Source organism: Diadema antillarum, unplaced genomic scaffold (genome assembly GCF_040938485.1).
Source record: "Diadema antillarum isolate AM-2024a unplaced genomic scaffold, OU_Dant_1.0 seq00000432_RagTag, whole genome shotgun sequence".
Classification (NCBI taxonomy): Eukaryota; Metazoa; Echinodermata; class Echinoidea; order Diadematoida; family Diadematidae; genus Diadema; species Diadema antillarum.
This window is the reverse complement of record NW_027271412.1, coordinates 206,411-278,499: the sequence shown is the minus strand read 5'-3', so window position 1 is coordinate 278,499 and position 72,089 is coordinate 206,411. Positions and strand designations below refer to the sequence as shown.

Here is a 72,089-nt window from a genome sequence, read left to right as displayed (position 1 = left end):
CAATATGTCCTTTTGTCTTCATTAGCAAGTTAACATATGACTGATGCTAAGATGCCATTTATACATTGTATGTGTATGTTATGATACTATAACATGATGATACTATATAGTGTCACCATGACACTGCGTTACATATCAGAATTTACTATCATTTTGACATTTGAAATATACGTGCATACTGTTTGGAACTGAAAATGTAAACAAGAATGAATTAATGAATGCATGAACGAATGAAAAGGATATGATTTACTTTTTAATGTAAAAAAAATAAAAGAAATTTAAAGAAGACTTATATACAAGTCCATGATATACTTGTGAGTTTATGACGTCATCACTACCTCAAATTTGCATAGATAGGCCTAGTAGTCGCTGTTCCTAACGTCACTGTTTCGTGATAACACGTTAACCTTTTAAATTTTAAGAACTTTGTCATTGTACGTCCGACATTGATAAAACATCTTAAACTAAGTTTTTAACTATCACGCTCTTATCGAAGCCAACTTGAATTCGCTTTAATTATCGTTAGGATTTTGAATCGCAAGCAAAATTCATTCTACAATCTCTCGTTTTTACCGAGTTTTTCTTTTTCTATTTTTCCTATCTAATATTTTGTGCACTTTTGCACTCTACCTTGTTCCACATGTTTCATTGTCTCCACTCGTCAACGATGTTTGTAAGTATCGTTCAATTCAATTCAATTCAATCTAATTCTCATTTTTTTAGCAAAACATATATCCTAGTAAATTACAAATGATCATGAGTACACAGTGGTTGATTGTATGATGCAAATAAGAGGTAATTAACTAACTGAAAGCATATAGTTTCAACCATATCAAATCATATAAATATTGCGTCAACGTATACACTTACATGTATATGATATGTTTGAAATATTATTTCAAACATAATTATATATAGTATCATACTTATTGGTGTATACGTAACGGTAGTTATGTTGTATACGGTCTTATATGAATATACACGGTATTAGTATACCAGTTTATGATTACCCGTCCCACGATGTTTATGATATACGTATTTCACAGTTAGCTGACGATGCTACCGTAATTGTTGACTCAGTAGAGTCAGGTAATATGGCAATGCAAGAGGTATTAATTTTTGGTGAATATGCGTTGTTACGGTTAAATTTTCAAAAAACAAAAATATTACCATTGAATATTGATATTAAAGAAGTAAATTGTTTAGACAAGTTAGAATGGACAGAAGAGCCGGTTACATATCTTGGTGTTGTTTTGTGTCAGACAGAAAATGAATTTAATCGTTTGAATTGGTTAGTAAAAATTGAAAAAAATTAAGCGAATAATAACAATGTGGAGAATGAGAAATTTAACGTATTATGGGAAAGTAGTTATGATTAAATTTTTATTTGTATCTCAGTTGATTTATCTTTCAACTTGTTATAGAATTCCTCAGAAATATGTAAAAGAGTTGAATAAGATATTATTTGTATTTTTGTGGCATTCTAAAAGAGATAAAGTTAAAAGAGCGGCTGTAATGAATGGTGTTTCACAAGGTGGTTTAGAATGACTGATTTAGATGCAAAAATGAAGTCACTTAGGCTTTCTTGGTTGCCGAAATTATTAGATACTAGTAATAAATCCTGGAAACATATATGTAAATTTTACTTAAATAGAATCGGAGGGGTTTATTTATGCTTACATTATAATTGTTCCGCTACAGATCTGATGTTATTGTGTAAAAGATATAAATTACCGGTATTTTATTCTGATCTTCTTTCTACATGGGCAAAAACACATTATACAAATATATTGCAGGTGACTAATATATAAAATGAAATTATTTGGAATAATACGAACATCAAGTATATGAAATTTTCATTTAACAGATACTGGGTTGAAAAACATATCATTTATGTTAAACAGTTGATAGAAAATGAATCATGGAAAAATCATGAATGAATATATGAGACAATGAATTTGAATTCTTTATTAATATTGTTTCAATATGAAAGAATTAAAAGGGCATTGCTACACTTGTGGTTTGATTATTTGTGTAAAAGGCAATGTACCCAAGATGTTTTGTTTAATAAAGAATTGTTTCAAATAAATACTGGGGATATAATTGAATTGATAGTTTTAAAGACAAAACAGTTTTATTCGTTACTGCTGGATGAAAAGAAATCCGAGCTAAGTGTAATATACTTTTGGACAAAAATATTACATATACCTCCAGAATTTGATTGGAAAGTGTTGTTTGATTTCAAGTTTGGAAAATTATTTAGTAATAAAATAAAGCAATATAGTTTTAAGTTATTACATAGAATTTTACCATTTAAAGAAAATTTAGTGAAATGGAGAATTATGTCTGATATGATTTGTAAGAAAATGCAACGAAGTTGAATCGATTTGGCATGTTTTGTTACATTGCCCAGATACGAAGTTATATGGGGAAAAAATATCAAAGTTTATATGCGCTTATTATCATATTGATATCACTATAAATGAACGAATGATATAAACAGGAATAGATGTAAGAGATAAATCTTTGATGTTGTTGAATTTAATATTAGTTTTTGCCCAATATACGATTTTTCGTTTGTATATACTTAGCAATTATACCGCAAAAGCAACGAATGTATACGCATTATTGACAGACTTTAGAACAAAGCTCATTATGAATTTAAAATTTTTAGTTTAAAAAAAAAACCTAATTGATTTCACGAAAAGGCAACTATATGAATTAGAGCAGATGTTGAATCACATAAATTATATCTGATTAACTGTAAATGCGGAAATTAATATGTTGAGATAATGTCACACTTATGAAGTATCTTGGATATATTTGAAGTATATTATTTCCAGAGGAATCGAAATTCATGTGATGATTATGATTTTGACAATTCATTGTTTGTACTCTTATCTTCTATGTTCGTATATCTTGCTCTCTGTATGTTTTCTGTGAACCTTTTTAGATATTTGAAATGAAATAAAGTCCCTCGAAGGAGGATAAAGAAAAAAAAATGTTGTAGACTGCATGATGTTAGCGCGATAATCTCTAGGAAAGTGATTTTCACTTTCGCAGCTTGTACCTCCAAGCTTATCCGGGGTCACGGAATTCACTGGCAGCCATATACAGGAAACCACTATCCGGCCAAAGAAAAGATCAGTGATACATGCATTCGCTCTCACCACAATACTGCATTAAGACATATAACTTTCACTTTCACTATTAATATGAGGATTCTCTTTGATTTCAGACATTTCTAACCACTATCACGAGACACTTCAACATATCATAATTATCTGCCATTGTTTCATTTGCTCAGGGTTTCTATATCAGTGTATAAATATACCTTGTCATTTAACCAACAGAAGTGTCAGGAGAGAAGTCTATGTGGGAATTCACCAAAAGCATGATTTATATGCCGATTTAGTGAAAGGAGGTTTGAAATTCAATTTGACACTGTATAGTCAGCCTACAAGGTATTTTTGCCATATTTGATATGTACTGTTTTATGTATTCATTTTGTTATGCTGTGCCCTTATTCCCTTTATTATGTGATTCTGTAATTCCCTTGGGGTTTTTTTCTTGCTGAAAATGACATTTATTTCCGAGCAATAAATACTAATTTTAAAAAAATACCTAAGCTTGAGGAAAACCGCAAGTACATTCATGATTTATCCAGAGTTTAATGTTGATTAAATTATTCGAAAATCAAGCTCATATGTTTTGTTTTGGGGTTTTTTAGTTGTTTTTGTTTGTTTTGTTTTGGTTTTTTTTACGAGTTCATCTCCAATCTAGCACTCCCCAGATTGTTTATTTGTTTATCTTTTTGTTTGTTTTTTTTTTCTGTCATTGTTGCATACGCGGAACAACACGAATTGTGGCAAGAAAACATGCCGAAAAATGAAACACAGCGTCCCACATGTACCATGCACCTGCCTAATTCCTAAGGGGCATATATGATTGCTGTATATACTGAATAACTTCAGATGCATTAATAGATGTCTCTTTTACTGTAATAATGTTCTGTGTGATGTATATCCGTATGTTAAAAGTAAATGAAGAAAAGATCTAATGTTTGAAATGCCTGTGATTTGCTCTGAATTTTTCTTAACAAATTGCAAGTACTCCTCACAAAGTTGTCGTTCCCTTTTGATGCTATCAGAGAATAACCTTTTCTTAAATGAAAAAAAAAAAGACATTTATTCGGGGGATGAAACAATCACGGTTATGATATGAGAATATCAGTGACGCTAACCTTAAAATACCAAAACTTTATTTTCAAAACAAGGAATATACATCACAAAGACAAAGACATACTTACTAGGAAACACAAAGAAATACCTTAGAAATTAGTCATTATTACAATCTTTAAAAAAAAACCGGAATTGATTTCAGTCGTGTATGACTTTATCTAGCGATAAACAATACACGGTTGTTTCTCTAATGTATTACAATTCATAGATGTTTCTTTTCTTATACAGCCTATACTCTCTAAAAAAAATCGAGTGAAAATATTCACTCTTAAAAGAGTGAATACAAAAAAGAGTGGATTTAGAGTGAAATTGGAGTGAATTTTGAGTGAAAATGTTCATTTTCACTCGTTTTAGAGCGACGTCAGGGATCACTCCAAAATCTTCGAGTGATCCCTGAGGTCACTCCAAAATGAGTGAAAATGAACATTTTCACTCAAAATTCACTCCAATTTCACTCTAAATTCACTCTTTTTTGTATTCACTCTTTTAAGAATGAATATTTTCACTCGATATTTTTTTTTAGAGAGTACTAATGAATAATTTCTGAGTTTCCTCCCATTTCCTTATTACAGGCATGAAGTCACCCCGGCATGCACGTTTTGTGGTTGTCAAGGGCAACTTTAGTGAATAGAACATGCATAGAATTTGACGTTACATTTAGAATTAACGTTTAACCTTTCTAGCAATAATTTGCCAATACCTCCTTTAAAGTGACCTGTCACTATTTGCTTTAGATACGTCTTGATAGATTAACAGCATATAAGTGAATAGAGGTAGAGTTTAGTCTTAATACTATCCCCATTTCAACTACTGATGGGTTAAGGGGAGCTAATGAGATCGGACAGGAATTATAACATCTTAAACTGACTTACCTCTTTCTCTCCTTTCTCTCTTGTTTTGCGAAAATTGACCTTTATCTCTTTTGCCTTCAGCCACGATCTCTGAGAGTAAACTGGAATTCAGCTAGGCAACTGTGCGTAGAAACAACGGCCCAACTAATAGAAGGGGAAAATGAGAAGTTTGTAATGGAGCTTTAAAGCCGAGCAGAAAAACCACTTCCGAAATCCGCCTTCTCAGTACATTGCTTGTGACGAAGTTCCTTCTTGTTCGAACAAAGTGGAGAGTGAGCTCTGGGTACCGTGTTTCTTTGCCTGTATATATACAGAGCAAAAGGGTCGCTCCAGAAAACGAGCGGCGCAAACTGCAGCAATCACAGCATGCTTCTCAGTAGATGAACCTGCATGACTTGTGAAGTAGCTCCTTGCATATGACTCCATGGATGAACATGGTGTCAGCTGTCTCAGTCTCCTATATACACGGGTCAGACGATGCAGCGGGGAATTCCCGAGGATAACTCATCGCCTTGCACTGAGTGTGCTTTTCAATACTCACAGTCGATTCGTACTCGCCGTTGATTAGCGGAAACATTGACAGTGCTGATTGCGTCTTATTGGTCACTACTCAGTCGCTCGTGATTAGCCTTTAATCGCTGCGTTCCAGTAAACTCTTCTCACTGGTTCGAATGCCTTGAGCTTGCGTGCAATGCGCACTATGGCAAGCCGATTTTCAGAGTTGAAAGTTTTTTAACCATGATAAGGACTAGTTGCGGTTGTGCCAGACAGCTCCACAATGCACTCCAATAATAAACTCTATGGATTGAATTGTGCATGATATACAGATACACATTCTTACTGATGCTTGAGAAAGATAGGCCTCGGAAGGGGGAGGGGGTGGGCAGGCTGGGGCCTGTTTCACAAAGATTGAGCGTAAGTTGCAATCAATCGCAAATTCCGTTTCATAAACAACTTTGCGATTGATCGCAAGAAACGCTCAATCTACTGAATGTTACGCTTGATTTTTTTGTTGAAATCAAGCGTAGGTGTCTTTATGAAACAGAACTTATATGCTCAATATTGAACGTACGCTCGATTCATCAAGTTACGCTCAATAAATCGAGCGTAAGATCAATCGCAACTCTTTATGAAACAGGCCCCAGGTGCAGTAAGACCCCCCCCCCCCCCCCACGCGATGACGCCCCTGGCGTGCCTTTTCCTTTATGTTTGCTTCTGCTATACGTAATGCATGTGTTCAGCATCAAGATTATGGATATCTAATTGTATAGATTTCAGAACTGATTTGAACTCGCGTGATATGAATGGTAAAAAAAAACAACAACAATAAATGTAGAAAATGGAAACATAGATTGTAAATAGACAACCTCGTGTCTTTTTTTTTCCATATGAAATCAATTTACGTATCAACGGTATTCGACGAGGCATACGCTGTCGCGTGTTCCAAAAATCCTCTTCATTCGTATAGGCCTAATAGCAGTCATGATTATGCCCGTATTGCATATAATTGACAGTAATACGTGAATGAATCCAGTCTTGATAGGCTATATGTTTGAACATGCAATGGCGAAGGAAGGTCATTTTACATCTCCCCCACCCCCTTTTCTTTCCCTCTCTCTCTCTCTCTCTCTCTCTCTCTCTCTCCTTCCCACACTCTTAAAACATCCGAGTCAGAACTGATCCGGAACTGGGTCCGTTGGGGTCATACACCGTTCCGGGTCAAAAATGACTTGGATTTGGTTATGAAGACCCAATTCATGGCTCTGAATGAGTCATAATTATGTGACCCCATTCCTTGTCATTTCTGACCCGGAACGGTGTATGACCCCAACGGACCCAGTTCCGGGTCAGTTCTGACTTGGATATTTTAAGAGTGCACCCCAACCCCTCTCTCTTCTCTCTTCCTGTCATCTCCTTATACGCCTCTTTATTCCTCTTTTTTCTTGTGAAGTCAATGCGATGAAGTTTGTAATGACATCGACAATCATTGCAAGACATGATTTTAGTGTTCATTTGTTCATTTTGAAGAAAGTCAGAGGTAAGTAAGATAACAAAGATATATCAAAATATCAAGTATCGGCAATCATATCTGGAGGTTGTTGAACACAGACGAATGTAACACACAGTGGATATTAAACTTGTGTGGAAAGCCCATATTGTTGTTTTTTGTTGTTGTTTTTTTATTTTGTTCGCGGTCACAACCAAAACAGTGTATTCGATCGACAGGATGCGGACAGAATGAAGTTGCAGTAAAGGTCTAGGAGACTGAAACCAAAAATACAAAAAGTTAAAGGGATAGTACAGTATTGGTGGAGATGAGAATTTGGCTTTTAACTTTTTGTGAGATACCAAGAAAACACTTATGAAATAGTACAGAGCATACCATTTTAAGAGGAATTCAAAGTTTATTTGATGAAAATCGGGTTTGGAATGACTGAAACATCCAAAAACAAAGGAAAAACAAAGCGATGGTAATAAGATGTGGGTCCCACACTTTATTGAATCGCTCTGTTTTGGATATCTCAGCCATTTCAAAACCAATTTTCATCAAATAAACGTTGAATTCCTCATGGAATTAAATGCTCTTTCATATTTTATAAGAGGTTTCTCACCAAAAAATGTTAGAAACCTGAAATTAGGTCTCAACCAAAACTATACGATCCCTTTAATGCATCGCTTGAGAAGAATAAACAGAAAATGGCAAAGGGAAAATGCTATCGCCTGCTAAATTACATTGCGCGAGTTCTTCTGAACCTATCAGTTCATACCGCGGAAGTCTTGCGGAAGTCCTCTTCTTTTATGGGTCTCTCGTGACGAGCCAGCGTAAGAGTATATAGTATATATTTGTTAGTAAAGCTTATATAGTGTATATTGATTTGATGTGCTTTTTTTTTCCTTCGGGGAGTATAAAATATTTATACAATCTCGTGTAAGGCGTAGAGCGTGTAAAATCCGACTTTCTGGAAAGTAAAATCAGGCCAGTATAATGAAGTATACCCAAGGGTGTATGCAATAAAAAGTTGGCATCCGAAATTGAACTGAACAGGTTCAAAATAGATAAATAGATAAAGAAAGAAAGAATATATATATATATATATATATATATATATATATATATATTATATACATCATGTATATATGAAATATATATATATATATGAGTACCTGAGTAAAAGAACGACCCAAGTCCAATTTTTGGCCAAATTCAGTTTGACATGGGAAATTGTAGCTTGTACATGGACTCTTCTTGTGTATAAATGATAAATCCTAATTACCCCTGGAAGTGCCACAAATAAATGAGATAAATCTTATATGAATGTTAGAATGAAGGACTTGGGTCATTCTTACATTCATATTATAGCGCCCTCTCTCGTCCTTCTCTCATCTTTATAGCAGAATATCATGTATATGAATCAAAGAACGACCCAAGTCCATATGATTCAAAGAACAACCCAAGTCCATCACACTAAATGGCCTCTCCACAATTAATGTAAATGTTAATTGTCAAAATAACATATGTTCTAATTTGTATGTACAATGTTGCCTTCCCATTACAGTTAAATAGGATATTATTGGACAAATAAAAAAGATATGAAGTTTTTTTTAAGTTTGCTCGAAATGGTCTTCCATGGACTTGGGTCGTTCTTATATTCATATACTCATATGTATGTGTACATATATATATATATATATATATATATATATATATATAACTTATTCCTTGGTCCAAAATTCCTCGTCTTAAGCCCAGTGAAAAGCTCAGAAGTCGCATAGTGACAAAAGAGGAAGAGAAGGGGAAAAAATTACACGAACAAGAACTCAAATAAAAAAGAATTAAAATCAGCGATCGGGGGTAGGTGGGTGACGGATTGTGAATCGCGTTACATACGGGCTGGAGTCCGTTTACGTCCTGCTTCCCCGGCCGGAACCCGGGGCCGGAATCAAAGGTACAAAGGGTTGTAAGACTGTAGCATGGATATATCCTTTTCACGTGGTAAGTTTGAAACTATTCATTCTTATTCATGTTGCTTAAAACTTTTGACGCTTTGATTTATGAGAGAATAAAGATAACATGAATGTTTCAGTATTTCGTGATACATGATTATTGTTCACGCTATAAAGTGTCGTATATATATACAGTGTACATGTATACAAATATTATGTGTGTAAACTTTCGCACTGGGAAATATTGACTCTGATCAGTAAGATGTTTGCGCTGTCATTGTTCAATGTATTTTGTCAATAGAGCCACGAGGAACGACAGCAGGAAGTTGCTATGCACGACATTTTGAATTTCAACAGACAAACCTGTAGAAATCACGACAGTAATTGATACTACCTTACAATGTAATTTACAACTTCTGATGACACTAGGCAGGATGTAATCATAATTGACACCTTGAAAACATAATAAATTAAGACGGGATTGCCAAGTCATGATCACAAAATTTCACGGAATGTTTGGCTAGCACATGCACGCTACATTGTTCCTGTCATAACATTATGATCGATTGCGACTTGTGGTTTTTCCCCAATCATCCTCTATTTTAATTCACACCATCACGTGCCAATGTTTTCGCTGCATGTATCAGTGAAATCTTAACTTTTGATAACTTTCTTAATGATAAATAAGTATTTATTTCCAACTATATAGGATTTGAATGAACTATCTATGTCCTCCTGCTATCCATAGACTTGAATATGATGTGTCCCGAATTTAAGTGCCGAGGGGTAGGGGCTTCAGTGCAAAATTATGGAGGATATGATAGCATTCGCTGAACCACTGTATACATAATAATAATGGCCTATAATCTCATGTAATCAGTGTCATGTGCAGACCGTAGTAAAGCGCATCAATTGAGTATAAGATGATTAGCATCTGTTATGAAATGGCTTTAATCTTACATAAGATATGACATTAATAATAATAACAGTGATAATGATAATAATGATAATAATATCATTATTATCATTATTATCATCATCATCATTATTATTATTATTATTGTTATTATTATTATCATATGAGACTTATAAGGCGCCAAATCCATCTAATAAAATTAATAAATGCTCAAGGCGCAACCATGTGCAAGATACGAATGACATCCAGGTACATGCGAAAAAGTAAACAACAAAGTGAAACGGTATAGGACATAAAATATGAAAATAATAATGATAATCATTATTAAACCAAGTTAAACTAATATACTTCTTAAGATTATTCTTAAAAATTTCAACAGAATTGGAGTGGGTTCATTTGTACATGATGTAGTTCCTACATACATTTTGTTCGCGTGACATTCTCAGAAGAATACCACATCCATCTGTAAATGTTACCTTCTCATGCAATTGTTATTTCACAAAACAATTCACTGTGTATTCAGGCTCATGGATTGTTTTTTTTTCAGAGAATCTATAGTAATCACAGCTATGCAACTCTTCCGCTTATTCTCAATGCCTTTCGACATACCAGAAATCCAGTTTTTATGATATGCAACAGTATGTTGCTATATGTCTGGCGATCCTTTAGTAACCATTCTGGTCGCCAGGAATAATTCTGTTTTTTTAAATGAATTTATACATAAACACTGAACGGTCGGCAAACTGACCTATGCCAAGAGTCAGACATTTTCATGATTTATGACAAGCAGCAAAAAAAAAAAAAAAAAAAATCGTTATAACAATATCTATCAAAAGATGATCTTATTTCTGTTTGGAGTCGTAGATGGCGGTGTTTAGAGGCTGCTCTTATTAAAAGATTAATACGTGTAATACCTCTTTATATGTACTGTAGGTACTCCGAACTGCTCCCAATGCCACTTTGTTACGTGGTTCTGGCTGCTCCTATTATATGCTGGAGTCACACCAACTACTGTAGTTGGCCAAATGTAAAACGTATATATATATATATATATATATATATATATGTACATATTATTTATATATATATATATGTATATATATATATATATATATATACATAATACATAAGTAACAAAACTGCAACAAAGTTCATGCTGTATTCACCAACGGTTTATTTCTTCACACAAATTTTCGAGCGTCTCGCCGCCCTTTCTCAAGTGTTGATACTCTTGTATCAACACTTGAGAAAGGGCGGCGATACACTCGAAAATTTGTGTGAAGAAATAAACCGTTGGTGAATACATCATGAACTTTGTTGCAGTTTTGTTACTTATCTTTTTATCTTGCCAACACGTGGACTACCTTATCTACATAATATATATATATGTATATATATATATATATATTTTATATATATATACATAATATATATATATGTATATATATATATATACATATTACATATCAATCTATATATATATATATATATATATATATATATATATACCAGCTTAAAGGTTAGGGTTATATGGAGAGATGAGAATAACTATTATACTCCACTTATTTTCCCCCAACTGCTTAAAGAGTCGCAAAAAGGCCTGAATTAATCATTCTATTTTCTTTCATTCATTTCAATTCATTTCTATCAAAAATGCAATCATATTAAAACATTTACATAACCTTAATCATGGGCTAGGCTGTCATCGAGCATGCGCACAACTGCAGAACAATAAACACAGTTATGCAATGTTACTGTCTGTGTCATCATTCGTATTGTTATAATTAATAATATTAGGCTTATTGTTGTCTGAAATATTTCCGTAATTTCATTATTAACATCGTTATCATTTACGTCACCATTATCACCATTGTTATTGTTATATGGATTTTAGTTTACATTATAAAGGAAACAAACGCAATAATTATGTATCATGCTTCCATACATGTATAGAGAAAAGAAGATTTGAAATAAAATAAGATCATACATAACTGTATCAATATATACATCATTATATACAATATTATTTTACGACATATGATTTATAATCGTGAAATTTTTATCACTATTATTGTTGGTATCATCATTATAAACTATGTTATTACTGCTGCCCCTATGACAAATTGCTAAAACTTACACTATTATTACTAATATCATTTCTCCTAAATCATCGTTATTATATCGTCATCATCGCTATGCAATTATTCATGATTATCCTGTATGTGAAAAAACTCGCAAAACAGAGAAAAACAACAACAAAAAAAGAAAGAAATAGAGCAACAATGAAATCAGAATGATTTGTGGTTATCGCATTTTTTCAAGAAGAATGCTTTAAAACATAATGACTATGACATTTTGTTAAATTCTAGAGAGATGTCGGTTTCCAGTTTTACTTTTTGTCGTTTTGTTAATTTATATGCTTGTTTGCTTCTCCTCGACTTCACATCCGCTCGCCAGCATAAACTAGTTTATATCTGTAGACCCAACGTTCATTGTTTGTCCAACATTGAGGTGGTATACAGTAATCCCCAACATGGAGACTCAGATTCATAACATTCATCCGCCCTAAACGGACTTTAACTTTGTATAGGACATGGCGCGTGGTTTTAAGAGGAAACTAGATTGTATCTCGACAAGGCTGGTAGGTGCACACAGTGTATTACGAATTTGTTTTAACCTCTCTCTTTTTTTGTTAGTGTGTGTGTCGCTGAAAAACAGATTACATCACTTCCCTTCCCAAAGCCAGTTTTGTCAGCCATGGTATGACAAATGAACGCAAACTTGGGGTTTCCACTGAAGTGGCGTTATATTAGGGAGGTGAGATATACACTGAATCATTAAACTATACGATCAGACTCGTAAGAGCGTACATCTGGTTGTAGAGATCAGTGCATTTTGGTGGAACTCGCCTTTATCAATTTCCTTTACCAACATAACTGCGATAACAGTAAATGCAGATAATTTCATCGGATGTATTCTCTTTCGAAGGGACAGTTCAACCTTTAGGCCAATCTGGTTCTGCATTTTACCCAACGCCTGAATTTTTCTGCACGACCGACTGTGAAACATGGCGCGAGCTTCCGTGTTTGGGGGAGGCATGTCGTGGTAGAGAGGTGAGTAAAAACGCACCGTAATATTAGATTCAATTCATCCTGCAGTAGTTATGTTTGTTTCTTCTCTTATGCGATTGCTGGTGTATATACTGTAGGTGGTATAGGCCTATGTGTGATACAAAGTGTTTTTGATATTTGAATTATCAGCGTACAGTACTACGTAAAGTGAAAAGTAAATATCTGTGTTGTTAAGGGACTCTATAAGCTTCCTCTCGATTGTTTCTCATTCTTAGATTGAAACACTATGTCAAACTGTTAATGTTCTTTCTACAGAGAACAAAAAGTGGTCAATATACTATTACATCGCTATAGGACCTTTTTCCCGTATTCCCCTCATACTTTGTAAGTGAGGGAGTATAAGATAAACAAAATACAACGGTAGAAAGTGGATTCCCATGACATTAGTCGTCGATGCGGCCTTGGTAATAGAATCTGACATGTAGATGCAAATATTGATCGGATTACATTGCATTCCATTGAGTTTCATGAAAACATATAGTCATGAATGAATGAATGAATGAATGAATGGGTTAGTGAGTGAATGAATGAATGAATGAATGAATGAATGAATGAATTAATTAATTAATAAATGAATGAATGAATGAGTGAATGAATGAATGAATGAATGAATGAATGAATGAATGAATGAATAAATAAATGAATGAATGAATAAATGAATGAATGAATGAATGAGTGAATGAATGAATGAATGATTGAATGAAAATGATAATGAATCTTGGTGAAATCAATGCTGTAGCTCTCATATGCTAAGTATGTCCTATAGACACTTGCGACGGGAATGGGTTCTCCTGATAAAGGGATATGATATTCAAGTCAAGTAGAGTCTGGTCAATTAAAGGATGCATTCGGCTTGTAAACTCGATAAAAACAACTGAAGTACAGTATCACGTAATCACCGTAACAGTGACTGGATGATCATCTGAAATTAATGTGTTTATTGCAAAAACTCTTTCTTGTAACAAAACTTGATGGAATCATCTGATCATGGGGGCGCGTAAACAAAGGGGTTTCTACTTTTTTTTTATCAGAGAGCTCTCTCTGTAAAAGTGATTGTATTATCACCCTGACTATTAATCACGTTACTGTGAAAATCATGAAATATATTCCCCATTGTACTTTTTTTTCGTATTCGAATAAAAGTATTCAATCTGAAAGAGAAAGAAATACATGTACAGTACGAAGAAACGGGGGATAGTCAATTCAGCTGTATTTGCAAAATACGACTGTTCTTCCACGGGGGTTCTTGTTAGTCACGAATCTATTCGGGTCAGAAATATCACAACTTGTATAATATCATTAGCTTACTTGCTGTTGAAGTCATGCAAGATGGTGCATTATAAAAACACACACAAAAAAGCTCGGAGATTGAAACAGAAAATACACACAATAACATTCAATCCGTTAGGTTACGCTTTATTTCTTTCTCTCTTTTTAGGTGTTGTTTTTGTTTGTTTTTGTCATTGCAGTGACGAGCATTTTTTTTTTCCTGAAAACAAACAAACAAAGCCGCAAGTTATTTGTCATGTCGGAAATTACGTTTAGCAGGTTTTGAATCTTTATTGCAAAGTCATCCTGTATCTACGAACTTGTGGATACGATATCATATCCTCTTACTGTATGTGAAAACTATAATGTATTCAGTCTATTCATTCGTTACGAGGGAGCCTCTTTTGTGCGTGCGTATGCTTCCTGTTATGATGGTTGTACTATGTTGGTATTATGATTATTGTACAAATCGCTTATGCTGTTTTGCAGTTAGTTTGTATTATTTGGATATTGAAGCAAACAAATGAAATGAAATGAAATGAAAGCTATCAATCGAGCCTTTTTATAAACTCTCCTTCTTCTCATTAGGCCCACATCTTCGCAGACGACTCTTGCGGGAGATTGGATTACTTTGTTACTCTTGTCTATTATTACTACGTCACGAGACCGACATCCACGAATCATACAGCCCACGAGTCATACAGTTAACAAGTCATACAGCCCATGAGTTATACAGCTCACGAGTCATATAGCCCATTAGTTCGACATTAAGCTAACAAGGCCCACGAGACCGACACAATGTAAGCCCCGTGATGTATCTGTCGAACTCGTGGGCTGTTTTTACCTAGTGTCGAACTCATAGGCTTTCTTTGCATAGTGTCGAACTCATGGGCTGTATGACTCGTAAGCTGTATGCCTCATGGACCTGTTTTCATCAATGTCGAACTCGTGGGCTGTATGACTCGTGGATGTCGGTCCAGTGGGATGACCCCGCTATATCACCCACCCCCATACCTCCGACCGCTTGATAAAAGTGCACATTATGTTCTCTGCTTTCTTTTCATCTAACAAGTGACTTCTTTAATAACCTTAGCATGGGCTTCATTTTTTTTTAGTTACAATTTTCTTACTAGCATTACTACAATTACCACCTCTGTTGCTGATACTGCAACCGCTATAATCCCCACTCAATACTGATTTCATTATATACAGGCCCTACTATAACACTAGCCTCCGTCATATTACAGTATTCTGCAGCAACCACTTGTGCTATTGATACGACTTCTTCCATGTCTACTATTTTTTTTAAAAATGTTTTATACGGACACTACTACTATTTCTACTACTATAGGGCCTACTTAGATAATACTACAGCTACTACTACTCCTACATGTCCTACGACGACGACAACTTCTACTACTGTTCACGAGTGTTGCCACTACATTACTACTACGCCTACACTACGTGACTACTACTGCTTACACTACTACTACTACTACTACTAGCATTGCTATAACTACAACCACTCCTATACCCATAAATATGTGCCCATATATATATATATATATATATATATATATATATATGAAGAGTTTGTTCGCAAAAACCGATAAGTCCATTTTTGAAGATTTTGAAGTATTGTCTCTGTCATATAGTACAGAATAATACCTTGAAAATGATATATTGGTCACTCCATATAAAGGTACACTTTTGAAGTTATGATCAAAAGAAGCAAAAATTTTCTTATTATTCTCTTTATTTTTCTTGACCTTTAATCGCGAATATCTCCATTTAGCAAATATGGACTTATCGGTTTTTGCGAACAAACTCTTCATATATATACCAATATTATTCTCCTACTCGCCTGATATCATGAAACGATTTACACAACCAACACGCCCTGCGTCTGGACGGTCTCTCGTGATTCTTCAACTTCCCTCAAAAATGTGTTTCCTTTTCTTTTCCCCGCCTTCCCCTTCCTAACAATCTTCTCGTTGATATATCATTATCCAGGTGCAATGATAGGAAATGTGCGATTTCAGTCGGGATCAGGCCTTCCATCACACACTGAATCGTTCTACGTCGTTCGGCGAAGATCAACAAAGATGAATGGCGACGCAGTACCTCGGGGTAACGGCCACCGAAGCGGCAGTCCGACGTGTCTCGCCGGGTTCGGCATCGGACTCTTCGTCGTTGGTGGCGTGCTCACGGCCGTTGCCGCCACCAACAGCAACTTTCAAATGTATTTGTACACCATGGGCATCGCGCTCCTCATCAGCGGTTTCGTCATGTTTGCGGTCGGCGTCACGCAGCTATCGGCTGCTGGGAGAAGAATGAGGACCGAAGGTAGACAAGGCCCCTCAGCAATAGAGGCTGGCGTCTCAACGGCGACTGGTCCCGTTGGTCCTGGGGCAACTTTCATCGCAAACCAGTCCCGACTGGACATGCCCCCAAGGTAGGGAAATGAAAATGCGGATGAAAGACAGTTGATATTTTTCGAGTCATTGTAGCATACATATTCACACAATTTTCTGAACATGAAATCAGAAAATATAAACATGTGATTTCTTTACACATTCTTTTCCCAAGATACTACATTAATAATGTTTTCACATGACAACCAAGCACTTTAGAGATTTCCTGATGAATTATGTATCAAGGAGGGATCAATTACAATCTTGATTTTTCAGTTCCCACCTCGTGATACAAGTACAACATACCAGTATCTATCTCTCACTGTGATTGGCTATAAGTTTGCGCGTGCATGAGACACGACTTCTTTCCCCTATCAACAAATCACATCCATTGATCCGCGGTCTCTATCGTATATTGCAATGCCTTGCGTCACGTCGATATGTTTGCGCATACAAACGTGTAATGCAGTTTCTTTTTCTTTCTCCTTCTAATTGCATTCCCATGGCAGTTATCGCTCCTCCCGCCTTTTCATAGCGATCAAAGATGACGACGAGGAGGAGGCGGAGGAAGGGGAAGCGCAGCGATCTCCGCCCCCGTCGTACGGCGACATCTGCGACGGAACGAACGCCGTGGAGTTCTCCGAAGACGAGAACAGACGTGCGTTAGATGAGATCTCATCACGCCAAACTCCTTCTGCAGCAAATGCTTAGAGGACTATCTGGATCTGGGTCTGGATCTGGATCTGGATTGAATACCGCTGAAAAAAAAAACTCTGGAGAGAGCATCACTCTGTCTCCACACTGTGATACAATGTGTTAATCGCAACGGAAGTGACGCTGGAGCACATCTTTAAATGTATCAATATTTTTAATCTGTTTTATCTTTACATGGCAGTGCGTTCCAGTCTTTTGCTATTTTTTGAGAGAAAGAGTTGGCGAGTAAAACTGAGCAGGCCCTAGTTGTCAGGATGACATGTTGTGGTTAGCATGCCTCTTGGTGCTTGGGCTGGGTTAATGTGGTCCTCCAGATAGAGGTCGACATCGCCGCCGTGTTCAATCGTGTGAAATGTTGCCCTTTTGACGATCTCCGTGATCGTGGAGAAAGAACTCTTGGATCAGTACCACGTCCACGTCAAGCACTTACACAATGATTTACATTAATTTCCTTGTGGACTACAGTGCACTCCCGCCGTATAACGAACACGGTTACAACGAAATTCCGGTTGCAACGAAGTAAAAATTCAGGCCGCGACATTACCCGCTCTTTGATTTTTATTGTTTATTTGTTCGGTTATCACGAAATTTCGATATAACGAAAGAAAACTGCCGGTCCCCCAGGATTTCGTTAATACGAAAGTTCACTATACTACATTTTGTATAATTGAACTATAAGTTGCCATTCGGTGTGTATCAGGGCGTTATCTTTCTCTCTTTTTTCGTATCCATTACTCCTGTCAGATTGATATCATCTTGTAGTTGCGATATAGCTTCAAGCATTTTTCCTCTTCTTTCAAGTTTATGTGCTATGTCTAACTGACATCGTTTCTTTTCACCATACTTCGATTCAGTCACAAAATTTCTTCCCTAATCATAATTTTTATATTTGGAAAGTGGACATACTCAATCCCTCGAGGCAAATTCAAGGGTTTGAAAAGCCGAAATGGAATAGATTCGAAACCAAAGCCCAAGGGGAAACAGATGGTTCTCAATCCCAACGATATAATACGATAAGGTGAAGGTGGTGAAGAGAAATAATGACCAACTTGACACATGCTGGCGTCACACTGTACCGAGATTGAGCAAAGATTGACACACGATAAAGTAAATGCTCAATTCGGCTTCGATCTTATAAACATCTGGTCCTTCGTGAGGGCAACTTAAGCCATGGGATGACCGCCGATGGAGCTTGTCAGGCTCCAGTGACCAGCAACCTCGTGAGCGGTGACAAAATCTTCGTGTCTCCATCGGGTTTCACTCGTGTGTCCTTCGGATAAACTTCTTCGGGAAGATTCACATCTTCGTGCAGTCATCGTGTGTGGTTCAGGTGCCATCGTGTGACCTAGATAATCTGTGGGCATCATACTTGCTTCGGTTATTGATTGGCCTTTTTTTTCCAATTTCGGGGCCAACTGCGCACGAAATTGAAAAATTCAATATTTGAATGGCCAGCTTGTGTCAATTTCGGGACAGTATGACGTCACCCTTTGCCAGCGGAAAGTATCATGTCGATAGAAAGATAAAAACGAAATACAATAATAAAATATGTCCGCTCTAAGTAGATAAACTAGCCGTGGACCACTCTGCCTCCACCTTGCTATGAAACGACTGGTTCGTTTTCAGTAACTTGGTAACAAATCACATGTCATCCGCAGTACGCACAAACCTGTAAACTCTTGTAGACTCTATTGTGGTCCGGGGGAAAAAAAGTGCGGCACGTCTGCAAAAGGTTGCACGATTGAAGTAGTACGTACATTGTATTACATTGTAAAAGAAATACAATATAATCTTATATATACGTGTGTGTGTGATGGCAACTTTCCAATTGAGGCCTTTGTATATTCGTGCTGTCATGTCTTACATCACTGGTATGTGTGTGATGTGTGTGTGTGTGTGGGTGTGTGTGGTGTGTGTGGGTGTGTGTTGTATGTGTGCACGAGAGAGAGAAATGGAAGTAGAAGTAGTACTAGTAGTAATAGTAATGGCAGTAGTAGTAGTAGAGGTAGTAGTAGTAGTAGAAGTAGTAGTAGTAGTAGTAGTAGTACTAGTAGTAGAAGAAGTAGTAGTAGTAGTAGTAGTAGTAGTCAGGCGCGCCGGAAGCAGTTTTGGATTGGGGGGGGGGGGGGCAAACATTGGAGGGGGCTCAAGATTAGACCATGCATATATTACACAATATACACACACACACACACACACACACACACGCACACACATCTATTATATAATATATATATATATATATATATATATATATATATATATATCAGCTATATATGTAAAGTGGCGTACGGTGGGTCGAAACATGGGGGGAACCATAAAGTAATTTTGACGGTCTGTATGCTTGTGCGTGTGTGCAGTGAGCAACAATGGGACTACAATACATTACGGAATGTGATACATTCAACCACGCAGTCACTGAGGAACATTGTAAGTTTTCCTTACATGGATTATGGAATGACGGTGAGAAACGATCGACAAATCATATACTGTCAGCAACATAAGGTGAATGGCATAACAAGGAAAAGTAGAAATTACGCGGTGCGTAAAATATGTCCCCGCCGGAAGTAGCATTTAGTATCAAAATGTACTATATAGGTCAAAAGATCAAGGTCAAAGGTCAAAGAAGTCAAAGGTCAACATTCTGTGTAGAAGTTTTGAAGCCCTCACCTAGTGCCATCACATAAAGCAAACGGAATCGAAATCGGGTTAGAAATGGCGAAGGAGTAGCATTTTGTAGCCAATGTACAATATAGGTAAAAAATCAAGGTCAAAGGTCAAAGAAGTCAAAGGTCAAAATTCTGTGTAAAAGTTTTGAAGCCCTCACCTAGTGCCATCACATAAAGCAAACGGAATCGAAATCGGGTTAGAAATGGCGAAGGAGTAGCATTTTGTAGCAAAATGTACAATACAGGTCAAAAAATCAAGGTCAAAGGTCAAAGAAGTCAAAGGTCAAAATTCTGTGTAGAAGTGTTGAAGCCCTCACCTAGTGCCATCACATAAAGCAAACGGAATCGAAATCGGGTTAGAAATGGCGAAGGAGTAGCATTTTGTAGCAAAATGTACTATATAGGTCAAAAAATCAAGGTCAAAGGTGAAAGAAGTCAAAGGTCAAAATTCTGTGTAGAAGTTTTGAAGCCCTCACCTAGTGCCATCACATAAAGCAAACGGAATCGAAATCGGGTTAGAAATGGCGAAGGAGTAGCATTTTGTAGCAAAATGTACAATATAGGTCAAAGGTCACGACTGAAATTCTGTGTAGAAGTTTCAAAGCTCCCATGTAGTGCTATCATATAAAGCAAACAGAATCAAAATTGGCTCATAAATGACAGAGAAGTAGCAAATTGAAGATTTTGATCACACACGGACGCACACACGGACGCACACACGGACGCACGGACGCACGGACGGACACACGGACACACACACGTACGGAGCCCGTTTCATAGTCCCCTGCTCGAACTCGTTCGGCGGGGACAATAAAATGCGAGCGAGCGAAGCGAGCGAGCTTGAAAATTTTGATATTCTACAGTTTCAAAACTGGAGTTTTAATTGTAGCTATATATTTCGCTTTGGAAATAAATAGGGGCGCATCGGACGCAACTGCTGGCAATTATTGCCAGCAACATTAGGAGAATGGCATAAAGATTCAATGTGAGCGAGCGAAGCGAGCAAGCTTGAAAATTTTGACATTCTACAGTCCCAAAACTGGGGTTTGTAGCTATATCTTTCACTTTGGAAATTAATGGGGCGGTGCATCGGGCGCAACTGCTGGCAATTACTGGCAGCAACATTAGGAGAATGGCATGAGGATTCAATGCGAGCGAGCAAAGCGAGCGAGCTTGAAAATTTTGACATGTTACAGTCCAAAAACTCCCGTTTGTAACTATATCTTTCGCTTTGGAAATTAAGGGGGGGGGGCATCGGGCGCAACTGCTGGCAATTACTGGCAGCAACGTTAGGAGAGTGGCATAACGATTCAATGCCAGCGAGCTTGAAAATTTTGACATGTTACAGTCCAAAAACTCCCGTTTGTAGCTATATCTTTCGCTTTGGAAATTAAGGGGGGGGCATCGGGCGCAACTGCTGGCAATTACTGGCAGCAACGTTAGGAGAGTGGCATAACGATTCAATGCGAGGGAGCGAAGCGAGCGAGCTTGAAAATTTTGACATGTGACAGTCCCAAAACTCCCGTTTGTAACTATATACCTTTCGCTTTGGAAATTAAGGGGGGGGGGGCATCGGGCGCAACTGCTGGCAATTACTGGCAGCAACATTAGAAGAGTGGCATAACGATTCAATGCGAGCGAGCGAAGCGAGCGAGCTTGAAAATTTTGACATTTTACAGTCCCAAAAACTCCCGTTTGTAGCTATATTTTTCTTTCGCTTTGGAAATTAAGGGGTGGGGGCATCGGGCGCAACTACTGGCAATTACTGTCAGCAACATTAGGAGAATGGCATAACGATTCAATGCGAGCGAGCGAAGCGAGCGAGCTTGAAAATTTTGACATTCTAGAGTCCAACAACTGCCTTCGTAGCTATGTTTTTCGCTTTAGAAATTAAGGGGGAGGCGCACCGGCTCAACTGCTGGATGCGAGCGAGCGAAGCGAGCGAGCTTGAAAATTTTGACATTTTACAGTCCAAAAGCTGCCGTTTGTAGCCATATCTTTTCTCTTTTGTTCATATATATACATATTTATTTTATTTTCTTTGTTTATTCATTTATTTTCATTTTTTTTTTTTTTGGGGGGGGGGGCTTTTTTTTGGGGGGGGGGGGGGGGGCAAAAATGCGTTTTGCCCCCCCCCCCCCACTTTTTGGATTGGTGGGGGGGGGGGTGGCCGCCCCCCTACCCCCCCCCCCCTCTTCCGGCGCCTAGTAGTAGTAGAAGTAGTAGTAGTAGTAGTAGTACTAGTAGTAGAAGAAGAAGAAGAAGTAGTAGTAGTAGTAGTAGTAGAAGTAGAGGTAATAGTTGTGTAGTTATAAAAGAAGTAATAGTTTTTATTGTATTAGTAGTACTGTATAGTTGTAATAGTAATAGAAGAAATGTAGTACAATGTAGTTGTTGCTGTTTGATACACACACACGAGGCAGATGCCCTCACACTCATGAACACACAGACAGACAGACACACACACACACACAGAGATACATAATCATATATGTATACAAAAACTGGTATACATATATATCCACATAAACCAATAAGCCTATCCACAAACACACATAATGTACATATTCACTTCCTATCTCATTCCTCATAGCAAGAGTTGTTACAGCAGATTGAAGGACAAGTTCACCTTCATATATACATATGGATTGAGAAAATGCAGCAATATTAGTAGAACACATTAGTGAAAATTCAAAAGAAAATCGGACAATTATGAATCTTTAAAGTTTCTGCACAATCACTGCTGGATGAAAAGACTACTACAGTGTATGATGTCACATGCGTAGAACGATACACGACAAATAAAAAGAGAATTCCACAAAATTTCATTTTTTGAAAAAAAGTACACATTCCTTTGACTCGTTACTGATGTATGTTAGGGGCAATATTATTCCCTCTGCCTTCTGAAAGAGGCAAGTCACGTTCTCTTGTGAGATAAGTGAAAATACAGTCAAACTCGGATACCTCGACGTCGGATAAGCCGAATATCACTTACCTCGGGGGCAAAATAAAAGTCCCGATTGTTCCTATGGAGTTTCCGTGTATTAAAATTCGCGTAGCTCGAAAAAGATAACTCGAAGTTCGGTTACCTCGAAGGGAAATCTAATGTCCCGATCTTAATTAACTTATTGTGTTTCCCAGCATGTTGCTCGAATCGAAATTGTAAACATCACTCAGCATCTCCGATTACTAGTAAGCGCGCGTGGACAGCGAAGACATGTCACAAATGTTTTCACACTCGATTGTAAATATTCTGAGACCAGAACAATCGCGCGCCCAAGGAGAAATACTCGATACACAGCTGACAAGGAAAATCCCCAACACCTACCAACACACGTACATGGTATGCACATAGCACCCGTGCCAATGGAGTGCTTTACGATAGAACTACGCGCTGCCCCATCATTTGCTTTTCTTTAACCACTGTGTTTTGATTTTTGATCAAGACTGTCATACCGTGCGCGTAGATTTCTCAACCGTCGGGGCGCACCTGCTTACGTTGACAGTTATATCTTTGCCATTAATCACGCTCCACTGTCAAAACATCAATCTCCCTCGTAGTGCCTTTTTTAAAACTATTTTTTTTTTTGGCCTTCCACGAAGTTTACTTCCCCGAGAACGCAAGCACTGAAACTTTTTTTTTTTCCATCAATGCGATTATGAAAATCTGGAAGTATAGGCCGATCACAATATAGAATAGAATACACAGGGCTCCGCACTAAGTTTTATCGGGCCACCAATATCATTGATTTTTATTTTCTGGTGGTCGAAAGTAAAATCTGGTGACAAAAAAAAATCAGGAAAAACATTAGAAAAACTAAATCGGTCCTACTAAACATAGACAAATTAATGTTAAGCATTATTGAAGTGATACAGATGTCCATGTCTAAAACAAATGAATAGAAAATTCAAACATCTTACTCTGTGTTTAAAGATTTGACAAATAGGCGTAGATATTGTTATAAAAGTTGATGCCCATATATTGAGGAGGTCAAAACTAACGTTTGAAATGAGAAAATGGGAGCATTTGCTGACATTTGTTAGCATCCGACATTTGTTTTAGCATTGTAAAAAGCCGAAAGTTACCGTTATTCACTTTTAAATGTAAAAGCAAACAACCGACATTCATTTTAGAATCTTACGGAGCTGAATACTATCCTAATCCATTTCCAAACGTGAAAGAAAACATCCGCTATTTGTTTTAGCATCTAACTGAGCGGATTAATACCATTAATCATTTCCAAATGTTAAAAGCAACAATCTGTTATTTATTTTTGCATCATACGGAGCAGAATATTACCGTTATTCATTTCAAACATCCGACATTTATTTCATTATCGAACGGAGCCGAATGTGACTGCTGTCCACTTCCGAAAGTGAAATGAATCATCTGACAATTATTTTATCATCGCACGGAGCCGAATGTTACTGTTTTTTTTTTTTTCATTTTTGAACGTCAAGGCAGACATCAGACATTTTGGACCATGAAACGTATAGCTGAATGTTACTGATATTTATTTTGAAATGTACCGTAGCAAATATCCATTTTTTTTTTTTATCATCGTATGGGGCAGAATGTTACTGCTGTTCACTTCCAAACGTGCCAAACGTACAAGCAATCATTCGACATGTATTTTAGCATCTTCCGGAGCTGAATGCTATTGACATTTACTTTCGAACGTAAAAGCACACATCCGGCATTTATTTTATCAGCGTACGGAGTTGAATATTATTGTTATTCACTTCAGAACATCAAAGCAAACATTCGACATTTATTTTAGCATCTTCCGGAGCTAAATGTTATTGCAATTTACTTTCGAACATAAAAGCAAACATCCAGCATTTATGTCATCATTGTCAGGAGTTGAATATTATTGTTACTCTTTTCCGAAGGTCAAAGCAAACATCAAACATTGATTTTACCATTAAACGCAGCTGAATGTTACTGTTATTCATTTCGAAATTTAAAAGCAAACATCAGACAGTTATGTTAGCATCATATGGACATGATGGAGCAGAATATTACTGCTATTTTCTTCCGAACGTAAAAAGGATCATCTGACATCTATTTTAGCATCTTCCGGAGCCGAATGCTATTGCTATTTACTTTCGAAAGTATAAAGAAACATCCGACATTTATTTAACCATCGTACGGAGTTGAATGTTATTGTTTTTCATTTCCGAACGTCATAGCAAAAATTCGACATTTATTTCAGCGTCTTCCGGAGACGAATGTTATCCTTATTCATTTCCGAACGCAAAATCAAATATCTAACATTAGTTTTAGCACCATACGGAGCTGAGTCTTATCGTTATTCATTTCCAAAAGTATGAGCAAACATCCGACATTTATTTTAGTATCATACCGAGTCGAATATTACCGTCATTCATTTCCAGAATTAAACGCAAAACTCTGACATTTATTTTAGCATCTTCCGTAGCCGATTGTTACCGCTGTTCATTTTCAAAAGTAAAGGCAAACATCCGACTTTTTTTTTTTTTTTTTTGGTGGCGCGATCGGGCCACCAAAATCTTTATTTCTGAAATTTTGATTGCATTTCCGATTTTCACTCAATTCATTAATATAAAAGTTGATTCAATTCAAATTGACAAGCATGCAAACAATCAGTAGGCACTATAACAGACACCATGTTGAACATCGATAAATGTCGAACATCGATAAACATCGGATAAGTCGAAGAAAATTCGACGTACGCGTACCTCGAAATTCGCGTACGTCGAACCATTTTCTTCAGTCCCGACGAATTCGAGGTATCCGAGTTTGACTGTATGTTAATCTTTATTTATATTTTCTTTAAACTGTTCTACACATGTGACATCACAAACTGAAGTAGTCTTCTCATCCAGCAATGGCGGCATTGAAACTTCAAAAATTCATAAGTCTTGAACAGATTGTACAATTTTCCTCAAAACTTTCACTGATATGTTCTACTAGTATTGCTGCAGTCGCTCAGTGAACTTCTCCTGTAACCCTTTTGTGTACTTTGAATGCTGATTGACATGCTACACCCAAGAGCACTGTACACAATGTCCACAGTCCCGGGCACAGAAAAGGTTAAAAGCAAACAAAACTCTGATATGATTTGTTCATGAGATATTATACAAATGATGCGTGTACGTGAAAAATGCTGTTAGTTTTCGACCCATTTTATAAAACAAATGATGCACAGGATTATTTGTTTTATTAAATGGGTCGAAAACTAACAGCATTTTTCACGTACCTTTGTGGGTCAATACCAGTCAGCTACATGTAGCACTCGCTCAAGAATCAAGATGGCCGAAGATGTTCGTCCCAAACATTTACGCACGTCGCAATCGGAAATCCCGCACATATAAGTACTGTACATATAAGAGTATACGTACGCCACACATGTTATGCACAAGAAAGGCCGGCCGGCAGCCCGAACTAGAAGTTGTTTAAAGGATTGACAGCGCATATAGTAGCGCACGACGCACTTGTAACAACTGATTGAGTGCGCACTGCTAGTGTAAACATTGTGACGTCAGGCCGTCCATGTTAGTGAGAAATAAATGCACGCCACGTGACTCATTTCAGCGCTTCCAATTGGCTACATTCTTGAACCCATTTTATAAAAACACATATTACATACACAAGATAAAATGAAGAAAGGGAAAGGTGACTACAAGATTCAGTTTGTGTGTGGTACTCTTGATCTCTTTATTTCACTTCCCATGGATGATTTCTTTTCTTCATAGCAAGGCATTTTTTTTTTGTCTTCAATGCACTACATAACGAAAGCCCTACAATAATTAAAAAAAGAAAAGAAAAGAAGAAAAGCTGACAGCCTTGCACTGGCTACTGATCCATACAAAGCTACACAATATATAATACACTTTATGGTGCTCATACAAAATCAAGGAGTCATATATATAATAATAACTATATATTCTTGGAACAGATAAACATTGCAACATGTGGCATGACAACAGTTCATTGAGATTAGTAGAAGTCTGAACAACATATAATTGTTTTCTTTTGTTGCTGTTTCCTTTACATCACAAAACATTAAACTCTGCATGTGCCACAGTAATTGATATCAAGATACTTACGGAAGCATCGATTAATGACCATTTGGATTACATGTACAGTATAACCTACCATCTCACTTTGTAAGCGTATGCGAATGCAAGTGCATGGGTTTGTACAGGAGACAAGACAACGCGGACACGGGGACAAAATAAATACCGAATGTCCACATGCAATCTCACTAGACGCGGCTTGCACATCGACGGAAAAAGTACGTGCGGCAGCTGGAAGCGGGATGTGCATTTTTGTCCATTGACACTTTGATGGTCACACGGCTGGTGTGATACATCCATTCTCACAATCAATTTTTGATGTCAAAGTGATTACGCACTTTTCCCCTTTGAAATGATTTGGTCACTAAACAACATACGGCCAAAAACAAAGAAAAAAAAGAAGAATGATCATAATCAACATGATAAACTTCTAAAACAAGTAACCACGTGCCAACGTGGCCCTGCAACTTCTGTTTGAAGTCTTGATTACCATAAAGAATATCACTTTTCTACTTGTCCTGTCTGTTTAGCAGAACTGCAAAACTATTTTGAGCAAACAATTGGGGTGTCTTATGTTTTGTTGTTTGTTTGTTTGTTTTTCTTCATAAACAGATTCTTGAGGTCTGGGGTCACATGACATACAGGTCATGGTCTTGAAAATTGGCTCTCAGAAAGAAAACTGCGAATTCGAACGGGGCCTAGGTCGCTAGACCGTGCCCAGTATGAGCTGTGAGCGGTTATGTAACCGACCCGTCACAAAGCTGGCAAATCAAAAAATCTGAAGAAAAACAAAAAGATTCTATGCAAAAAAAAAATTCCTGCTAGAACTGTTGTGTGTGGATTCCAAACGCTACCACATGCTTGATGTATGAGAAGGACGGTGCCTGTTGGTGACGATTTTATCTTTCATCCGACAAAACAGAACATGCTTTGATCAAATACGCACACACACTTCCCCCACCCTTGAAAGAAAACAAAACAAAAAAGACAACAAATGAGGTTTTCTGTTTGGCACACGTATATCCATGCCAGATGTGAAGCCAGTCAGTTCCAACATGCACGCGTATCCTGGAGAGTTTTGCCTACAAGTGCGCAGCGACATGCTACTGTCCAAATCAACCTGCTGAGACATGACTGCACTTCTACACTGGTAAGTGGAATGCTGATTTGGTAATTGAATTGCTGCCTCCGTAGGGAGGCCCAAGGGGGAAACAGCTTGGGCAATGTATGCGGGTGTGTTGCAGATATCCTATCATATGGATGTACACATCCTAAAATGTGCAAAAAAATGACTGTAAAGAGCGTTTTTTCCACTAAAGATACATTACGTAAAGCCAACAGCAAAATGCAGAGCTGATACGTAATCACTTACTATGACACCCATCCCACCCCCTTTTTGCTTTCGTCAAGAACTGTGGATCATTACATTCAAAGCGTTAGAGAGAACAATTCTACGCCCGCTTTCACAGAGTACACTAAAACATTCACAAAAGCAAAACACTCATAAATATACATATTCTTGTGTCTCTACAGCAAACTTGAGTCATATATAGGTTGCAACCTGAATGAAAGTGAACGAAATTTGGGGACTTTTTTAACAGCTCCTATGTTAATACTATGAAAGTTGCATCATCTTTTGTACATAAGAAGGCAGAGGACACTCCTATATGGACTCGCATCGGCACTAACGACCAGAACATGGAATTACGGGGTTTGAAGAAAAGGAAAAATTACCGTCCAAAAGAGTCAAATGGCAAAAGATCTCATTTGCAGGGTATTTGTGGGAAGGCGTATGGAAAACAGGGAGTTAGAGATCCAAATTGAGTTGGTAGAGGCATCATGCATTGGCAAAAAAAAAAAAGACATAGTAACAGAATAGTTGATACCATGTCCCAATAAATATGTGAAAGGACATTTGGGAACTACCTTTAGTTCTATTCATGGACACCACAGTACTTTCGGACAAAAATGGGCAGATGCTCGTCAGGGTGGCACATATGTTTGTACAATATACGTTAGAAATAATAAGGGCCTGGAAAAAAAAAAAAGAGAAGAGAACTTCTACCTCAAAAAGTCATGTAATTCTATAGCATAATCACTTGGGTTACCAAGTATTTGTTAGTTGAAATTTTAAAAAAAATAAAATAAACAAACCCACCCACTGAAGTACAGACTGTGAAGATATCATAGCAGTTTTGGAAGCAAAGGTAGTCATTAGCAGAGGTTTTAACATGACAATGTTTAGTGCAAGTGATGTCTCCTTTTCTTTACCTTCTGACAACTAGCACAGCAATATAAAACAGACATTCAAACAATTGTCAGATACATCCGCTTTGCTCTCTGCCGAAAACACATCCCGACACCAATCTCACTTTTTATCCGGAGTGTAAGGAATCGCAATATGTATTTCAAATGTTGTTGTTAGCTGTGCATCTGCGGGAAAAAAAACAAAAAAGACATGAGAAACAGGTAAAAGAACCCAGACTGTTAGAAAGGCAAGTATGTAACTTACAAGATCTGCCTTAGATGGTACAAAAACACTGAAACTGACACAGAGCTTCCACTGCAAGCTGCTCATATCAGTTTTATGCAGTGAGGATATCGTAACTACAGCTCCATAGAAGTGACATTCCATTCATTCCAAGACATTTCTGTAGTTTTGTCAATCTTGCTTGTGGACCCACTTTGCTAATATTTCTCCTTACCTGACCGTTCCCATTTCCTCTGTCCAAACAAAGCTGACTATAACCACCAGCCTACATGCCAAGTACATGTCATGTGTTTGCAGTAATTTGTAGGAAAACATGTTCAAACATCTCATTAATTCTTCCCCTCTATAAAAATACATATCACACGCTTTTCTCATAATGAACACAAAAATGAGTTAGGCTACTGCCTTCAAAAGTACGCAATGATAAAGGGGATGGGGGATTATAAAGTAATGTTTCAGACCACACTTCTTCACGTTAGCCAAATTTCCAGTGCTATATTCTTAGAAACATCTTATCTCTTCAAACACACAAATTAATCCACTAGAGCTAATAATATGTCATGAAAATATATATAATAAATGAACAGAATGAGCAATAAACTTACAACAACTGATAAATTGTGATGCTCTAAATCACTTGGCGAGCATCGCATGAGCATTATTATGAGAACACACAAAAATGAACATTAATGTTACATGCCTGAGTGTGGCTGTATACAAAATCATTGCTACATTTCATCAAAATGTATGGGGACATTTACTGGTATTGAGTCATCGATACAGGACTATTCACACTTACTTTGAGAAGCTTTGCACAGAGTTTTCCCCAAATAAACATACATACTCACACATTTTGCAAGGGTGGATCTGGTTGCTTGATAACTCGCTAGCTTTATTCATGTGACATTCCATCCGTCATCCAGACTCTAGCAATTTAAAAACTGAAGCATGCCTACGCCCACGTAGGCCACTGATCATGTCTTGTTCACAATATCGACAAGAGTACACACAGCCAGCTGGAGATAGGCGGAATGAATCACCTACACGAGTGAAGCGCATGCCAAACGAACCACTTGATCTTGAGGCACGCAAGAGTTTAGATTTGGGTGTGAACGGTGAAGTGATTTACTTCTCGTAGTATTTACAAGTGAGGATGGCCCAAACAACAGTTTATTGATACTACTGACATGCATGCATGTGATCCTATCCCATTGTATCCCCATAGTCTCCCCTACGCCTAGTGCCAGAAACTAGCACGGAGGCCACGAAGCCACGCTGCACGCTACTTTTCCTTCATTATGTGGTGTCGTCTACCAATACTATACTATCACTATCAACACTATCTTTGGGAAGGTTTTTTTGGGGAAAAAGTGCCCATTATAATACAGTTCCATCAAATTCATCAAACCTGTGTAGTATTGCAACATACGTGACGAACATCTGGGTACAAAATCCTCTACACTGGTTTGGTCTTGCAAGCTCGCAAAAAAATTCACCAAAGTGGGCATGACTGTATAAAGGATTAGTCAAGCAGTGCAATGTCCTGATCTGGCGCATTTCTCTATACAAAAAACAAACAAACCAACAACAACAAAACACAGAACAAAAACAAACAGAACGACCTCTCACCGTATGCACACAATGCAGGCACACAAAATCGTGTCGCGCAGTTCAGTGGCAAGCAGTGCCCCAGATGCAACCTTGCATTTCGGAAGGTGCGCCCACCGCCTGGGAACATTGCAGACCCATCGGGGAAGAAAATGACAGAAGTGGAAAGGTACAAAAGTGATACACAAGGACACCTAAAAAAAAACCATCAGAGCTGCTACATCTTCTGTGGTAGGACAGAATGGCATAGCAAGAACCCTGGCAACAATGCGCTTTAAAACTTTCAAGAGATATTTGGGATGACAAAGAGGGTGGGGGAAGTAAAACACCCTCCCCCTCCCCTCTTTTTTTTTTTTTTTTACTATCTTATCTTTACAACATGAGAATGCTAAATTACAAGTTTAAGATGCTGTTATACACATGTGTTTTCGTCTTTTTTTCTCTCTCTCACATAGTAAAGAAAAGGAAAAAGGAGTAGGATAAGGAGTGTGGGGAGCTGACAGTTCTCATTTTTGGTTGAGATTCTTGCCAATGTCATAATGAAGCGGCTGCTTCCAGTTGAACTTGGCTCTGGTGATGGGCAGCTGTCGTCGCAGGGCCTTGAAGGTCGTGTCTGACATGGTGAGGTAGTCTTCGCCCAGCGTCCTCTGGTACGTGTACTCCTCGTTCTTGATCCCCTTGAGCAGCTCCGCCGCTGTGGCCTCGGCCGTCTGGCAGGGGGAGAGAAGGCACGAGTGAGTTCAGTGGGTGGGCGAATGAATAGATGGACAGATAGATAGTTACAGCCATATATACGTAGACAGACAAAGAAATTGTTGGATAGATTGACAGAAACATAAACAGATAGACAGATAGGTACACAGACAGATAGACAAATGGATAGATAGATAGATAGATAGATAGATAGACAGAAAGGTAGATGGATGGAAAGATAGAGATAGATAGATAGATTGACAAATAGGTTGATGAATAGATAAATACATAGATAGGCAGATAAATAAGATAGGTAGATAAACAGACAGATATAGACAGACAGAAAGAAAGAAAGATAGATAGATAGATAGATAGATAGATAGATAGATAGATAGACAGAAAGATAGGAAGATAGAAAGACAGACACACAGGCAGATCAACAGATGTAGGTAGGGTGGCAGGTCACTAAATGAATGGATAGAAAGACATAAGAACTCCAGCCATTGAATGTCGCATTCCTCCATCTGCCTTGAAAGAATTAGAGGGTATCTTGTAACAGAGACCTATAATCTTTGCATTTTTTTCCCAAAAGACAATAAATGACAGGAAGCTCAGGCAAGCAACATCCTTTAGGGAGAGGAAAATTATACACTATAAATCATGCATCCAAATCACATCCATCATAGTGTCTAACACGGAATGTGGTAACCAAAGCATTGGCCTTGTGATTGTAAATATGCACTCAAGATTCTGTAAGCTAGGTATCGTCTCCCAGATTAGAGGTGAAGAGAGAGCTCGAGGTGGAATTTGGAGCCACTGCACTGTTGCGCCTAGTCAACTGACATGCCTGTGCTTCCAACAAAATCATGAGATTTACCATATGAACAAGACCCTCATCTACATTTTGTTTTAAGTTTACTTATTTTGACCAGTATTGGTGGTGAGCAGTGTTGTCCTGTAACAATCTCTACACAGAGGGAATATTATCCATTCAATTTCTATCCATTACACCACATAACATCATTATTGGACTAACTGGTACACCTGTTGGAAATTATCAAACGGCCAGAAAATGATGCAGTAGGTAGTACAATCTTTGATGACATTTGACATAACAGTAAACACTTTCAACCTTGTCATTTCCAGTAATCAAAGTCCTGTTGATCTGTTTCCACCCTTTTGAATCGTAACATTACCAGTGGACACTCCGAAATGAAGTTATGGCTCAAGAATTACACTTTGGGATTTAACCAATGTACAATAATCTGTGACCTTTGCCACAATCATGTTCATTCAAACATGAGTAAAATCTATTTCTACCCTGTTCAACATCTTATATCATCACTGGAGAATTCGAGCTGAAGTATTGGCTAGAAATTACCTCTTTGAAGCAAAAGTATGTACAGTGACCTTTAAACCTGACCTTTAACCTTTCACCAGTAAGTTCTACATACATTCATTGATGAAGTCACAGTTGACTAATGTCATTTGCACACAATGTCCAGTCACTTTCGACCTTCAGAATTTTGCCAACAATCTAATAAGCGCACCTACTCCTAACAGAGCATACTTAGGTCTGGTACCACAAAAATCAATTGAGTAATTTTTCCTTAAATCACAAGAATTAGATGTGGGTGGGGACAGATAGCCGCACAGATAGACAACCCACAAACATAGTGCCATGGTACCCTTCGAGGTGGAGGCATAACAGCAGATCAGTGCTGAGACTCACCGTGACCTCAAGTGGAATTTTGACCTCCTTGTGACTGACCAGCTGGACGTTGCCATCTTCGTAGTAGTGCACCTGGACTTTGATGAGGCCTACCGCTTCTACCGACCCTCCTGACGGGTCAAAGTTCAATGACCACTGCGATCGCCAACGGCCATTCCTGCAAGTTCCAAGGGAGAGGTAATTCAAGATGTGAAAGTGCATAGTAGGAGGTCATAACATGAAAAAAAAAAAAATATGGCTTCCAATTCGGCTGATGTACCTCCAAGAAATGCGCTCATTTTAATAATTCAATCCCATATACAACAAGGCATAAAATGTCTGGCATGAGGTGACAATCTAAACTTGACATTTTACGGAAGCAACCCTCATGATCACATATCAGGTACTTGTATTACGATAGGTCTTGAGCAGTGACGGGCTCATTCAAAGAATTCAAAGCCCAAATATAAATGTGGATTGAGTGAAAGCAGCAATACTAGTAGAACACATCAGTGGAAGTTTGAGGGAAATCAGACAATCTATTCACAAGTTAAGAATTTTAACGTTTCAGTGCCTTTATTGCTGGATAAGGAGAATACTACACTTCTTTATGCTATTTTGGAAAATATTAAGAAAATAATGAAGAAAATTCAACATAATTTCACTTCTCTAGCATTATGAAAGAGTACTTGACTTTCTGCTTTCAAAAAGCAGGGGGAATAACATCATCCTTGACATATGTCAGTAACAAGTCAATGGAATGTGCACTTTACATGAAAATGACATTTTAAAAAAAGAGAGATAACTAGTTATGACTCATGAGAAGAAGATCTAGACTGTTGTCTAAAATGGTCAGACTTCTAGTAAAGTTTTGCAGTACACTGAATAAATGGTGTAGGTAGCAACTAATTTACCAGTAGTTATGTGGCTGGAACATGTGATTTTCAATGCACGCTACCAGGTTGATCTTTTTGTCTGCGCTTTTCCCAAAGACCTGCAAAGAGAAGGGAGAGAAGATGCCAATGTTATTAATTTCAGCATGTTTCGACAGCTATGTCAAGAGTGTAAACAGTGGATAATCAAGGATAAGAAACATGCAAGTATATAACAATACATGCCTAATACAAAAATATGCATCTATCGGTTTCGAATTGGAGTACATCAACATTTTTTGCTGTGCTCAAAGGCAGAGGTGCAATGAAAGAAATTGTAGTGAGTGTATTTATAAGACCAGTATGCACTTCTTAATAACGAGGCTTTATGATTAGTTATCTAAAGTTATGACTGAACTCCTTAAAGCAATCTAACTCACTGGATGATAATAGTATGCATTGTCCAAAAACTCAGAGTGCTAAATTCATCCTCATATGCTGTTGTTAATCAATTAAAACAATGGCAAAATGATTGATGCTACCAATTAGAAACCTCTCTTTGAGTGCTTCATCTTGCCAAGAAGTGGCTAGAAGAGGCTCTGGTGCTAACCAAAGCATCTGGGCTGAGCACAGGATTAGTGTTTTCGAACTTATTTCCAAATGCAGCTGAACTCATGCCACTGAATGGTAGTACGCAGACAGCGTATTCACATTTAGGTAACATTTCAACACTTGTGTTACTTTCTGTCCAATATCAGACATATTCGTGAATGGATTTGGCTGAACTGCTGAGATTCTGCATTACATATGCTCCATTCCTCGATCCAGCCTTGTAAAAATATGATGAAGATAAAGCATCATAAATACAGACTGTGGATTCTGGTACTTCATGGATTATGGTATCTCCCACTTGCTTTCTTTGTTTTGACATCGCATGGTATTTCACTGTTGGCCATTAATCGCATGACACTTCACGATCCTGGTTCAACCCATCAGGACCTGCTAAAAAGGATTATCACACACCGCAGTCACATTGGCAAAACACAGTGGAGTTTAAGTTTGCAAAGTTTAAGATCTTGAAGCTTTTGCCAGTGTGACCGCAAACTTCCCAAAAACTCCTCATGAAACTTCTCGCAGAACTTCCCACTCAAACTCGGGAAATTTCCCAGACCCCCGCTAATCTTCTCTCAGTTTGGGCTGTCTGAATGCTCGAGCTGAAACTTCGCAAAGTTTGTCAATTGACCAGTCCATAACCTGTCTGTGGGTGTTTGCCTCCAAAACACACCCTCGTTGGGTTGTAAGTGTGTGCATTGTTACATCACGATTCTTACCTGTTAGATGGCAAGCACTTTGTTCTTTCTAATTCATGAATTTCTTCCGTCGAGATGTTTTTATTGCAACTGATTGACAAATTGTCCTACATCAACACATTATTTACTTTTGTCGATGTGCAGCAATTTGTCAATCAATTGCAATTCCATAACATCTTGACGGAAGAATTTCATGAATTGAATAATTACGCAGTACCCGCTGCATGCTATAAGGATTAGAACCAGCACTTGCTGTCGGGCGAAAGCTTGGTGGTCTAGTAGAGATGACGCCTGTCCGGAGATCAGGATGTAAATGGTTCGAATCCTCGAGTATGTACGGTACTCCCATGATTTCTTTTATCATGGCTACTACTAAAACACTGATCAATTCAGTGCTCATTTACGCTGATGTAGGGCAATTTGTCAATCAGTTGCACTTTCTTCTTTGTTGTGCATGCATACCAGTGACCCTAGCCTCGAGAATTAAAACATCAAGAATTTGGCTGCAAGATAACCTTGCGATGACTTCTCGAAGTTAAATTTTCATGATGTTTTGCCAGTGTGACCGTGGCTTAAGAGTCACGGCTGGAGTTGCTCAGACACACGAAACAAGGGTGAACTCACGGTACTGTTTCCGTTCGGGTAGTGCTCCTTGGTGTAGTCTGCCACGCACTGCTCGAGGGCGCTCCTCCACGGTTCGGCCGCCTGGTCCACACTGGCAGGCTCCGGGTCCCTCGCCTCTTTCCTGAGGTGGTCGTACTTGAAGACCTGCTTTGAGCACGGGTCCAGGAACGTACCATTTGGCGTTTCATTGAAGGGTGTGATTAGGCACTGTAAGAGGAAAAGGAAGAACAACAAAATCATTTTTTTTTCTGTCAAGAAATGGTGCCATTAATCAAATCATTAGCCTAAAGAAATTCGTTTTCAAAAAAAAAAGAAGAAGATTTCAAATGATAATCAAGCACTGTTGTTGTTGTTCATTTTTCAGAGAGCATGAATGCAAGCTCTACTTGATAAGAGCTTAACCAATCGCAAAGGCAGGCAGATTTTCCTCTTCCACACACTTTCTGTTTTTCTTATGTGGTGACACCTTAAATACCACCGCTTTACACATGCAGACAAAAAAAAATATGATTTTAAAAAGAACTACTCAGGGGAAATAACACATCTTAAAACCTTGCCACAGTGTCAGAGTAAAAATACATTTTACCCAATATCTACATAAGTATCTGCACTGACATAATTTCTGAGTACATACATGGAAAGAGTTTCTTCTTTTTTTTTTTTTTCCTCTTCCTCTTTTGGTCTGGCCCGGTATATATCAGAGTCTCCACAAACACAGACAAATTCATGGCAAGTTCCATGTGTCTTGTTGAACTTAAACACAATTCTGTGTGTGATTTATGTCTAACGTTACATACAAGTATGAAATTCCTATTATACAAGACAGGAAGCCTGATGATCAAATCCCTGAAACCCTCATTCCACATAGGGCAAGACCTCTGAAAAACCACTGAAAGACTGTAAAAATGAGCAGATCTCTAAATGATCTTCCAGTGAACTTTCAATGATCGCTGAGGTCATTCATGGTTTCTCAGTGATCTCTCAGTGAACTGCATGGTCTCCATGGTCTTGAAAATTTGAAAATGGTTCAAAATATTCTTTCGGCGGTCTTTCAAGGAAACGGTCTTTCAGCGGTCTTTCAGCAGTCTTTGGGGGATCTTTCAATGAGCCCTAACAGGTCTTACTACTTTTTCAATTATCTTTCGACAGTCTCCGAAGAATGGCCACATTTCTTGGAAAAGATCACTGAAAGATTATTACGAGATCGTTCAGGGATACTTGAAAGACTGGTCTCTCAAAGATCTTGAATGCTCTCCTGAAGATCTCAGGGAGTATTCCCAACAATTTTTCACTGATTTCTCAATAATCTTCTCACTGGTGTCTCAGTGAACTTCCGGCATTCTCCATGGTCTCACAGGGATCTCTAAGAAGTTTGCTGGGAAATCACTTTCTTGGTCTTTCAATGACCTTACCAGGTTTTGTTTGTTTGTTTGTTTTTATTTTAGAGCCATTCCACATACAAACTGTTTTTATCTGGCCTTTGAGACTGCTAAGGATCCTGCCAATTTTGGGTCTGTCAGTGGTCTCTCAAAGGTCCCGTTATGTGGAATGGGGGCCTAAGTATAAGGCTGGTGGGGCAGTGGGAGTGGAAACACAAACTTACTGGTTTGTCTGCTCCATCTACAGTCACTGGTGTGAATTGGTCCTTGTTGTATCTGGCAAAGGCACTGCAAAACAAAGTTTGTTTGTGAGAGAGAAGAGAAGTTGGGGAGTGAAAGTGAGTATCAAAAAATATTAGATGCATTCAGTATGAGAGGAACTGTGTGACATTTTTAAAGAAGATTTTTTTTTTTAATATATGTACATGGACGGATGTGATAGAATCATTCATTACATTTCATTCAGATTGGCAATGATGGCCTTATGAGACTAACATGCACTAAAGCTATTAATCACACCACCACAGCTACAACATGTACCATGTTGCAAGGTATATTTGGTCCTCCATTTTTGACATGTTGTAGACACAATCTTACATTTTCATTTTTGTTTTTTAAAACATGGAATGGAAACTTTACCTAGAATTCTGTCAAGAGTCAATTGACCACATTACCAATGCACTGAACATGTATTACCTTTGTACTTTCCTATTGACAAAATTGCCTTTGAGTAATAAAGAACACAAAACATCTACCAGACATGTTGACACATGCACTTGCAATTCCTCATTTGCCTCCCTCATAATAATTCCACACACAACCCCAGGGGAGAGTTACACGACGAAACATTCTTGCCTTTTGGGATTTAAACATATAGAGCTGTTACCGGTGTGACCATTCTGCAACAGTATCCACACATATCAAATATCAAGTTCCCTTTAAACCTTGTGAGATCTTTTGTGAGAGTATAGTGAAACTTTGACCTTCTCTTCTCTTCTATTCAAAAGTCAGTTCAACAAGGAGTTGGGTTTCCCTTTATAATGGCACTTTACAATAAGCTCAAAATGGTGGCATGGTTAATGTAACGACTTTGTGTACATTGTATGTACAGCACTTTGGATGAGAACCCGAAACCCTCATTACATGCACTCCTCAGCAGGTCATAAATTCCATATCACAAATAAAATAGCCTGGGATTTCCTTCCCTTTTCAGCCCATGTCTTTGGAATGTTCTGGTACAGTAGATACAATCTGCAGAAGATCACTTTGACCTTTGTTCTTTAATGCTTGGCCATGAAGTAAAAGTCAATGTCATATCATATGGACTGTGTGTATTAAAGCAAACTTGCCAAAGACCATGTGTCAACAAAATCTACCAATAATGATGATATTTTGAAAGACGGGATTTTTGCCACATCTATTGTTTTGACCTTTATGCACTCATAAAAAGGGAAAAATGTACACATGTATGCTGTTTGTCATATCCTGTCATATGATTGCTTGTTAAAAGTGAAAGGAGCAGCATTTTGTCCGTTATTTCCCTCAAAGTGCACAGGAATAGCACAGAGGATGTGCAAAATGATGTTTCTTTTCTTCAACAAAACTACATCGTGTATCAAGAACTTGGAAAGGCCAAGTAGAAGAATAGAGTGAAAGCTGTCGGCTATTGTGTCTGCATTGCCTGAAAAAAAAAAATGAAAGAAAGAAGAAGCGTGGATGACACAGTATGTTGTAAGTGCCACTTTGATTGGTTGGCAACCATGATGATACAAACATCCTCTATCATGGTATCAATGAGCATGCTCAAGGACTGCATGTCATACATACATGTACTTTGTGAGTACAACACTTTGGTAATTGAGACTAGTAAAGATATATTACCATAAAGTGGTTGAATTGGTAATCGAGAAAATAATTTTAAACCACACCGAAGGAATGAGAAATATTCAAATCATCCTTTTTTCAAGGAAAAGCTTTAAATAGTGAGTTTGCACATCAGTAAATGACGATGGACACCCCATTTGTGTTACAGGAAAGCAATATTTCTTAACAGTTGTTCATTTCGCCAATATCGAAGAGAAAAGCAAAGTGAAAAATACTGCATTTGAGAGTGGGTGACTTATTTGCCAAGAGATTGGGATAACACAAATGCATGTACATAAACAAATGTGCACACCAGGGAGGATCCCGGAATTCCGTAAAGGGGAGGCGCTAATTTTTTTTCTTTTTATTTCTTTTGTTTCAACAAAAATAGAGATGGGGCGTGCGCCCAGTGCGCCCCCCTCTGGATCCACCACTACACACACACATCCTATTCCTTCTCTCTCCTGCATACAGTCCACTGACTTGCCATGATATGAGCAGTGCACAGACAATCACGAGGCACCCAGATGTTCAAGTGTGATCATATACTGGCGACACATTTTCGTTCACTGCAAGAGCGATTAGGCACATCTCTGCATTGTCACCATCCAAACTAAAAAGGGCACAGGGTGCGGGCATCGGACAAGCGATTACTGGAGTTGTTTTATCAATTACCCAGACTCCTGGCTCTTCCAGCAGACGCCTCTGCATGCCCCTTGTAGTAAGCGTGACAAGTGAGGGCAAGGACGCAATACTAGTACAGTTGTACCAGTCAAACTTCAGCCCCGAAGATGTATCGGCTGATGTATTCTCTGTGAAGGTTACACCTTGAGCCGCTGACAGGGTTTGTTGTCCTCGTTTTCAAGGGGAATTCCAAGCATTTGATTGAGCATGTTGCTGGCCGGCACATCTCGGTGCACCAGCAAGGCATTGCACACGGTGAATTAAAAACCCAAGCATTTTTTGCGACCAAAGACTTGACATCAAAGCTAACTGCCGCTTGAAGGACACATATTCTTGGAATCGGATCATGACTATTTGAATAAAATGTTTTCTCTCTGAACTGTATTCCTTGAAGTGATTAATGCATATCAGGGATCTGGGTCCTAAGACAGAATACCATTTTTTGTGCGTCTTCTCTTTTCGAAACCACCACTTCAATACAAGTGTGTTGTGCAGATGATTGTGTGTGTATGTACGTAGTATGTATGTAATTGTGTACAGTAAATGCCTTCAACAGACACACACTTACACACATACACACACACACACACACACACACACACACACATTGTGCTTTTCATACACATACCCATCTGGTACATGCCTCACATCAAAACACATTCAGAAGTGGATTAAAGAACTGCCCTACAGTCAATGACTCCCATGGTCTTCCCTTTATATGACTTTGGACTCCATGAGCTCATGAAAAGGTACAGAGGCCAGAGGTGGTGCAGCATATTGTGAAGGAGATTATCTTCTAAAATGTGACATTTCCATTAGGCCAAGTAAAAAAAAGAAACCAGTTTCTCGTCCTCGCACGCATCGATTTTGGCCGCCGCATCGATTTTTTTACTATTTACTATTTTCAAAATGGCGCTGAAAATACCAAGAAATTCATAATTCTCGTCCCAGCCCGCTCCCCGCCCGCATCGATTTTCAGTTGCCGCATCGACTTTTTTGATATTTACTATTTTTTTCGGCCGCCGAAAAAAAAAATTCGACAATTCACCTACCAATCATGATGATGTCTCATTTCTAATTATGCCTTGCGTCCTCTACTTAGCTGGAGTACAGCTGTAGCTTCTGTAGTGCGTATGTAATAATGTACGCATTTCACACTGCGAGCTCGGCAAGAAGGAATGACCCACAAAGCAGTCGAACTGTAGTTGGATGGGCGCGCGGGCCTGCGCCTGGGCTGTGATGTACAGCGCACTCGGTACGTCGTGAACACGACAGCGGCAACATCTTTTGCGAACAATCGCTGATATTCTCCGCATATTTCGCGCATTGTTCGTATTTTTCCCCGTTTCTCATATTTTAAGCGGATGAATTTTACTGTACACATGCTTGTGAGGATTGTATCGAGTTTGTATGTATACATTTCATGTCATTGTGACTATGTGCATGTGTGTGCAGTGTCAGAAGGTACGGTGCCAGTGCAGTGGCCGCGCCGGCTACGTATACGTATGCGTGTCTGTAGCTGTCGGGGTCCCCATCCCCCTGGTCTATCAGCTGTCTGCACGCACGCATGAACACATTCGAATGTGTAGAGGCCCAAACACTCTGCTCTGTAACGTTGCATCTGACGGCGATGTATTGTTCTATTTTGAAGAGAAAATGAATGTGCTTTTCCAGCAAATGTAGAAATGGGTGTATCTACAAAATAAATAAGTAGTGGAAAGAAAAAGCAAATGTATTTCTGCATGCATGAAGTTTCATTTCAAGTATGGTACATATTATGTCTATTTGAAAGTGCGCAGAGTGCAGGCAAGACATACACTTGGGACCTGGTCTCTCATAACACAGCTACCAGAGTGATATTTCATTTCATAAATTGGATATAGAAAATAGTAAAGCCCTCTCTCGTTACCTTTCTCAGAATTACCAGACGAGAAACACATATTACTTTCATTTTGACAATCCTCGAAAAAATAGTAAGATATCAAATAGTAAGGGCCTCCCTCATCGCCTTGCTCAAAAAACCCGGACGAGAAACTACTTTCTTTTTTTACTTGGCCTTAGCAGTACACATGAAGATTACTACAATTCTTTGTATTTTTAGCTGGTCAATTATGCCAGTGTTGGTTGCTTCCTCTTTACTTTCACTAATATGTCTCAGATGATCTCTTATGTCAGACCATGCAAAAAAACAGGAAAACATTGCAGCACACAATGTGGTGGTTATGGTGTACATGTACCAGGGAGGTACCGTACTACTTCCCTAGTCTGGTTATACATCATGTACATGTACGTAACTACCCACAGGCTTTGACCTTCTCATTTGCATGCACCTCAATCCATGTATCATAGCCAAGGAGCTATGATACATCCTGTTAGGTGTGATAAAACCATTTACGCTTCAGCGACCACCAAGCCTTGCATGATAACCTTTCCTTTTTTTTTTCCTCTGGTGTGTACAGTGAATTTTTAGCAATCTCTTTATTGTGCGACCTGCTCTACAGAGCCAAGAAAATCAATCCCGGTAAATTTCCCTCAAAAGCAACAAAAAGTGATGACGGATTCAACAAGGAAGAAGAATATCCACTATGAGAGAAGACAAGAAAGTCAGTTGACTTCGAAATGCAACTTTTTAAAGGCACTGTGTGCAACAATGCACCTTACTAGCAACCACAGTCTCTGATACTGCATAATTATAAAGTTATTAAGAAACAGATAATGTTACAAATACTTCAAATGCTTCATACACTTCAAATGCAATATATACATGGAAATCTGTGAGTGACTCAATTTACCATAAACTATGCACAATACCTCCCAGGATGATGAATTTAGAATGAACCACTTCTTAGAAACAGTTCATTAGCATGGTGATGACTGCTCTCAGATCTATTGCTAGTAACAGTATAATTCTCACATTTTCAAATATTCCTGTTGCACTAACTCTATACAATTCTTGCCTTTAAGCCAATAAAGATAAACTATTCGCAGGGCGGCACACTATTAAACCCATTTTTTCTACTGGTCCGACCTGTCTGTCAGATCCGTAGGTACCAATGCAGTTTTTCCATTTTTTACTGGTCCATTCCTGAAAAAGTTACTGGTCCGACAGTGATTTTTACGGGTCCTGGACCGGCGGACCAGTGCCAGTGTGCAGCCTTGCTATTTGAATATTCTTATTTCAGCATCACTTGCTCTTATCGCACTAATCATTTCAAGCAAATGTGCGTCAGTGACCTCTATATCACAGCCTCTGTGTCAATGGCACTGCAACCCCATATATAACAAGGCACATGTGCTGGTAGAAAAGTAGCAAGCAACCGTAATTTATACTAGCAATTAGTTACTCACCTGCAAATATGGTAAGCCCTTGATAAGAAAAAATCTGAAGGATTTAGAAACTTGCATTGACTTTCATGAAAGTTACAACCTCTGACTTGAGCTTTTTTTCTACCATTGGGGACCTAAAAAAAAAGGGTGTGTGTGGCCTATATGTGGGTAAGGCTTATACAATGGTAGAGCAGTGGCAACACTGAAGAGGCTACCCTAGGTAAATAAGACATTATAATTATCATTATTACTAGTATCATTATTATCATTGTTGTCATTGTTGTTGCTGTTGTTGTTGTTGTTGTTTTGTTGTTGTTTTTATTTTTTATTACTATTATTATTATTATCATTATTATTATTCTTATTATTATTATCATTATTACAGGGAAAAGTAGAAATTACGCGGTGCGTAATATGTCCCCGCCGGAAGTAGCATTTAGTAGCAAAATGTACAATATACGTAAAAAATCAAGGTCAAAGGTTAAAGAAGTCCAAGGTCAAAATTCTGTGTAGAAGTTTTGAAGCCCTCACCTAGTGCCATCACATAAAGCAAACAGAATCGAAATCGGGTTAGAAATGGCGAAGGAGTAGCATTTTGTAGCCAATGTACAATATAGGTAAAAAATCAAGGTCAGAGGTCAAAGAAGTCAAAGGTCAAAATTCTGTGTAGAAGTTTTGAAGCCCTCACCTAGAGCCATCACATAAAGCAAACGGTAGTGAAATCGGGTGAGAAATGGCAAAGGAGTAGCATTTTGTAGCAAAATGTACAATATAGGTCAAAAATCAAGGTCAAAGGTCAAAATTCTGTGTAGAAGTTTTGAAGCCCTCACCTAGTGCCATCACATAAAGTAAACGGAATCGAAATCGGGTTAGAAATGGCGAAGGAGTAGCATTTTGAAGCAAAATGTACAATATAGGTCAATGGTCAAGGTCAATGGTCAAGGTCAAAGGTCACAACTGAAATTCTGTGTAGAAGTTTCAAAGCTCCCATGTAGTGCTATCATATAAAGCAAACAGAATCAAAATTGGCTTATAAATGACAGAGAAGTAGCAAATTGAACATTTTGATCACATACGGACGCACAAACGGACGGACGGACGGACAGACGGACGGACAGACGGACAGATGGACACACACACGTACGGAGCCCGTTTCATAGTCCCCTGCTCGAACTCGTTCGGCGGGGACAATTATTCTTATTATTACTACTATTGTTATTATTATTATTATAATCATATGGTAACCATTACCTCCAGGACTTTTGGTAAACCTAAACAGCAATTAACGCAAGGCACATGCGATTCCCGCGAGTGATAGTTTAATATGTCCGTCCCATCACAACAGAGAAGGCAAGGGAACCCTGCTGTTGCCGCAATGCTCTGATGATTACAATGATACACGGCTGATGAATGCACTCTGTCACGACTGACTCAAATTTCTCTTGTGAATCATATGTGTGAGCACAGTATACATATGTGTGGGTGTGTACATATAAGTATGTAACTGTATGTTTGTGCATGGGTGTGTGAATGTGTGTGTATGTGTGTGTGCGTGCCAGTGTGCATGAAAAGTATGGACAGAAATTATGCAATAATTCATCTCTATATACCAAGCTAAAAGTGGCGATTGCAGTGCGGCTAATGACAATTTAACAATTTCATGGCAACAGAATGAAACGAAAAGAAAACACACCCATATTCAAAAGAATAACAAAATGATTGATGGACAGACAGACAGACAGACAGACAGACAGACATGCTAGCACATTTACAATTCTATGTTCCTACAAGTATGTGACGAAGTATTACTTGTCACTTCAAAGAGGTACCTGACAAAGGGTGGACTACTTACGCTCCTGCTCCTTCTTTTAGAAGATTGTCATCGTTAATGAGAATTCTGACATCTGCAAAATGAGAAGAGAATGAATACTGTCACTGAATGAATACAAATTATAAATATTGTAATTTGTTCAATACAAAAAAAAAGAGTCATAAAATTTCGCTTCCTCAAGCATATCTGATTGGATTGGCTATATCACCTCATATCAGCATAAAGCATACTGTCGGTATACGCTAATAGTGAGTCTAAATTTTTGCAAATTGGGACTTCCCGACAATTTCGCGAGTCGTTAAATTCACGATCATGGAGTACTGCACTGAATGGAGAAATATGTGTGCGGCACATTTATATCAGGATCAGAATCATTATTTTCATGTGTCTTTTATTCCACGAATAGCACCTGACCCGCGAAATTCGCGAAAATAAAAACCTCGCAAAATATTCGGCATATTACAGTAACAACCTGTACTGGTAGTCTAGTCACTGGACTGGACAAAAATATGTGTCATGTGTTCTGTACAGAAGAGAGAGAGAGAGAAAAACAATTGGGCTGAGGTTTCAAGCCACAAAATGGCATCAAAGAAAGATGCATGCAGAGTCGGACAAAACAGATACTGTAAAACACGATATTTTTGCGGCATGAAATTTTTGCAAACTGGAGCCGACAGCCTTTTTCGCGGCATGAAATTTTTGTGAGTTGCCTCTAACATTCAATGCGCAGAGTGTAGACAAGAACTTTCGCGTGCATTTTAATTTCGCGAATCTTGGCTCTCGCGAAATTTGCGAAATTAAAATGCATGCGAACATTCCTCGTTTTACAGTATCTGTCTTCACACGATCCAAGGCTGCCGCACTGGGCACTGGAGTGAAAACATCTCGTCGGTGGAAACAAATTCTCATTGGTGAGTCATTCACTGATAAATCCTCTGACCCAATAGCAAGATATATACTATGCTCTCTATGCCATTAAATCCTACAACTGCAATGGAAAAGACATGACTATCTTCAACATTGTATGTACCTGCAGCAGGGAATCATTTCCTTTCTTGAAACTGAATAGCAATTTTAGTCAATGGACATGTACACATTGAACTTAATGGTGTATACAGTGTAAGTCTAAGCAATGAAATTGCAATATGATACAATCAAATGTCAATTTGTATAGCAGTCATACCAAAATGCATAGGGAATTGTTATTATGATATGCGACACAGGAAAATCATTCCCCCAATACATGATTGTACATTTTATTTCATAAGAAAATTCACCTTGCTGTCATGGCAATGAAGAAGACCTATTTTCTAGACAATTATTTCCTTCAAATACTTCTATAATCATCATGGTCATTACTGTCATTATTATGACTACTAGTGTTATCATTATTTCATCAAAAATTGTTCATACTTTGAATGAGGCTTATAAATGTATCTATTAAAGCCATCACTAACACTGTATTCACACTTACCCATAACAATGACTTGGATCACTTATTGCATTCAAGATCCTAGAGAGCACACTTTAATTAATTGCATGGATAGAAACACAATCTGTCATGACCAATTGTCTTTCAAAGGACATCACAACTAACACTTGGATTTCAGTATTGGATACCATAATTACTATTAAAAGATCATGATCTATTATTCTCTCACCGAAACTTGACATACATTTCAGCAAAATTTCCCCTTTCTCACAACCAGTCGCTGATACAATTTTGTACATGGTCAACGCTGTATCACCCCTAAATGTAATATCAACGCTAAATGTAATATCGACCCTAAATGTAATACACCTTAACCCTAAATGTAATAACAACCCTAAATGTAATACATTTTAACGCTAAATGTAATAATCGAGTAAACCCTAAATGTAATACATTTTAACCCTAAATGTAATACCCGGAGACAACCCTAAACGTAATACATGTCAACCCTAAATGTAATATCGACCCTAAACGTAATACATGTCAACCCTAAATGTAATATCGACCCTAAATGTAATACATCTTAACCCTAAATGTAATATTGACCCTAAATGTAATACACCTCAACCCTAAATGTAACAACCCAAAATGTAATACATTTCAACCCTAAATGTAATATTGACCCTAAATGTACATCTTAACGCTAAATGTAATATCGACCCTAAATGTAATACATCATAACACTAAATGTAATAACAACCCTAAATGTAATACATTTTAACGCTAAATGTAATAACAATCCTAAATGTAATTCATGTCAAGCCTATCAAATATAATATATTCAACGCTTAATGTAATCACGACCTTTAATGTAATACACCTGATTATAGAGGGTAAGCAACGCAGAATATCAGGCAAAAGGTCAGGGGGTATACAAAGGAGATATGACGCAACTTTCTCTCACACTCTTGAAAGAACGACAGACAACAGTTGCTTAGACCTGTTTTTGTTGTTTACCCATGTAAAAATCACACAGTCTTATTACATCCATTGTTTGCTGCAAAGTTAATTAGGTCCATGTGACATAGTTCTTAAATCTATTACCTTTATCATATAATCACATATTAAACATTTTGTATTCCAATCTTTATTCAGTGTTCATTATTGCTTAGAGTTTTGTTGAAAAAGAAAAAAAATATGGGCAAAAGTTAAGTCAGTTTGCCTTACTCATACATTCACATATCATAGGAAAGTCAATATACAAATGGTGACTCAAAGATGATAAAAAAGACATCTACTTCTTTTTGCTTTACTGGCATTTTTAAATTTATTTCGTGTACCCTCCCCACGACCACTTGTCCCAGTTTTGTGTCACTATAAGTATAGTAGTGATTACCAGGAGTAGTGAACAATGTCATGAGGCTAATACTTCGGACAGTGATTTGCTGCCATGTCAATGTGTGACAGATATTTCGTCGTTGAAACGTTACATAGATAATGATGGTTAGTAAAAAAATTGCGAAATCTTTCTAAATCTTTCTCATTTCTAATTTTCTCAATCTACTCGCTCTATCATCCCTTTTTATCAGTAGGTACAGTTATATGGGGTTTTTTTTTCTTGCAATATTATTCATATTCAGAATTTCCTTGCAAAGAATTTTTTTCTTTTTCATCAAAACTTTAAACAAACATGAACACTGAAGGAAGATTGGAATACAAAATGTTTATGTGATTGTATGATAAAGGTATAGATTAAAAAAAAACTATGTTTAATGTACCTAATTAACTTTGCAGCAACAAACAAAGGAATTAATAAGACTGTGTGATCTTTACCTGGGTAAACAACAAAAACAAATTTAAGCAACTATTGCTGCTCTTTCAAGAGCGCTATAAAAAGTTGCGTCATATCCCCTTCATATACCCCCCTGACCTTTTGCCCGATATTCTGCGTTGGTTACACTCTCTATAATGAGATTTTTAAATTTAGGGTCGTAATCACATTAAGCGTCAAGATGTATCACATTTATAGGGTTGACATGAATTACATTTAGGATTGTTATTATATTTAGCGTTAAGATGTATTACATTTAGGATTGTTATTACCGTACATGTAGCGTTCAGATGTATTACATTTAGGGTCGATAATACATTTAGCGTTAAGATGTATTACATTTAGGGTTGATATTACATTTAGGGTTGTTATTACATTTAGGGTTAAGGTGTATTACATTTAGGGTCGATATTACATTTAGGGTTAAAAAGTATTACATTTAGGGTCGATATTACATTTAGGGTTGACATGTATTACATTTAGGGTCGATATTACATTTAGGGTTGACATGTATTACATTTAGGGTTGTCTCCAGTTATTACATTTAGGGTTAAAATGTATTACATTTAGGGTTGACTCGATTATTACATTTAGCGTTAAAATGTATTACATTTAGGGTTGTTATTACATTTAGGGTTAAGGTGTATTACATTTAGGGTCGATATTACATTTAGCGTTGATATTACATTTAGGGGTGATACAAACGCCACCCCGCCCCACTTGCTTCTTTTCATAAACCTAGCACGAAATAGGGACTTGAATCAATTGAACACAATGCATTAAAATAGATCATGATGATGATGCAGAGGTAATTAAACATACAAGAGACCTTTATAAGGATTATACAGTCAAACAGTCAAAAATGTTTTCCAAACCCTGCAATGCCCATGGATACAATGTAGAAGCTTGTTACTGAATATGCTGTAAACTGCTTATATTCCCTCAATTCCCTCAATCAATCAAATCTGTGGTGATGATACATTTAAAGCAAACTAGAAATGTTGCTGTGGTGACTGGTATGCCTCCGTCATAATGTTTAATTCTCCTAATAGGTCTATAGTACGTCTTGACAATGTGTGATGACAGTTTCATCTAATTGGCAAAATATTAAAATGACATGTTATAATGTGTTGAGTGTTCACTTTCCTTGAACTAGATTTAATTGGATGAATGGCTACATTTTCTAAGAGAGCATGTATTTGGGGATTTGAGGACTTTGGTTGACTTTTAACCCTTTTATAAGTCTATGCATTGGGCAATTTCAAAATATAGAGAAAAAGTGTAATTTCTGTATCAAATAGTAAATTGTTAGAATTTTGACTTGGCCTTTAACCCTTGACCTTTGACCCTATGACCTTAGAATTCCCAAGAGAATCGCTGTCAGGCAGAACATGCATAAATATGTGTATTAGTTTCATGATGATACCTTCAGCCACTTCCGGGATATATGGAGGAACAAGTGAAATCAAGCACATTCACTTGACCTTTGACCTTTTGGCCTTTGACCTTCTTGGCCAAACACTTCCCAGAGAATCTCTATTGGGTAATACATGTATTCACCAAGTTTCAAGAAAAATCTTGCAGCCATTGCATAAATACGATGGAAAAAGTGAAATTTAATGAGTTGACCTTGACCTTTGACCCCTGATCTTGACCTCATGACCCCAAAACTCCCTAGATAATCACTGCCAGTCAGTACATGCATATGTACTATGTTCCATGAAGATACCTGGAACACTTTCCAAGATATGGAAAAAAAATTGAATTCTAACATTTTCATTTGACCTTCGACCTCTGACCGTTGACCTTGTGACCCAAAACTCTCACTAGAGAATTAGTTATTACATGTATGCACTAAGTTTCAAAAAAATACCTTCAGGCATTGTATAGATATGGGGGAAATAGTGAAATTTTGTACATTTGACCTTGACCTTTTAACCTTTGACCCTGAGCATGTGTGCCCATAAGTTGATAGGCACAACTTCATCCCCTCATTCATATACTTGCCAAGTTTCATTAGGATACTTCACATGGTTCTTTAGTTACAGTTTGTATGCTGTCCACAAAATTGATTACGGACGGACGGACGGATGGAAGGACGGACGGAAGGACGGAAGGACGGACAACCCGAAAACGTAAAGCCTCCGGCGACACTTCATGGAGGAGGCATAAAAACAAGTGTCCCTGTATTTACCTATGACTACCAGTACACACTTTGTAGAACCTTTTGGACAATTTGGAATGTAACATTCAGTCATAAAAACTGGGGGCAACATGGTGGGGAATCTGTTAAAAGGTGCATGTCAAGAATTTGAATTAGGAAGATATGCATATTGCAGACATCCCCACCCTCTTTCTTTGGTGTGCACAAGTCTCCATCAAGCTTTAGATGAAATAATAAAAGAGCAAAAACACGAATAATATTTATGTTCTTATAATTGTTTTCAAGGGACACTCCATCTTGACACTAGGTTGCTTTGTATTAACTGTATATATCAGAAAAGTAGATCAGTGAAAATTTTGGGAAAAAAAGAATCGGACACACATACAGACACACACACACACACACACACACACACACACACAAGTACTGCACGTACTACAAGTACTACACTAATAAAAGTTTAGAGAGTAAGACAAATTGGCATTTCTTCATGACATGTACAATGTAGGTGCAGAGGAGCTCTACTATGGGTTGGCACAACAACAAAAAAAGAAGAAAGAAAGTACACCAATTTTCATTCTTCAGAGAATTTTTTTTCAGACCTGTTCTTGGTATATTAAAGAGTAATACATACATATTGCATGTCCTCCTCAGCAGGTAAGTTTTGTCTATGCCAAAATGTTGGAAGAAAATGAAAAAATTAGTAAAAGGTGCTCAACATCTAAATCACACAGAGTTGTCAACTTATCATATTCCCTATTCTTTTATAGTTCATAACTTTTTTTTTTTGGTTTATTGTGTCAGTCTCATTTTTGTCTTTTCATTAAAAACAATATCAGGATGGAATTTCCCTATAAATGAGGAAGAGTACATTTGAAATCCACTTTAAAACAAAGAAATGACTTTCATGAGTTGAGCACTATCCAAGTCTGTGTTCAGAGATTTTGCATTTCAGAGGCATACAGACAAAATGCACAAAGGAAACATGCTTTTTTTGTATATTCCCTGTGACTATGACTTTAATAAAGTCTTTGAATACTGGACCAGCACAGGACCAGTAGTCGTATACACGATACTAACTGCTACGAATTGAAACTCACATACAATACTACCAGTTACTACACAGTAGTCAATACTGTATTATCACTGATTCACTGCATTGTTCCTTTGGTATTTTCCTGTACAAGGTATTACAAATTGTATGCAAAGTTAGAATTACATAACACCACTTGAAATTAATATAAGATGTACAGATCTTGAGTACATGTACAAACGCTGAGTACTAACCATATTGCACAATTGCTCACCGACACACAGGAAATATGGGTCTGCACATCTTTTAACCTACCTACAAAATGTATTGTATCCACATGGAGTAAAAGAAACTGCAAAAATTGTACCTTGTGGAGCATCATGTAATCAGTGTGGTCAGAGTATCAGCTCTTCTTAGCAATTAATAGAAAATCATGATGAAGCAAATGAGATTACTTGTGGGTATTTTCTGTGGAAATAAAGATTTTTAAATAGCAAAGCATTAACCATAGAAATGTACGATACTCACCATTGAAAACTTCACTGAACTCTCCAGGAGGTGCATGGAGAATGAAGTCTGACGCAATTTTTGTCTAAAATAAAGAGAGATAAATATAGTCAAGAGTTTAAAAAATAACTTCAACAAAATGCACTTCGCTCTGTCAAACCAAACAATCACATTTTATGCTCAGGTCTGGGTTTTTTTTTTTTAATTTGTTGCCGATTGTTCTTCTTAGTGATCTTCTTTTTTGTCTCCTTTTTATTCTTAAAGATAATATAAAGTTTTGGTACCTCAAAAGTTCGCCTGAGTTTCCTTGTCTTAGTTTGTGTTTCAGGTTAAAGTACCTTTCATGTAACTAACACTGTGAGACTTACTCGCCCCAAAGTGCTCTCATGTCTTAGTAATCATGCAATAACGGTTTCGTACCAGAGCAGAGCGGGCTCTGAAAAATTCGAACGAGCCGTTAGTTTGACTCGATGCGGTACCGCGATAATCAATGTACACGTATTGAACGAAACCATTATTGCATGATTACTAAGACATGAGAGCCCTTTAGGGCGAGTAAGTCTCACAGTGTTAGTTATGTCATATGAATGGTACTTTAACCTGAAACACAAACTAAGACAAGGAAACTCAGGGAAACTTTTGAGGTACCAAAACTTTATATTATCTTTAAGAAGAGACAGGCATGAGGGTGTCTGCTGGAAAGTATTAATACATTTATGTCCTTTGATCTCAAACTTCTGCCATTTCAACCAGTTCAGATCTGCTCAAAGGATTCTTAACAATTCAATGCACTTCAGCATTGTATGTGGGCAGTTCCAGCATTACGGACATTACATTTCAGGCAAAATTTGCAACTTCAAAAGGTCATTAAGTTAACATTTAACATTTTTCATTCTGAACTCATACAACTGAATCACACACATATGAACCTAAATCATAAACTGTGTAAGTTTCACTCCATTTTAGCACAAGATACAGCAGTTACATTGTAAAACATTTGCCATTACGGACATTACATTTTTTGGACATGTTTTTCACATGCCTATTTATTCACTGAAAGGTCTGAGTTTAAGCACATTTAATTACACTACTTTAAGCGTAAGTTGAAAGGTAAAGAAATGTTTCATTAAAGTTAAATTTAGTCAAAACTACATGTACTCCACACAATCATATGTAGATAATACTTAACTGCTACAAATGTGTAATGTCCATAATGCATTGGAACCGATAACCTTAAATGTAATGTTGTAATGCTGTTTTAAAAAGATCATACAGGTTCTCGAAAAAAACAAAAACAACTGTGTGGACGTGTTGTGTGTTATCGCATTTTAGCTTTGCATGTGAGTTCAGAACAAAATTTGATAAAAACACAGTGTGTTACAAAACTTTTACACTTTTTGTACATCTAAAACGTTATGGACATTACACTTTCAAAGAGGTGGAAATTGAAAAAAACTGAAATGATCATTTTTCAAAAAAGAATCAATTTCTTCCAATACCAAGAAGAATGATGTACCAAATGAGTCATCAGCTTTATCATATCATAAAATGATTACCTGAAAGTCATTTATTTCATAGAAAGAAAAAATTCGAAAGAAGAATTTATATGCAAGCTATTATAAATTTTCTGCAATGTCTTTGAAAAACACTTTATACTTCAATAGTTAATAAATATAATTTTCCAAATTGGACCAAATTCTTTATCATATCAGCTTGATATGACCCTTACTGAACACTTTCCATAGTAAAACAAAGCTGTTTCTTCATTTTCACCGTTGGGTACATTTAATTTTTTTTTTTCAGGAATTGCCCATGTTACATACTTCAGCACAGTTTGATGGATTGTGAATACAATGTATGATGTACATACTGTACATACTTGTAGAAAAACCAAGCTTGAACAGCTCATACATTGTACATTAAAAAATAAAAAATGAATTATTGATTCAAAACTGTAAATACACTGCGATTTACATGTGCACTAAGAGGACGAAAAAATATACATTTGCATACCAACCATATTATGTCAAGTCTAGCCTGACTTTCGTGTATTTGTAACTTACTGACATTACTCTTTTTAATGCCTTTCCTGGGATTAGTTCTTACATACAGACTGTACAATCATACGATATACCAGAATTACACTGAAATCAATATATTTACAGTCTGATGAACGTATACTGTAGACAAACAGATACAACCATCGTAGGTATTTGATAGTTACTGCTCAAATTTAAGAAAGAAATCCATTCTGCCCTGGCACTAAATGAAGAAATGCTTCAAAGAAAGAATGGCAAGTTTCAACCATCAAAATGTCTAATTAAGAGAATATATTACATGTATGATCAGTTTTTGCTGTTAATGAATGACTGGTCATAATGGACCATCAAATAATGTGGGTATTCAAAGTTGATGCATCTTGTCAGCTATAGCTCCAGGCATGTGATAAGGTATTTCATGATAAATCACTTAAGTTTTTGATAATAAGATATTGTAGCCATAATTTGGTCCTGTCTGTCCTAGTCACAAGATTCTGATGCTGCTTAAAATGCATTCCTACTGGATTTGTCGAGCATAGTTAAAAAAGGGTACAAAGTGAAGCACTGATTTTGTTATAGACTGCAGAATATAAATTTCTCCCCTGGAGGTTCTAAATAGTCATTTAGTGGTTGGAATATCATCCCTTGTATCCTCTGTAAACAACTCAGAAGCAACGTTACATAATGCACTGCCCCAACAATTCAATATACATCATATAGTGCAGGATGATGTGAGAAGTATAATCCAACAAAATCATGCAACATAAAGGGATGGTACTTAGGAATTGTTTTGGTTATAGAATGGGGTTTCAAGTTTCCAACTTTTTGTGAGATAAATTAAGATACAAAAGAACATGTATCTAAAAGGGATTCAAAGTTTATTTGATGAAAATTGATTATGAAATGGCTGAGATTTTGATCCAAACCAATTAAGATCCTAATAAAAGGTGGGTTATTACTATGTTTTTGGATATCTCAGCCATTTCAAAAGTGGTTTCTGATACCTTTTGCAGAAAGTTAAAAAAGCTCAATCCTCATCTCAACCAGTATCATAGTAACCATCCCTTTTATGTGTCTCTTTCTTATGCAAACTACATCTTCATTGTAACGCTAGAGTAAATGTTGCAGTTTGTGGCCGTTTAAGGGTTTTTGCACTCTGTAAACAAATCAGGCAAATTATTTTCAACCATTTCATGATATAACATGATTATTGCTGCTCATCATTGTTATCACAAAAATATGACCAATGACAAACGCAGTGGTCAAGATTGACCAGGGCCACGATCCGGTATCAGCGTTCACCGGTCTGCGACAGCAGTATCTCGGTTCACGGCACAATGTACAATTCCTATGCAATTCACGCATGTTCTGCGATCTTCTGCTGAATGTCTTCACTTGGCTCGCAAAACGTTGCGTAAGCGCCTGGTTCCATTGCGAAAGCACATGAAAATAGCTGGTACGCATGCACTGACCACAAACAGGGATCACAGTTCTGGCAGTGTCATTGTCGTCTTTCTCATGTTTTCGGCTCGCGAAAGTTCTATTTCTACGTGAGGAAATGTTTTCAAAATCCACAAACATTGGGAAAACAACAAAATAGGAACAAAGGGTCTGAGAAACTGGCTATTTCTTAGACCCCTTGTTCCTACATTGTAACTGTGATGTTAAGAAATTGAACTGAAAAAGAAATTTTGGATGTGACATGTCATCATTTAGGGGAGAAAATTTAATTTTTGTTGAAGATTTTGCCCCTGCCATAGGTTGATATTTGTAGATTGGCAGTGTGTTGTGTGGTATACGTGTGTAGAGTGTGTCGCTGCATTCAGTGTTTTATTACCGAATACAAGTACGTTGCAACGGCCGCGAACCGCGACACTTACTCTAGTACGTGGTGGCAATTTACAACATTTTAAGAAACTGTACGAAGTACTGTAAAAGAGGAAATTTTTGCGCATTTCGCGTGACCAGAAACTAGCGCGAAAATAAAAGCAAATGAATATTTTAGCTTTCCATATGTTCCTGTGCGTGATGTCTTGATTCCGCGGAATTAAAAACATGCGAATCTCTTCTTACCCGGCCAAGCATGAAAAGTTAGTTGGGCAAAAATATCCATTTTTTTCAGTAGACAGTATACAGTCATACAGACAGGGTGTTCTACTCCACTATGCAATACGTGGAGCACTAGTCTTCCTCTCGGGCTTACAAAAAAGGTTGTTTCTTGCTTGGTTTAAATGGATGGTACACTGTAAAAGTGGACAATTTCACAGTGTTGAAATTTTCACACATTTCGCGCAACCAGACGCTCGCGCGAAAATAAAAGCAAGCGATCATTTTTGCTTGCCATAATGTTCCAGTAGTTAATGTCTTGATTCCGCGCAATCAAAATTCAAACATGTAAAACTCTCTTTAAAGTTAAATTAACCGGGAGAGCGCGAAAAATTAGTTGTGGAAAATTCCACTTGTGGTTGTGCTCTAACTTCATATTTTTAGCATTATTGGTGAGATAATGAGAAACGTCATATGAAATACAAAAGAGCATGTGACTCCTGGAGGAATTCAACATTTATTTGATGAAAATTGGTTTTGAAATGACCAAGATATCCAAAACAAAGGGATCCTAAAAGGTGGGACCCAACTTTAATTACGATCGCTTGTTTTACTTTGTTTTTGGATGTCTTGGCCATTCCAAAACCGATTTTCATCAAATAAACTTTTAATTCCTCTTAAAATGGTATGCTCTGTACGATTTTGAGTATATAAATTTTTATAAGTGGTTTCTTGGTAGGCCGGCCTAGGCCTAATAGTATAATTTTATTAGAACTCTAACCGTTAGACTCTAAATTTACTGGGTATCTCGCAAAAAGTAATGAAAGCTCGATCTTCCATCTCCAAGAGTCCAACCCCTTGCTTGAGTTTTTGTGTAATTCAGGAATAGGATTCAGATAGAGTGGGTCTAGCCTATATCAAAACATCTTCACCTCATAGAATCTACACAATAATCCTGCATCTTGCAAGAACTCTGTGACTGTGCCTGTGATTGGATACTTTGTTTCAAACAGACACCATCATCACATATAACCTGTTAGCATTGTTTTGTAGATCTAACGTAATTGTGATAGTTGTAGACAATATCTACACCCGTCCTGAAGACGGCGGGCATGTGATCATTTCTGGGCTCAGCTCCCGCAATCTAAACCCACGGCACAAGCAGGAAGTGAATTTTGGTATTGGAATTCCAGCATTTCATTGGCACTTGTCCAGTTGTAATTACGGTTTTTGGGAGCCAACCCATCCCTCTTACTTTCTGGTACCTAGAAGAGAATTCTAGATAGTTTCTCTTACCTTATCTTCGTTGGTTATTTGCTCAAAGCCCGACATCTTGCTCGCCTCAGATGTAGAATCTACCGGGAACGTATCGTAAATCGCAGCCTACGCCTGGCTGAATGTAGCGGGCGTTCGCTGGGATGGATTCGAGAATGCTTGCTCACAGTTGATTTCCAACTCACACACAGCTATCTCGTACATACACGCCTTTCTTGTCGAAGTGGATTGTGGGAAATGAGAGCGACGTGTGTCGCCCTCTGCGTCTGTTACCTGCACAACCCGGAAGAAGAAAGGTGATTTTACGAAAGGCCGTCCGTGCTATTTCGTATGCTGAGCGATCGAGGCGTTTGACTCCCCTGGCCGCAGCTCAGGCGGCTCCGCTCAATCATTGCGTGCAGATTTGCAGGTTAGCGGCCGCGCGCGACGTCGCCACCGCCGATGTTTACGAAAGACGGTGCACGAGCGAACAACCTCTAACGTTACATACACACATACACTTCTACACAGTGCGCGAGCGTCTGTGAGCTGAAGTAAGAAGGCTAGGCGAGAATCCCTATACATACAGTGCAGATAGTGTACGTGTATAATTACCACACTAGTCTGTTACGGAATGCACTGAATGTGTGGGAGCTGGATTTTCAATTATGGAGGAATGTTACGTATTTATCTCCAAAATGTGAGCTGCGTGATAGAGCCAAAATCTGAAGATAGATATTCTTCTTTTATTTAAGAAATTCACACCCAAATATGACTCGACGGAGGTGGTTTGCTGCCTGAGGAGCCAACCAAACGAGGAGGAGATTCAGCCTTCCTTTCTGCATTCCGACTGACTAGACCACACCGAGGATCAAGGACTACCGTGACTACTAAGGAGCTAATTCGTAGTTGGTGCTAAGCCGAGTAGAAAACCTGTAGGAAACATTCACTAAAGTTAAGCTTTATTGTAAACGTCGTCAATTACAAATCCGCTACGGAAGCGTTCGAAGTGGATGTTGTTATCGCCCATGATTTTATCAGCACGCGGCCAGTCGTTTACGTGAGCCCAGTGACAGTGTCGGCAGTGACAGTGCAGTGTGTGGCCAATGTTTTGTAAATTTCTACATTCATTGTCAACATTGGTTAGGTGAGTCATTAAAAAAAAAGAAAGAGAAGAGATAGAGAGAAAATGGATTAAAGGGGTCTAGAGTCTACATCTAATCTAGTGAGATCTAAAACAGAGTATTTTTACTAACGTTACTAACCAACGGAAACAGAGACTTTTAATATCATGAGTCAATATTTTTGTACAATACAGTCAATAGCAATACAATACTTGACCGAAAGATCGGTCTGTATCTGTCCGTCGGGGAATGTTCCGCGGAGACTGCGTCTGGCTTCACGGATCCCCTCCGTATACAGACCGAAGTCAATGATCCCAGCTCCTGTGTGGAGCAACGCGCACAGATCAAACGTTACGATAAACCAAATTTCAGACAGCTTTTTTACATTCAAACAAGTTTGACATGACATGAAACATTATGCAGCAATATTTGGGGTTAATTTCTCACATTTTGCAATCGAAATACTCACAGTAACGCGGTTATAATGCAGAAACTTTATCCATATCGCAACATCGCCGTTCGCAAGCTGTAGGTCGCCATTTTGAATCTGTAAACCAATCACATGCGAGGTACTTTTTTTAGTAAAAAAAAACACGTAGAAACTACCTCGCATGTGATTGGCTAATAGATTCATACTGTATGTTTCTGCAGTTTGAACGTGACGACGCGACGGGCTGGTTGATGTCTGTTTTGCGTCGAAAATTCTACCGAAATATTGGATTATTCATTAATCTGGTGAGTGTAGTCTATTCTTGAATAGTTGATTTAACTATTCAAGCTTAAATTTGCCGACCTAGGGCCGTGAATTAGACGCAATCGAGAAGGGTGAGGTACCTCACCCAATTTTCCATAGAGACAGTGGTTAAGAACATCCACACAGCAATGGGTACTACAACCTTCCGTCTGTCTACGGAGGACAGCGTTAATGGCAAAATACAAAAGAGTCCTCCGGACAGACGGATCTTTCTGTCTATACAATACACTCCTGAGTCATGTTATATAAAATGAACAATGTTATGTTATAACGAAATTCTGGTTTCTTTCAACAAAATAAATATTATATTAAGGCCACAACATTATCCTCTCTTTGTTTTTTATTGTTTGTTTGTTCGGTTATAACAAAATTTTGATATAGTCTAACGAAAGAAAACTGCCGGACCCCGAGGACTAAACAGGAGTTCACTCTAGTGCCCTAGAAAGTGGAGAACTGGGCCCTTCTGGATGCTATATTAATGCCATCAGGCATCAACACCATCAACATAGATCCAGATACATTTCATATTTGAAACCTGGGAATAAGTCTAAAAGTGTTTATTATTCTCTTAACATGTATATGATTTCTTACTCATTCCCTTCTTCCATAGTCTGGTTCTCAATTTCAAATCCCTTCTCACAGATTTGGTTTCTTAGTTGTCAGTTTTTTTCAAGTGATAGGCGTACACCTTTGCATTGCCTCAAAGTGAAACAAACAAACCGCAAACAAAACACTGCTTGGCAAGCTTTTTTTTTTGGTCATTTATATTCATTGATATCGCAGGAAAAGATCAGAAATTAAAGGCCTATAGTCTATACTGCACCTCTTCTTGCAAAGATAGTGGTCAAATGAGCCCGCCTAACCTTTTCCCTGTCGTGTCCATCACTGATATTAATGTAAGAATCTGCTCTGTAATATTAACATTAAAGGAACTTTGATGCAAATATATATGCATGTTGACTTGTTTCAATTTGTCATGCCCTTTTTATCTGTAATGTGGTCAAATGAATGTGTAAATATATGGCATATCTTTTTCAATTGTTTTTGTTCTGTATTTTCTCCAAATGACTTCCAAGATATGAGGGTTCCCAAAAACTTCTTCCAAACCAAGATCTGCTTGTGACTTCCTGTCAGCTTATTTCAGCAAAAAATGTGAAGACCTCCTTTTTTTCTGTCTTTTTTTTTTTTTTGGTTGCCTTTTATTTTTGGCTTAAATTTATTTATTTTTTATTTTATTTTTTTTTGCTTTTCAGCTGATGTGGGGGGGGGGGGAGTAACAGCAGAAAATGACCTTTTTGGGAGGGTCTAGGGCAATTACCCCATGGGCAATTACCCCAAACCCTTCCTCTGACCCTAACCCTAATCCTATTAAATCCTGAACCTAAACCTAATCCTAATCCAAACTCAAACTCTAGCCCTAAACCTAACTCTAAACCTAATCTTTAGTCTAACCTTATCACTAACTGTTATTTAGCGGGTCGTGGGTGGGGGGGGGGGGGGCATAATTGCCCTTGTGGGGATAATTGCTCTGTTTTTTGTTGTTTTTTTTTTTTTGCTTATTGTTGTTGTTTGCTTGCTTGCTTGTTAGCCTATTTAGAGAATTGTCATTGGGTCACCCCCCCCCCCCTTCAGCAAAAAGCTAGATGCGCCCTGCTGACTGATTTCCATGGGTTAATTGTTGGTGATACTATGTACTTCGATATTAATACAGCGTATATGGGGAAGGGGGGGAGTAAAAAGTATATGAATATGTTTACTATCCTCTGCATCATTCTGAAGGCCCTAGATATAAATATACATGCTTGTATGTACAGGTCAGATTTTATCGAAGAAATTCCAAAGGCATCAGTGAGAGATTAGACTTCCTGAATGAAAGCAGACAAGGCTATAAAAACAGGATGAGTTCTGAAGCAAACAATATGTCGTGTACTCTGCTCAGGAAAGTCGGATCATACTTGTATATTGGTATGCTACAGTGGCAGGATGTACATTGTAACATTGCATGATATCTGTACACATGTATAAAGCCCATATGATTGCTGGTGTATGTAAACAACATGACATGCACGCTAGAAAGTGGCATTTACCACAGATGTTCGGCATATCACTTTGAGATGTGTTCCGGGTAGAAGCTCTTAGGGAAGCCCCCCCCCCAAAAAAAAAAAAAAAAGGAGGAGAAATGAAAGAAAGTGTAATATGAATAGAAAATAGACAAAATATTCTAAGATGGCATTTGAGATTTAAACATTTGAAACATACATTAAAAGTTTAGCCATCAACACTTCTTAGCAGAATAGTTGGATCTGAGCGTTTCCTTGATTATTTCTTCTGAATGCGTTATAAATGTCTGTCCATTTATGAGTATAGTAATGGCCATTCTGAATACATTCATTGTATGTCTAATGTTGCACTGACAGCAAAAAGCTTTGTTATACTTGAGGTATCATTAAAGGCCCTGTCACACCTTTCTGGGTAAGCTAGCGGGCTTGTTGCAAGTAGGGATTTTCCAGCACGCATGCAGGAGAATTTTCTGTGAGTGGACAAGGATGTTGGCGAGCATGACCAAAACTTTTTCCGGGTGAGTCGCAGGGATTGCCCACAGAGGTCCACACAGAACACCAGTAGGAGGCCCGTAGCTGCCGCAAGTCACAGGCAGTTGACCCGCTTGAAGTACGTACAAGTTGCCCGTGGATCTATGCTTATGCGATAGGAAGCGCATGTTATCTGCAGGCATTCTACGAGCATAAAACAGGTGTTTTACTGGCAAGGAACGGTGTCGAAACTGCCAATATCCATGTAGCTGGTCAGTTCTGCGGGCGTGAGGCGAGCCATACAAGCAAATTGCGTGCATGCTGAGGGTCAGTTATTGCCTCTCTGCTGGTTTGTCGAGAGTCGGCTGCGGCCAAGATAATGACATTTTATGGGAATTCTGCCATATATTCATCAAATTCCTTCAGTGAGATCCCTCCACCGAGTTGTCAGCCCTCACTCACCAGCCATACGCCTGACACGCAGGTCACATGGAATGCACGTATGTAGAACGTAAGTAGCACGGGTCCATGAGGTAACATGCACGCCAAACTCGCCCAAATCCTTGTCTGCCTGCAAAAATTGTCCTGCGTGCTGGAAAATCCCCACACTACACACAATAAGCCCTCGTAGCTTGCCCAGAAAGGTGTGACAGGGCCTAAACTTGGCTGCGGGTGAGTAGGACTTGCATTCGTAACTCCGGGTAACTACGGGTGAGATATGTGCTACATGTAGGTACTGTCATGTGCGGGTCATCTGCGGGGACCTCCGGGTAGCAAAAATTGTTCTTCGCAAGTCACACACAAGGCTTGCCCGGAAAGGTGTGATGGGGCCTCAAGCTATAAGATCCTCATAAACCACAAGAGATGCTTCTGTTTTGATTTCTAGATGTTTGTGTACTATTTCAAGCATGGTATGTTTGAACCATTGCGAATCTACAACAGCAACAACAACAACAAATCAGTACTTGAAGACTCATTGCTTAACTGTTATTGAATTGTTGTTGTTTCTTATAAAATGTGAACAGATGCATCATGCTGAGAGTCTTCTTTTTCCACTGAGCTGCCAGTAGCTGACACCTGGTGGGGCTCCAGCTAAATAGATGAGCTCGCCTGTTACTGGGGTATTCCTCAGGAGCCATTCCCAGCCAAACGCCGCGGGGGCCAGCGGGCCGCAGTAATCCAAGATGGACATCGGTGTGGGTTACCACGGTAACCAGGTGGATGGGGTGAAGATCCTGCAGGCAGCCAACGACCTGCTCCTCTTCCGACGCCACGAGGAGGTCCTCCGCGTCTGCCGGTTGGGCTTGGACCCCAGCCAGGAAGTAATATTCCCCAACCTGGCCCCATGCAGTGGTCAGCGAGGCCAGGAGGACCAAGGGCAGAATGACCATGCAGATAGAAGGGGTCAGCACGTCCACAAACAGATTCACAAAGAAGCCATGAGGTAGGTTATCCAGGGTTATCAATCAATGCTTGTGCCTGTATCTACAGCTCGATGCTCAAGTTACCACCACAAGTTAAAAAGACATCTTTTGCCGTTGCAGATGAAACAGAAACCCAGCTTAAGTGCTTCAAAATAGTTGTAAAATGTGAGATAGGGATAGAAATAACCAATGTAAAAAATGTTAATCAGTATAATCAATGTTAAGTATTGTTGAATATACAAAATATGAACAGTAGTTGTAATAAAATTGTTTCTAGAATACACCATCTACAGTTATGGTTTATTGAGAAAAATGGTCACATCCTGTATATTTTAAGCTTTATTGCAAAATGTTTATACTGTATGGTAGGATGTTTGTGATACACCTGACCTACACATTTGCATCAAATGTGCTAACTCAAACATTTTTTAAATCACTGCTCCCAATTATAAACAGTACCTTTAAGACTATCAACTGAATAGTTCATATATCATGTAGCCAAAATTGATTTTTGAGTACTTCACTGAGTATTTTGGTTTCCCCAAGTATTCCAGGTAGTCATAAAGTTAGTAGTTGTCAGTATTGATTAAATGCTAGATGAGTTTTATCTTGTTCTGTGTGTGTGTTTTTTTAGGTTGTGTTTGTTTATTAGTTAAATCTTTCTTTGACAATGCAAAAATAATGGACTAAAAGCTGTCAGCATTTAACATATCCCACTGTGCACCATGCTGTTTTATCAAATATATATACGGTTTTGGTGTAAAAATAAAATTGTAGAAAATGCAATGAATGAAGTCTGATTTCTGTATTTGCCAAAGGTAATCTTTCTATTTAAATACTGATTTGAAGTTCATCTTTATTTTCTCATTTTTATTTCCTAATTCACAGCCATATAGGGATACTAGAAAGAGACAGTGGTAATCATTTGTATCATACTTCCATTTTTTTCTTACACTATTCAAAGAGGAAGCTGTGCTCTGTAATGTTTGTTACTGACAATGTGTGATGTGAGTGAAAGTGTTGTATCTCATTACCACAGGGAATACTTGGAATCTGTATGCATACTGGCCATGCAGGCCTACGCAGAATTAGATAGATGGGACCAAGTGCAGCCATTTCTCCTCTCTTGCTATGGGGAGATCTCCAAACTTCCTCCAAAGATAGTACTAATGTGGTAAGTATTGTGAATATATTACCTATATGACTATTTAAATTCCACTTCCATAGCATGTAATCAAAAATATTTAATACTTCAGTCTATCATAAGATGAGAACAGAGCTGCAGCCTTTTTACTTGGACTTTGCTGGATTGGTTAATTAAATGCATCACAAATGCAATTTACCTTAAAGGGGATGGCTAGTAACTGATCAGTGGGAATCAGTGGAAATGCTGGGAGATGATTGTTCCAATCCTTATGGGATTCATTCAAGAGTTCATTATATATCTATTGTTGTGTGAAAATGATTTGCTTCAGAACGGTCTCATATTCAAGTAATGTGCAGATTAATGCTCCGTCACTGACCAGGGACGCTAACCTGGAAGATTTAAATTGCACATTACTTGAATATGAGACCATTCTGAAGCAAATCATTTTCACACAACAATAGATATACAATGAACTCTTGAATGAATCCCATAAGGATTGGAACAATCATCTCCCAGCATTTCCACTGATTCCCACTGATCAGTTACTAGCCTTCCTCTTTAAAGGACAAGTTCTTGATAAGCATGTGGATTGAGAGAATGCAGCAATACTTGTAGAAGACCTCAGTGAAAGTTTGAGGAAAATCGAACAATCAGTTCAAAGGTAATGAATTTTTTAAGTTGCAGTGCCGCCATCACTGGATGAGAAGACTACTACAGCTTGTGATGTCACTTGTGTAGAACGTTATAAGAAATATTAAGAAAATTCAGCATTATTTCACTTTTCTCTCATAATAAAAGAGCACTTGACTTGCCTCTTTCAGAAGGCAGGAGGAATAATATTACTCTTAACATACATCAATCACAAGTCGAGGGTGTGTACTTTTTTCAAAAATTGATTTTGTGTGGAATTTTCCTTATATTTTCTGTATATCATGCTACGCATGTGACATCATAAACTGTAGTAGTCTTCTCATCCAGCAGTGACTACTTAGAAACTGTAAAGATTCATAAGTTTTGAACGGATTTTCAAATTTACTCTCAAGCTTTCACTGATGCATTCAACTGATATTGCAGCATTCACTCAATCCACATATGTATGAAGGTGATAACTTGTCCTTTGAGAAGAGGAGACAAAGCTGTAGAACCTATAATTATTAGAATGTTTGCTTTTGTCCAGGTTTCTTCTCTATGCAGGTAACAATTTTGACAAGTTACTGTATCATTAATATTTTAATGTATTTTTCACTGTGCTGTGAATTGTTTCATTTGTGGTATAATTACCATTGTACAGTAGTGAATTTTCCTTTGTAACAAAAATAAGAAGTCTTTCCGGCATCAGTGAGGAGATAATGATTACTGTACAATTCACGTTGACACGTATTATGATGCCAACATATTTTACTGGGTTGCTGATGTTCAGATGAACATCAAGTTTCGAGCATCGGTCTGACTTTGCTGAAAATCTGACTGCTGTATCGCATTTTTGTGTGGGTGTTATTCCCTTGGATACCCTGCCTCTTGTGATCAAGATACAGCTTTCCCAAACTGGCCTTTTTGCTCTGATTATCCCCTCCACTCTCTTTTGCCTGCACAGTATACTTCTCTTCAGCAAGGTGCGGAACTTTGCCGCCGCCGAGGCGTTCTCGGCGCAGTGGCTGCGGGCACAGAACGGATGGTCCATGAATCAGTACTGCTCGGTCTTTGAACTGTACATCAAGCGGGTGTACCTCTCCCAGGGCCGATGGAGGCAGGCGCGGGAGTATGTGGAGGCCAACGACGTCCTCAGCCCTGACAGGAAGATGAGGTACCTCAAGTTTCTGACTGAGATGCAGCAGCAGCAACCAAAGAATGGGGCAGGGGATGGATCAGAGAAGTGCTCACGGCCAGGTGAGAATCCTGTTTCATTTACTTGTGTGTTTGGTTTAGTTTTGTTTTCTTGTGTTTTGGTTTTTTTTTTTAGTTGACCACTGAGGAAGCACTTAAAGACACTCAGTCGTGGCGAGTGGTTTGTGCGGCACGGAGACGAACGCAACACGCTGCCTCCCCCATTCTGTATCAAATGTAGTGACTACCGAATGAGAATAGTGCTGGCTCAATGGGTCAGCGAATTTACGGTAGGCTACAAGAGAGCTCCCTGTGCTTATCTCCTAACCCAAAATGGCTGTCCCAGCTAGCCACGGGAGCTTCCGAATGGACGCACACTCTCAGTGCTCATGCGCATGAAGAGAGGCCAAAAGAGCCACGCGTCTTCTGGCCTCTCTCCTCCAATTACCGCAGCTCGCGGTGACAATATTTGTGTATGATGCGTACACACACACGCACACACACACACACACACACACGCCGCAGCGTCTTCTGGCCTCTCTCCTCCAATCACCGCAGCTCGCGGTGACAATGTTTGTGTATGATGCGTACACACACACGCACACACACACACACTTGTCTCAGTGGTAGCATTGTCCCACACGTTTATGGATATAGCACCGAGTCTGGCATTGCGCAATTGCATGCACAAACTTCGGTCGTTCGGAGTTTACGTACCATTAGGGATGGCGATCGGCTGCCTTTAAAGGACAAGTTCACCTTCATTTACATGTGGATTGAGTGAATGCATCAATATTAGCAGTCACATCAGTGAACGTTTCGGGAAAATCTGACAATCCGTCCAAAAGTTACACATTTATACAAGTATCTGAGCAGGCACTGCAGGATGAGAAGACTGCTATAATGTATGATGTCCCATGCGTACAACGATATAAGAAAAATGTAAAGAGAATTTCACAAAATATTGTTGTACACATGTGACATGATAAACTGTAGTGGTCTTCTAATCCAGTAGTGACTGCGCAGAAACCTCAGAAATTCATAATTTTTGAAGGGATTGTCCGATTTTCCTCAAACTCTTGATGATGTTCTACTACTGTAAAAGTGGAAATTTTCGTGCATTTCGCGCAACCAGAAACTAGCGCGAAAATAAAAGCACGGGAATATTTTTGCTTGCCATATGTTCCTATGCATGATGTCTTGATTCCGCGGAATTAAAAACACGCGAAACTCTTCTTACCCGGCCAAGCGCAAAAAATTAGTCGCACGAAAATATCCACTTTTACAGTATATTGCTCAATTCACTCAATCCACATGTGTATGAAGGTGGACGTGTACTTGTCCTTTAATGCTTGTGAAGAAGGTATCTTGTTACCGACAGCTGCGAGCCCCCGTCTGATCATGACAGACTCAATGATGCAGATGAAGTGCCTTGCCAAGGGGTGCAACTATTGCTGCCAGCAGACTTGAACCAGAGACCTCATAACTTAGAGTCCAACATCTTATCCACTGAGCTTTAATTGTTCGTCAGTTGTATTCATGTTATGTGCCTTGAAGGTCTCCTTGTTTTCTTATTGCAACATCTAGTCATAGAGAAAACATGAACAAAGTCATTTGGGATATTTAATAAAAAATGTTTGCTCACACTGCTCCTCTCCAGTTGACTGCCCTCTTGGTAATAAGAGTCCATGGGAAATATTAATTAGTTCAAATCTCCATGTAAAACTTATCTTATCCACAATGCATGTTGAGGTTGCTTTAATTACTTTTGCAGTAGGTCATTAGGAAGCTCCTGAGACCATGACTTGGTGCAAAGTGGTGTGAGCAAACATTCTTATCAAAAATGACTTTGTTCATGTCTTCTACATGATCAGATGTTGTGGCGAGGTGGCTCAGTCGGCAATGTATCTGCTTTTCAAGCATATGGCTCGGGCTCAGGCACAGGTTCGAACCTGAGTGAGTCTTAATGAGCAGCGTTGTATGTCATCATGTTGTTCCCTATAGTAGTGGCAAAACATTATGTCCCTGAGATTGGACATAAAATGGAGTTTCTGTGTGTGAAAGAGTCACCAGCCACTCACGAAGAAGATCCCACTTCATTCATTCGAAGAGCAGGGTGCACAACCAGACAAAGTATTCCGCCCCAAGTGCTCACAATTGGACCCCATGAAAGACCAGCTAGTGCAGCTGAATGTGTGCTATCCAGCCATCTTGTGAGATGGAAAATGAAAAACAAACAAACAAAAAAGACAAGCAAAGTTCAGCATGTGGTTGTGACTAATGTCAATCACTGCTTCATGAAAACATCATGGGAAACTCTGAAATTCCATGACATTCTCTTTATATTATGTTGGTTACAATTTGGATAAAATCTCTCCCAGTCTGTTCTTATGACTTTGCTGCATTAATCAGAGCCAACTTCTGCATGGTGTCGAATTGCATCTCAAATTGTCATGTAAACAGGGCAAGGAGATCAGACACCTGTGCCTGGCTGGTTAGACTTGTCACAAGGCTTTTAACATTTGTTGTTTTGCCAATGATAAATTCACTTGTGGATTGTTTCATTGTGTTTGTAAAACACCTCAATGCAGAGGTTAGGTGTTTATGAATGAGCAAGGGATGATGTTATTCCTGACATTAGTATCCTAATTTGCTGTAAATTCTGCTTTAGGTCTGGCTCATAAGCTATTTCCTGTGCCCATAGTAAATCCACACCTCATATCACAGATTTAGAGCTGTTGTCTCCAACTATATGCAAATGCTCTGCTGGAGGTAGGTAGGAAATGCATAATTTTGAATAGTCTTGTTACCTTTGCCAGGGAAGGAGGTTGTGTTTTCATTGGTGTTTGTTTGTTTGTCTGTGTGCAAAATAACTTAAAAAGTTGTGAATGGATTTGGATGAAACTTGTAGGAAAGATTGAGAATGACACAAGGAACAGCTGATTACATTTTGATAGTGATCCGGGATTTTCTGTGGATTTTATGAAGGATTTTCAATATTTTCGCAGGTAGGGTTAATGAACTTGGGAGTTCAGGCTGCGAATTTTTGATGTTTGCATACGCGCAATAGTGTAATAGTGTGCGTGCTGTGCTCAGGCGAGCCGCCGCGCAGCTGGAAGCTGATGATATAACAAAAGACTTCTATATTGGGAAATTGGGCGATTTTCAGCGTGCATACGCATGAGTGGAAATCACTGATCTCATTTGGAGAACAAGATCAGTGGTGGAAATGAGCTGCTTGGTGGAGGTCTGCACTCTCAGAGTGCTTCTCTAGTTTATTAATGGTTTTATTCCTTAATCATTCACATGTTACTTTTTATTCATCTTCTTATCTAGTAAGTTATTTTCATTTTCATTCCATTCCTCTCTTTCTCCCTCAGGAAACATCTTGTTGAGTCTGTTTCAAAAGCTGCGTTCTTTCTTTGTGTCCCACCTGAGTCCGACGGCCGCCAACGGCTTGCACCGCATCCAGAACCTTGCGATCATCAGCGTCTTCCTCTACCTGCTTTTGTTTAGATCAAATACGAGTGAGTGGCCAATAGCATCACAAGCATGCCTACCATTGTCAATAGGATGCAAATGCCAACTCCATCAACATCCAGTATACAATTCATGTGTCTTTGAAATTAGAAGGCTGTCTATTAAATCGTATACGTGCATGCATACACTTGGTTGCTTCTTGCTAATCCTATTTGTCTATAATAACTTATTTTGTTCAGCACATTTTCTAAAAAGTGGAGCCTGTGGACTGGAGGTGTCTTTGTCATTATCAATACAAAATACTTTGAAAAAAATAGATATCAAGAGCCTCTTGAATTAGTCTTCAGGAATTCCCCTCCCCCCCCCCAAAAAAAAAAGGAAGTAACAAAAATAAATGATAAATATATGAAAAAAGAAATGAAAAATTGACAAGAGAAAGGGAATTAGTAAAACTAATATAGAATGTAACAGAAGAATTCACAAAGAGTAAGTTAGCAATCCACTTATTTGTAACATTGCCACAATCCAACCTAAGGGCCATTGTTTTACAATAGGGATTTGGGAAATTTTGTATTCACTATCCATCAACAATATTAGTTTTGGTACTTGTGCCCAATGACACGCTGAGCAAGCCCGGAAAAAAATGGCAATTAGATAATTAAAGGTAGTATGGATTATAGTATGTGAGCGATATACACATGTGCAAAGTACTAACTCCAAGTCATGGGCTAATGAAAATAATGGATTACAAGCCAGTCACCTTAGTAACTATCCAGAATTGAGCTTATGATGACCTTGAATTGAAATTGCATTTATAGAAGAGAACATAATAACATTTTGTTATTAAAGTGTGAAATATGTCAATCTGTAGTTACATGGTTGTGCGTAGAGCAAATTTATGGGGAAAATACGTGTGTTTGCACTTTCTTAGGAAAGAGATAATACACCTCATTGTCTTTTTGCAAGGACGATAAGATAAAAAATGAGAAACCCAATTCAGTATTTCTTTTGTGTTACATAGTGGCCTCAGCATATCTGCAGGATTTGATGTTTCATGTCTTATTTTGTTGGCAGGTATTCCCACTGGTGCTTCCCATGCATCCGCGGTGTGGACAAGCGTGATCGGCGTGTGGCGATCGTTGTTCTCCCCGTTCCACGTGATGGTCCAGCAGGCGTAGAAAGGATGATGAACTATGGAAAAAATGTTTAAAAAGGAGGGGAAAAAAAACAACTAAAGTACTCACCTCCAAAGCATACTTTGTAGAAGCATCATTAGTGCATACTGCACAAGAACCCCCCCCCCCCCCCCCCCCCCCCCGTTTCTTCTGCTCCCTTTGTACTAGTAATGCCATAGAGTGTGATGCTTGTACATAGTGGACTACAACGAAAGTTACGTCAATAGTTTTATATGCTACAGATGTGACGTGCATATGTGGTAGATTTGTTGACCTCTCCTATGGAAACTGGATGGTACTTTGAGAGATCATACGACCGGAGCATTGCATTTGAAGAAAGAGTCTTTATATATTTTTGTGGGGGTTTTCTCCTTCATGCGGATGAAAGATAAAGTGACGTAAAAAAAAAAGAAAGTTGTCGAGAAGTTTAAGAGCTTTAAGCAAGCCAAGGACAGTGTGTGCTGCTGTAACAAAAGTACTTTCTGTAAAATCTGAGCTATAAAGAAAAGAGCATATTTTTCTGCAAGATCCAAAATTTCATGTGAGACAATGACCATAAATTATATTAAATGATTGCTACTCTAAAATAATGTGTATATAGAATTGTAGGCCGTGAAGTCAACTCAGCTGCCGTATATGCATCGGCCAGTCAACAGGTGCAAACGGATCCGTTGCCATGGACAACAGTAGCAGCTGCAAGCTGGATTTCTTAGGGAGAC

The 72,089-nt window shown here is 38.2% G+C and overlaps 3 protein-coding genes across 3 annotated transcripts; 2 read left to right on the top strand and 1 right to left on the bottom strand.

The window, feature by feature from the left end:
- Window positions 1-16,458: 16,458 nt before the first annotated feature.
- Window positions 16,459-17,578, top strand: LOC139732550 (uncharacterized). The gene is made up of 2 exons (XM_071643404.1): window positions 16,459-16,808; window positions 17,277-17,578. Exons 1-2 carry the CDS (start codon window positions 16,459-16,461, stop codon window positions 17,476-17,478), a joined length of 552 nt encoding a protein of 183 aa, XP_071499505.1. The 3' UTR covers window positions 17,479-17,578.
- Window positions 17,579-30,436: 12,858 nt separating this feature from the next.
- Window positions 30,437-58,150, bottom strand: LOC139732559 (F-actin-capping protein subunit alpha-2-like). Its single transcript, XM_071643413.1, has 8 exons — window positions 57,954-58,150; window positions 52,594-52,657; window positions 45,627-45,678; window positions 38,125-38,188; window positions 36,522-36,728; window positions 34,630-34,709; window positions 33,737-33,893; window positions 30,437-32,021 (listed from the first exon to the last, which is right to left on the bottom strand). Exons 1-8 carry the CDS (start codon window positions 57,987-57,989, stop codon window positions 31,818-31,820), a joined length of 864 nt encoding a protein of 287 aa, XP_071499514.1. The 5' UTR covers window positions 57,990-58,150; the 3' UTR covers window positions 30,437-31,817.
- Window positions 58,151-63,504: 5,354 nt separating this feature from the next.
- LOC139732545 (peroxisome assembly protein 26-like) lies at window positions 63,505-71,487 on the top strand. Its single transcript, XM_071643400.1, has 5 exons — window positions 63,505-63,764; window positions 64,784-64,918; window positions 66,486-66,778; window positions 70,096-70,242; window positions 71,270-71,487. Exons 1-5 carry the CDS (start codon window positions 63,505-63,507, stop codon window positions 71,371-71,373), a joined length of 939 nt encoding a protein of 312 aa, XP_071499501.1. The 3' UTR covers window positions 71,374-71,487.
- The last annotated feature ends 602 nt before the right edge of the window (window positions 71,488-72,089 follow it).

Excerpts from the sequence above, each read along its gene's own strand:
- LOC139732550 (XM_071643404.1), top strand. The coding sequence starts at position 16,459 with ATGAATGGCGACGCAGTACCTCGGGGTAACGGCCACCGAAGCGGCAGT. Across the intron at positions 16,809-17,276 it reads CGACTGGACATGCCCCCAAG|TTATCGCTCCTCCCGCCTTT; the intron begins GTAGGGAAATGA and ends TTCCCATGGCAG.
- LOC139732559 (XM_071643413.1), bottom strand. The coding sequence starts at position 57,989 with ATGTCGGGCTTTGAGCAAATAACCAACGAAGATAAG. Across the intron at positions 52,658-57,953 it reads AAATAACCAACGAAGATAAG|ACAAAAATTGCGTCAGACTT; the intron begins GTAAGAGAAACT and ends TCTTTATTTTAG. Across the intron at positions 32,022-33,736 it reads AAATTCCACTTGAGGTCACG|ACGGCCGAGGCCACAGCGGC; the intron begins GTGAGTCTCAGC and ends TCCCCCTGCCAG.
- LOC139732545 (XM_071643400.1), top strand. The coding sequence starts at position 63,505 with ATGGACATCGGTGTGGGTTACCACGGTAACCAGGTGGATGGGGTGAAG. Across the intron at positions 64,919-66,485 it reads CCAAAGATAGTACTAATGTG|TATACTTCTCTTCAGCAAGG; the intron begins GTAAGTATTGTG and ends TTGCCTGCACAG. Across the intron at positions 70,243-71,269 it reads TTTGTTTAGATCAAATACGA|GTATTCCCACTGGTGCTTCC; the intron begins GTGAGTGGCCAA and ends TTTTGTTGGCAG.